This window comes from Solanum lycopersicum, chromosome 4, assembly GCF_036512215.1.
Source record: "Solanum lycopersicum chromosome 4, SLM_r2.1".
NCBI classification, from domain to species: Eukaryota; Viridiplantae; Streptophyta; class Magnoliopsida; order Solanales; family Solanaceae; genus Solanum; species Solanum lycopersicum.
Window position 1 is genome coordinate 30,050,743 of NC_090803.1, and position 72,089 is coordinate 30,122,831.

General features: G+C 35.6%; 1 protein-coding gene across 1 annotated transcript; it reads left to right on the forward strand.

Moving 5' to 3' along the window:
- The first annotated feature begins 31,623 nt into the window (after positions 1-31,623).
- On the forward strand, positions 31,624-51,339 carry LOC138348056 (uncharacterized). Its single transcript, XM_069296663.1, has 3 exons — positions 31,624-32,004; positions 50,972-51,094; positions 51,202-51,339. The coding sequence occupies exons 1-3, from the start codon at positions 31,624-31,626 to the stop codon at positions 51,337-51,339; spliced, it is 642 nt and encodes a 213-aa protein (XP_069152764.1).
- The last annotated feature ends 20,750 nt before the right edge of the window (positions 51,340-72,089 follow it).

Consider the following 72,089-nt stretch of genomic DNA (forward strand, 5'->3'; position numbering starts at 1 on the left):
CAACCTTTCTTGAATCACTTTCACCTTCTTCATAGATTGGTGTACTAAGTATAGTCCTATCAATCATGCTTGCCAACTTTGAACAACCCAATAAGATATTTGCATCTTCTATCATAAAGATCTTCATATGGGGCCATTTGAATGCTTGAATGATAACTATTATTGTAAGAGAACTCACTGAGAGGTAGGTGATTATCCAAATTTCCCTTGAAGTCGATCACACAAGCTCTCAAAATATATTCTAAGGTCTGGATAATACGCTGAGCTTGTCCATCTGTCTGAGAATGAAAAGCAGTGCTTAAATTCACCTTGGAACCCAAACCTTTCTGGAAAGATTTCCAGAATTGTGCACCTCTATTTGAATTAATGAAGATCAGAACCCATGATGTATTACCACTTCTTGAAGGTACAACTTAGCATAATCCTGTGTCGAATAAGTGGTCTTGACCGACAAGAAATGGGATGATTTTGTCATTCTTTTGGCAATCACCCAAATGGAATTATGTTGCCTTCGCGATCTTGTCAAGCCTTTGATGAAGTCCATATTAATCATCTGCAACTTACACTTAGGAAGATCTATATTCTAAGTTGAACCTGTAGGACTTTGGTGTTCCACTTTCACTTACTAACCATTTAAAAACTTAACAACAAACTAAACAATATCTTTCTTCATGCCTTCCCAACAATATCTTTTTCTCAATTCACGGTACATTTTTGTGGCACCTGGATGAATGGAAATATAGAGATATGAGACTCCTCCAACATTATTTCTTGTAGTCCATCTATCTTAGGTACACATAGTCTGCCTTGGTATTTCAGCACACCATCTCCCCCTTGTTTGAAGGCCAAAACTCTTTGGTTATGGACACTTGCCTTCAAATCAAGCCAAATAAGGTCTTGGTCTTGCTTCTCTTTCACCCGTGACACTAATGATGATTCAAATCCATTTGTCACCACTATGACTCCTTCTTAGAATCCATAAGACTGAATCCCAAACGTGCAAGTCTGTGCACATCTTTTGCTAACTCCTACTTTTCTTCTTTGACATATGAAGTACTTCCCATGGACAACCTGCTCAATGCATCAACAACCACGTTAGCCTTACTAGGGTTGTAAAGAATACTCATGTCATAATCCATAAGTAATTCCAACCACCTTCTCTGTCTGAGGTTGAGCTCTTTCCGAGTGAACACATATTGGAGGATCTTGTGACCAGTGAATATATCCACATGAACACCATATAAAAAATGACACCATATCTTTAATACGAACACTACTGCATCCAATTCTAAGTCACGAGTTTGATAAATCTTCTCATGAACTTTCAACTGCTTGAAAGCATAAGTTATATCCTTGCCATTCTACAATATTACACATCCCAAGACAGCTCTTTATGCATATTAATACACCACAAATCCTTGAGTACCTTGTGGTCATATAAAAATCGGTGCAGTAGTCAATGTCCTTTTCAACTAATGAAAGCTTTTCTCACAAGCTTTAGACTATTGAAACTTGGCTGTCATCAGAGTTAACTTGGTCAAAGAATAGGAGATAAATGAAAATCCTTCAACAAATCTCCTATACCAAACCCAAGAAACTCCTTATATCTGTTAGAGATGTGGAACTGCCTCAATCTTTTGATTGTCAACTCTAATACCTTCACCAAAAACAATGTGGCCTACGAATGCCATTGACTAATGCCAAAACTGACATTTGAAGAACTTGACATACAATTCTTTGTCTCTCAATTTGAAGAGCAATCCTAGGTGGATATCATGATCTTCTTCATTCCTTGAATAAATCAATATATCATCAATGAAGACGATGACAAATAGATATAAATAAGGTTTGAAGACTCTGTGCGTAAGATCCATGAACGCTGCAGGTGCATTGGTAAAACGAAAGGACATAACCAAAAATTCATAATGCCTATACCTTGTTCTAAAAGTTGTCTTGGGAAAATCACATTCCCTTAGTCTAAACTTTTGATATCTTGATCTGAGGTCAATCTTGGAAAAGCAAGAAGCACTCAGAAGTTGATCAAAAAGGGCATCTATCCTTGGAAAAGGATATTTATTATTGATGGTCACCTTATTCAGATGAAGTTAATCTATACACATCCTAAGGGACTCATCCTTTTTTTTAACAAACAAGATCGGAGTGCCCCAAGGCGAGACACTTAGTCGAATAAACCCTTTATCTAACAGATCTTTCAATTGCTCTTTTAGCTCTTTTAACTCTGTTGGTACCATTATGTATGGTAGAATAGACATAGGAAGAGATTCTAGGACGACATCTATGCCGAAGTCTATTTCTCTTTCAGGAGGGACTCTGGGTAGATCATTGAGAAAGACTTCTGGAAAGTCACTAATTATAGGGACTGACTTTAGGGAAGGTACCTCAATACTTGAGTCATAAATCTTGCAAAGTGACAGATACACCCCTTAGAAACTAACTTCCTCACTTTAATGCAGGAAATGATGCGACCCTTAAGCACTGCTCAACTACTAGCCCACTCTATGACTGGCTCATTAGGAATCTGAAACTTGAAAACTCGAGTTCTGCAATCTATTGATGCATAAAAGTTATGGACCCAGTCCATACCTAGAATGATATCTGAATATACCATGTCTAACTCTATTAAATCAACCATGGTACTCTTGTGACTGACGAAAATTGGACAATCACAATAGACTCTTTCTGCTAGAATGGATTCACCAACACTTGTGGATATACTGAATGTTTCACTAAGTTTCTTAGGATAAATTTCAAACTTCATAGCAGCATAGTGACATACAAAAGATAAACTAGCTCCTGGGTCTAGTAATTGATACGCTCAAACTTAATTCTCAAATAAGAAGTAAAACGGTCGTATCAAGTAAAGAACTCAACTAATCAGGTTGGGATCGTTCCCACGAGGAAAATAGTTCATACTTAAATTTAGTCTATTATTACTATTATTTTTTCAATTATTTCCATTGAAAACAAAAGGCAATAAAAGGTTTTTTTATTTCTAAATTAATGGAAATAACTAACTAAATTAAAGTAAACAACTAACAGATTCAAATCTTGGAGTATAATCAATTAATAAAAGTAACTAGGGTTTAAGTGTCCCCAACAGGTTCCTAGCTTGATAATTCCAACTATAACAATTCATTCCTAGTATCTTGCATGCAAAGTAATAAGTTATATATTTCTAAATCCTTGGTTCGGCATATAGAAAATTTCACTCTGCACCTTGGTCCAGCTACACATGTTGGTATACTAACCCTTACCTTTGCCTCATATTAAGCATTGTATTCGATATTTGACTAAGTTATTACCTCGTACCGATAGACACTAGCCTATTCGATAGTATACACTAGATCTATGTTGACAATTCTTTTAATATTATCTACTTCTTTGGTCCGACAAGTAGCATTAAGGCGATTTCTAACGTTGGCCATCCGTTAAAGGACATCTAAACAAAGGAATTATCAATACATGAAAGACACTATTCTGGATTGTTATTTTAGTTAGATTTTACCTCATTATTCATCTATGGTTCCCACAACCCTAGTTATGGAGTTTAGTTACCTATAGTGATAATCACAATATTCATATATTTAATATAAGAATTCGTGCACTTACTTTAATGAGAAATAATAAAATCCAGAAATTCACTTGATTAATCAACAAAATCACCAACAATCACTTCCAGAAAAGGTGTAACAATTGCTGAAATTAATCCTTCTATACTTACAAGAGAACTAAAGATTCTCCGAAAGTCTAACAATCAAAAAGTCTAATATCAAAGAGTCTACTAACAAAGAGTCTAACCCCAAAATAAGGTTTTTCAAACTATTTAAAAAAAACAAAAACCTAATAAAAGAAGGACTCTAATTACTGAAAATCTTTCAAAACGCGTCCGAGTTGACGGACCTCGTGATGGACTGTCGTGGTCACGATGGGCCGTCATGGTCACGATGGGCCGTCGGGCCTTCGTCGTCCCATACTTCACAAATCCTATTGTTGCTGTCTTCATTACCCTCGACGAACATGTATGATGGACCGTTCCAACCACGACGGTCCGTCGAGGGTCTCCGTTCCATAATACTTCAACTTCTTGGAATTTGGGTACTGGGACTACTCTCTATGACGGTCCGTTATGAACTCTTGTAATCCCACAGTTGGTCAGACTTACCCATATTCCTTCAGCAGCTTCACTACGTTGTGACCTACAGACCGTTACAAGCTCGATAGACCATCATATGTTCTGTAGGTGGTAACTTTTCTGCATTTCTTGCTCAAAAACTTCCGCTTTTATCTTTGGATAGATTTCCTGCAAATAAGGAGAAACTTACATAAAAATCAATACAAAAAGTCTATTGGACTTACACTAAACTAAAGGAAAAATCATTAAAAATGCTGTAAAACCACGGTATGTCAACACCCTCAAGTTAAATATGTTGTTTGTCCTCAAGCGACGCACTATGAGTCACTAAAAAATCTTTGTTCAATAGTATCCATATTTTAGCTTTTGCAATCATTTGTCTATCAATCCTGATCACTCTCATCATATTTATGCATGTTATCACTATTAGGCTTGAATTAAGTGGAATCAAACCATGACAATGACTCACCACGCACTGACACCTTTCTTCTACAATTTCTCACCGAGATGCTAATATTTTTGATATTATAACTAGTGTCCTCACTTCAAAACAACATTCTCATTTTTCACACAATGATTTCAGTTTGACTATAAGGATTACTTTTCAACACTCACTCTCATAATAAATTCACAAGTTATTCATACATATTGCCATAAGCTTGCCCTTATTTTCACTGCTTTAAGTTCACCATACAACTCATAGGATCACGATAGGACTTTCTTAGCTTGTAACATAGGCTCAGAGTCAGGTAGGGTGTATTTAGATATACTTTAGTGACTTTTTGCCCTCCTTGACATATCCACCAATCATACCACTTTTTATCATTTTATTTCTCCCAATTTCTCATATTGTTTCACCTTGCTATTTTCCCCTCTTTCTTCATTTGTGTAAGTGACTCTTTTTCTTTTCTTCCTTGTATTTATTATATATTTTTTCACTTTTCTTTCAATTGGTTCTTGAGTCACTTTACTTTTTTTCTTTCTCTATCTTTGTTCTTTCAACCCCACTTTCCAGAGCATTCCTCATAATAGCCACCCTCAACTCATGGCTTTGCCATGAGTCTAAGTACACAATGCCTAAAGTTGGGTCAAGGCCATGAAAAGGTTGTTTACTGCATTAGCCATCCTCAACTTATGCTTTTCTCATATGCTTAGGTGCACATGTCTTAGGAGAGACCAGCGCCAACACAGTAATCCCAAAAAAGATCAGTTGGGGTGAAAAGAAAGGTCTATTTTAAGCTCAAATCATTTGGATAAAAAAAGGATTAATTTCAATCAATTTTTAGGCTAAAAATTTGCTATATTGAATAAGGACATATGATCCTTTCCTAATTGTCTATTAAAACTTACTTTTAGCAAGATTAACCAGGTAAGCTCTAGCTAAGTACAAATAGTGGACTATTCAAATTTTCCTCACACTCACTTGACATTTTATTACTCTACCAGAATATCAGACACCTAGTTCGAGTCTTAGACATAGGGTCATGCAGTGGTGTATATATATGTCATTCTTAGAGCCACACATTTATCAATTACTATGCCTAGCCATGCATCATTTTCATTACATCAGGATATCATTTTTATTTTAGACATCATGCTTCAGAGTTATACTATGTACATAAGATATAGACATGCCGGTACAACAATAAAAATAATCAATCTCTTGGGGAAAAAGAACACAGGCTAGAAAACCCCAAAAGAGGATTGTGAATTGGGCTAGTCAGACTTCACCCTAGCATTCACTTTCCATTTAACCCACCCTCAACTAAAAGATATGAAATTGTTCCCAATGCATTAAAAAATTGAAATACGAGAGTGGTAGGTGAAGCAAACCTAGGGTGCCAAGCACCGGCGATCAGCAAGCTGGTTGGTGAGGATCCCTGGAACTCACCACCTATGTAGTATGGACACCCTCAGTAGTGTCCTCATAAGCAACAACACTATCACTAGTGTCTCCCACTGTATCCACATCTCTTGAGCTAGATACCGCAGCAGCTGACTCTACAGTCCTTATCTGACGCGCCTCCTCATTAGCAAGCGAGGCTCTCCTCGTAGCCTCCATCAAACGATGCTCCTTCTTCTGTGCTCTAGCCTCATCGTCCTCTCGACCCTTGCGCCTCTTGGCATGATCTCGAAAAGGAGGTGGTGGAATCTCGAAAGTGGCGAATAAGGCAACCATCACTGTGTCCTCAGCAGGCTCTGCAGAAGGGACCTCAAACTCAGGCACCCTAGCCTCTAGGATCATATCAATATCCGCTCGCAGACTGTCAACCGCAGCCTAAAGGGTCAACATGTCCACCTGAGGGGTTGGCCGAGCTAGCACCCGTAACTAAAAAGCGTCCAAGCGCTGATGAACCTCAGCGATCTTCCGAACTGTGTGCTGGATCATTTTACGCTCTAAGCGCTCCTCTGCCTTAGCAATAAACCTCTGTATCAAAGGCTAGATGTGATGCAGAAGTGTGGCCATCTAAGCCTCTAGTTTTTGGACCCTAGCAAGCGGGACAAGAGCGGGGAAATAGGCTGAGCGAGAGGAGTTAGGGGCAGTGCTACTACCCGATATAGACTCGACCAGGGTAGTGTCAGTTGTTTCGGAAGCAGCCTGCATAGCTGTTCCAACATGTGCTATCGTATAGGCCATATTTTCACCAAGTGGAGCCAACTCTGGACGGGGACCTCTGCGTGGATCCAACTCATTAACCTCATCCGTAATGAAGCCGATATAAACAGTGCCTAGTGGAGTCTTGAGCTGATCAATGTGCCAAATGGCACACCTGCGGACATGCATAAGGAAAATATCATGCACGGAAAAGGGTAAGTAGTTGTGGCCTTGAAAGCCCTCTCGTGAATAACCGCCTATATAATCCAAGAGAAGTCCACCTCAAACCTGGATATCATCGCCGCCATCAGAACTACGTGATCCCATTTGACTATAATATCAGCAACCGTGGAGGAAAGGTAGTGACGGATAATCAACCATAAGAACCTAGTCCTGTAGGTCAAGTTAGCCTTCTTGATGTCTCCCTTCGGCTCTGTTGCCCAGTCGGCACCCTCTCCATCAATAGACAAGTGTAGGGCCATCCAACTCTTGGTGGTCTCTCTCAGTGATGGCTCACGCTAGAATTGGTCATCTTTTACAATCTGCCACTGGCAGTCAAACTCGATGGTTAGGGGGTCCTGTTGGCATCAACATCCTTGCCATATAGATGCCGGCGAATGGTGGGCAGGGAGATGTCGACCTTTATGCCGCATACTCGGATGTTCTCAAGTGGGTCTAGTTTGGCGGGGGTAGCCCACCTATCTATCTGGTATCGGAGCGTAGCCACATAAGAGGCGTAAAACTCTCGGACCAACTGCTCACTTTAGAGGCCTGAAGAACGAGCTGTCCACTCTAGCCTGTCTCTGGTGAAAAGATTATGGATCTCTGGCATGGCGGGAAGACTTCTCATAAGGACCCGCCTCTCCATTGTAAGGGTCTGTGTCATGACACCTTTATCATTCAGAAAATTGGCTTCTGAATAACTTGGTATTACCCTTCGACACAACACCGGTTGGGCTGGTCGGCAACCAGGGTGAGAGCACCAGTCGGTGAGCCTGGAGTGGAATCAGGACTACCAGCCTCATCAAATGAGATAGACTATGGAGTTGTGGCGGGTGTAGGGACTTCTTTGGACCCGGAGGCTTCCTCTGACAACAAAACTCCTAAGGAACTAGATGCTCCTTATTAATGTGTAGCTGGCCCAGAAGGTGTGCAGGTCAGTGTGCGCTTCTCATCAGACTGGGAGGCAGTGACTACGCCTGATGCCACCTTTTTTGGCGTATCTCTTGTTGCATGTGCAGCTCATGATGGAGTAGTAGTTTCTAGGGGCACGTACTCGTGGTCATGCTCATAATCAGAGCCTATAACTAGTCGGGCAGACGAGGTGACAGACTTTGAACGCCCACGTGCGTAAACTTGATCTTTTTTTTTGTCATTAGAGATAGTACTTGTAAAGAATCAATAGTAGTACTAGAACGAGCAAACAAGACATGAAAATGACACAAAATAAATATAAGAGCAAAGTTGTAATGACATCTCTGTAGTAACAGTGAAACACGATGGACCATGTGACGGCTAGTCATGAGTACGATGGACCGTCATTGGGTCCGTCATGTCTTACTTCAACTATATTTATGTGGTGACCCCTGAAGAAAAGTATTTGACAGTTACGACGGATCTGCAGGATGGACCATTGTGATTATGACGGTCTTTCGTCAATGTCCATTGTGGGGAACTTATAAAAAGTATGGTGACCCTTAAGAGAGGGGTCTCTGACCGTCATGACGGTTGTGCTGGACGTACCATCATGGGTGTGATTGTCCATCATAGATGTACGTCAAAGGACACTTGGAAAAAAATGGAGACCCTTAGGACAAGGGTCTCTAACAGCCATGACTGTCGTGCAGGACGGACCGTCTTAGATGTCTATCTTTGATGTCCGTCAGAGAACACTTAGAAAAAGTTGGAGACCCTTAGGAATAGGGTCTCTTACAACCCGAACGATTGTCCAGGACGGACTGTTGAAGGTATGACGGTCCGTCGTAGATGTCCGTCAGAGGACACTTGGAAAAAAATGGAGACTCTTAGGACAAGGGTCTCTGACAAACATGATGATTGTGCAGGACGAACCGTCATTTTAATGACGGTCCGTCTTATATGTCTGTTAGAAGACACTTAGGAAAAGTTGGAGGCCCTTAAGAATTAGGTCTCTAACAACCAGAACGGTTGTGCAGGATGGACCGTCGTCAAAATAACGGTCCGTCGCATGTGTCCGTTAGTGGACACTTAGAGAAGACGAACATTGGGGTGTTGGAACAGACCCTATGACGGTCCGTCTTGGGTACGAAAGTCCATCATCAGGGTCACGTTCTGTCATTCAATGAGAGAACTTGGATGCCACAAGCATACCCTGTGACTCAAATGGAATACTTAGTGTTAACCTACATGTTTCTAACCAAAATACCTAGAAAACTAGCAATGCTAAAGCACCTATTTCTTGAGTTTTAACAAGGAAATTCAAGGATTATCAACCTAGGTCAGACAAAATTGGATCAAAGAATGAAGACCCACCAAAAAGAAATAGGATAATACTAATTAAAAAACAAAAATGCAATGTAAATTGGTAGAGATCAGAGACACATACTGGAGAAGAGGAGAAAAACAAGCAAATTAGGCACTTGGTTATCAAGAGCAGAACCACAACAGCAGACTCTGACCAGTAGAAAGTAGATTTCCGGAATTCGAGGATTTGGGGAAGTGATCAGTTGATAGAGAAGAGAGGTAGGAAGTTTGAAGTTTGAAAGGAAGGGAAATTGGAGTATAAGGGAAGGAAATGGGTGAAATGAAGGGGTGGGTTTTTTTAAATGTTGACTAAAAATTAAAATTTCCCAGTCAGATCGGGTCGGGTTGCGGGTTAATGACACAATAGGTCCCCGACGACGGTACGTCACATATGCGGAAAATGGGTCAAGGATGTAGTGTGGCAAATGTCGCATATGAGTCCCCAATCTGAAGGTAGTGTGGCACAAGGAGGAAAATGGGCTCCTACATGTGCTAAGTGTGGCAGAAACCACCCTGGTATATATCATGATGGACATACATGTTTCTTCAAGTGTGGTCAAGAGGGTCACTTCATGAGAGATTTCCCTAAGAATAATCAAGGTGGTGGAAATCTGAGCAATAGGGCTCAATCTTAATCGGTTGCTCCACCAGAAAGGGCTGCACCTAGAGGAGCCACTTCTGAAACTGGCAGATGGGCAAACCATCTCTATGCAATCACTAGCCACCTAGAGTAAGAGAACTCTCCAGATATTGTCACGGGTATAATCAAAATCTTTACTTTTGATGTTTTTGCTTTGTTAGACCTAGGAGCAAGTTAATCTTTTGTAACTCTTTATTTTGAAAATCAATATGAGATTCTTCTTGAAAGACTTTTTCAACCTTTTTGTGTTTCTACACCTGTTGGGGAGTCTATTCTAGCAAAAAGATTCTATAGTGATTGCCCTATATCCATCAATCTCAAGAACACAATGTGACTGATCTAGTAGAGTTAGACTTGGTAGATTTTGATGTGATTCTAGGTATGGATCGACTTCATGCCTGTTATGTGTCAATAGATTGTAGAACTTGAGTTGTCATGTTCAAGATTCCTATAGGCAGTCATAGACTGGAGTAGTAGTTCAGCAGTGCCTAAGGGTTGTTTCATTTCGTACCTTAAGGCGAGGAAGTTAATTAAAAAGGGGCTTATCTGTCACTTAGTTCGAGTAAATGACTCTAGTGGTGAGGTACCTTCCTTGCCTTCAGTTTCTGTAGTGAAGGAGTTTACAAAAGTCTTTCCTGACGCTCTACCCAGAGTTCCTCGTGAAAGAGAGATAGACTTCGGCATAGACATCGTCCCAGATACTCTTCTTATCGCTATTCCTCCATATATAATGGCACCAACAGAGTTAAAAGGAAAAAAAGAACAATTGAAAGATTTGTTAGACAAATGCTTCATTCATTCAAGTGTCTTACCTCGAGGCTCTCCGGTCTTGTTTGTAAGGAAGAAGGATGGTTCCCTTAGGATGTGTATAGACTACCTCCAATTTAATTAGGTGACCATCCAAAATAAACATCCTCTCCTATGATAGATGATCTTTTGGACCAACTTCAGGGTGCTTCCTGTTTCTCGAAAATTGATCTCAAATCAAGCTACCATCAGTTGAAAGTTAGGGAAAGTGATATTCCAAAGACAAATTTTAGAACAAGATATGGGAATTATGAATTTTTGGTTATGTCAATTTCACAATACAAAAGAATAATAGAAATGGTACTACTAAAGAAAATATTATTCTCCATTAAATAAGAAAATAGAACAAATATTCAAGAAGAATAAGTCCACTATTCAATTAAAAGAAGGAACTAGAATTATTTTCCAGATCAACTACTTAAAAAATAGCAAAAGAAGAACTTAAAGTAGTATATGGATTGTTTTGTTTTTTTCCCTCTCTCTTCTCTGCTCTGTAAACTCATTTCTTGTTAAATTTATAACATTTCTCTGAAGAAGAAAATCACCATTCTCTCAATTTTTTCCATTTTGTAGTTGATAATTTTGAAAAAATCAAAACGGTAGGTCAAATGTATACCAACATTTGAGAAAGTTTTTTTATTTAACTTGTCTTATGCTTGTTTTCCATTTTAGTGGCTATCATGCTACTATACTTTCCATTTTTGCTCAACTTCTGTTCATGTCTTTCATAATTCTTTAATATCTCCATTTGTGATGGAAAATTTACTTGTAAATCAACAGTTGTATTTATTTTGCCACATATAGACTTGGTTGATATATTCATATTAGATTGCAACATTCATGGATCTTATGAACAGAGTCTTCAAACCTTATGTAGATTTGTTTTTCATTGTCTTCATTGATGACATATTGATTATTCAAGGAATGAAGAAGATCATGCTAGTGACCACATGATAGTTCTTTAAACTTTGAGAGACAAGGAGTTATATACCAAGTTCTTAAAGTGTGAGTTTTGGCTTAAGTCTGTCTCATTCTTGGGCCATATAGTTTTCGGTGATGGTATTAGAGTTGACACCCTAAAGAAATAAGCAGTTCAGATTTGGCCTAGACCCACGTCTCCAAGAGATATAAGGAGTTTCTTGGGTTTTACTGGTTATTATAGGATATTTATTGAAGGGTTTTCATCTATCTCGTGTCATTTGACCAAGTTAACTTATAATACAGTCAAGTTTCAATGGTCTGAAGATTGTGAAAAATGCTTTAGGAGTTGAAGATATTTACTACCGCTCTGGTTTTGACCTTACTGTAATAAGGGTTTTGTGGTGTACTGTGATGTATTGAGAGTTGGTTTGGGTTGTTCGCTAATGCATAATGATAAATTTATAGCTTATGCCTCCAGATAGTTGAAGGTTCATGAGAAGAATTATCAAACTCATGACTTAGAATTCGCTGCAACATTTCTTGCTTTGAAGATATGGTGTCACTATTGGTATGGTGTTCATATTGACATATTCACTGATCACAAGAGCCCCTAATATGTGTTCATTCAAAAGGAGATAAATCTCAGAAAGAGGAGGTGGTTAGAATTACTCAAAGATTATGACATGAGTATTCTTAACCACCCAAGTAAGGCTAACATAGTTGTTGAGGCGTTAAGCAGGTTATCCATGGGAGTACTGCCCATGTTGAAAAAGAAAAGAGGGAGTTTGCTAAAGATTTGCAGAGACTTGCACGACTGGGAGTAAGACTCATTGATTCAACAGAAAGAGGGATAGTGACGACTAATGTGGCTGAGTCATAAATAGTGTTTGATATTAAAGAAAAGCAAGACCAAGACCCCATATTGCTTTACTTGAAGGCAAATATTCGTAAGCAAAGAATATTGGCTTCTGAACAAGGGGGAGATGGTGTGCTAAGGTATCAAGATAGGGTGTATGTACCTAGGCTGGATGAAATCCAAGAGAGGATCATGGAGGAAGCTCAAAGCCCCAAATATTCCATTCATTTGGGTTCCACGAAGAAGTACCATAATTTAAGAGAGGTATATTGGTGATAAGGCATGAAGAGAGACATTGATGTGTTTGTTGCCAAATGCCCGAATCGCTAGCAAGTAAAAGTAGAACACTAGAGGCTGTGAGGTTTGGCTCAGACTATAGAATTTCAAGAATGGAAGTGGGAGATGATTAATATGGACTTTATTAAAAGATTTCCAAGATCTTATGGACAACATGAATCTATTTGGGTGATTGTCGATGGAATGACAAAGTCAGCCCATTTCTTGCCAGTAAACACTAACCTATTCAGCTGAGGATTATGCTAAGTTGTACCTTCAAGAGGTAGTGAGACTTCATGGAGTTCTAGTCGCCATTATTTCAGATAGAGGTTCACAATTTACTGTACGGATCTGGAAATCTTTCGAGAAAGGTTTGGGTTCAATGGTGAACTTAAACACTGCTTTCATCCTTAGAAAGATGGTCAATCAAAGCGTACTATCCAGGACTCAAAATATATGTTGAGATCTTGTATGATCTATTTCAAAGGGAATTGGGATGATCACATACATCTCATTGAGTTCGCTTACAACAATAATTACCATTCAAGCATCCAAATGAATCCGTATAAATCCCTTTATGGGATAATATATAGAACTCGTATAAGGTGGTTTGAGGTTGGTGAAGCAGGGTTGATAGGACCAGATCTAGTTCACAAAGCCATGTAGAAGGTGAAGGTGATTCAAGAAAGATTGAAAATGACATAGAGTCACAAAAAGTCCTATGTAGATGTTAGGAGAAGGTCATTAGAGTTTGAGGTGAACGACTAGGTGTATCTAAAGGTTTCACCCATGAAGGGTTTTATGAGGTTTTGAAAGAAGGGGAAACTTAGTCCCCGATATATTGGTCCTTACAAAATCTCCAAGAGAGTGGAAAATGTAGCTTATGAGTTGGAGCTACCCCAAGAGTTAACGACGGTTCATCTGATATTCAATATTTCTATGTTAAAGAAGTGCTTGGGTTATCCTTCATTGTTTGTACCAACTAAGGATGTTGGGATTAATGATAACTAATCCTATTAAGAGAACCCAATTAAAATTTTAGATCGTCAAGTTCGAAAGTTATGAACTAAAGAAGTTGCATCAGTCAAGGTTCTTTAGAGAGACCAATTTGTTGAAGAAGGGACTTGGGAAGCTGATGAGAATATGAAAATGAGATATCCACATCTCTTTGAATCCGTAGATAACGCATATCAAGGTACTAAATATCTTCTTAGCTCTTTCTCAAACTATGTGTAAGCATATTATTACTTGATTTTGCCTGTTAAAGTTGTGAAATAATGTTACTACCCTTAGCTTAGTAAAAGAGTTCATAGTTCACATTCGAGGATGAATGTCACAAGGGTGAGATATTGTAACATCTCATAATTCGAAATAGTTGGGAATAGGCCAAGACACTAAAAATAATCACTTTTGGAAATAAAGGGAAAAATCTAGAAATCTCCTACGTTTAATTTTTGGTCATTTTCAAATGGGCATAACTTCTAGCTCAGGGTACTATATGCATTGAAATCCCTTGTGAATATTTTTCCAACGGCTCCGAGTTTGTTCAGTTTTATGTTGTATGAGGGAGATATTCCTTTCGAAAGTTGGAATGTTGGACTGAGAAGAGTCCAATTCGGATTTTAGTAAGGGTAAATTAGTCTTTTCACCCTAATATTTCCTAATTTGTTTTAATGGTTTATTAGGGGTAAAAGTAAGCCTTAAGTCAGTTTTTAGAAGATTGAATATGCTTAGGGCTTAGGATAAAAGAGGAGAAAAGAAGGAGAAAGGAAAAAAAACCCAATAACTCTTTAAGAATACCATGATCGTTGAGTGGAATTCATTGGGGGTGATCCCTGTAAGGTATGTGATCTTTTTGTGTTGAATTCGTTCACCTATACACCAACATGTATAATTCAGCGAGTTTTGAATCGATTGAATGATGGATATTAATGTTTTTGATGAACAATTGTGAGATTCTTGTTTGTTGAGATGTAGCATGCATTTAGTTATTTTGTTTCGTGTTTTCGAGCTGTTTTATGAGTCTAAACTATTGGGTAGTGAGAACTTTAGTGATTCTAAGTGTTTGGTGAAATATCCATGGAAGTTAAGAAGGTTTAGAGTTGAAAATCGGAGAAGGAAAGTCAGAAATCACATCTAAAAAAACTGGGGCGCCGCGCTTGCAAAAGCCCCTTAGGGCAGGCTCTGTCTGACTGACCCTGGCACATTGTGCCAGCCAGAGCACCTTAGACATGATTCTTTTCGTAAGTGTCTGGCGCTCAGCACTTCTCAGAGCGCCAAGGTCACCCCAAGGTCCAATTCTTTCCCTATATTTTCGTACTAGTTCCTAAGTAATGTACCCACATTTTCCAGTTGATTCCAATACTCTAAGGTACGTATAAATGTCATGAAATCATCCATAAACATGAATTATGAACCTTAAATCCATAATTCAATTTAAGGAAAGTTAGGATCAAAGTCAAGGAAGGTAAGGAGTTAAAGTATAAAGCTATGTGGTAAGTTAAAATAATGTTTCTTAAAGCTTCCAAGGGTGTTATATAAACTTTTGAACTTCGTTTTTAAGGCTCAAGTTTCAATTTAGATAAAGAGTAAAATTTGAGTTCATTTCTCAAAAGATATAAGGGAACTAAGTAATCCCTATAAAGTTTATAATACTTTTCACATTTATGTTAAGATGAAACTAAAATTTTCCAAAAGGGTTTTGAATAAGAAAAGGGAACATTGATTTCAAAATGTTTTTTTAAAGCTAAAAAGTGTTGATCAAATTATCTTAAGCCAGAGAAAAGAGGTCATTTTAAAATAATGAGCTAAAGTGTATTTTTGGAGTAGTATTTATCCCCTATGTGGGGATGAGACTTCATATTAACACGAGTCTTCATGTAAATCATGTAGCCATCACGGGTATTAACGGGTCATACTTTTTAGATGATCACGTAAATTTAGCCATTGGATCCACTAGGTTGAGGATGTTCTATGCGACATCAAAGTATAGGACAGTCCAAGAATCATGGGTGTGATCCTATATCACCACTTAGTCTTATATTGGTGGTTGTCGGTTACAGAAACTCTCACAGAATTATATTGCTTTCATATATAAGTAAGGTTGAGTTGCTATTTCATTATCTTTGATGAACCATGTTTTTTTGCTGTTTTACAAGAGTTTATATATATATATATATATATATATATATATTCATACATTGAGTCAAGTATTTCTTGAGTGGAGTAGAGACAAGATAAATTCATCTAATTCTCATCAAGCTTAAGTTGTTAACATTTAAACTTGCATACTCATACATCCAATTTAATGATGTTAGTTGGCCTGCATTGTCTTATGATAAAGACGAAGTTAACCAGGATCAACATCCATCATCTCATTGATCCAGTTGACCATTCAAAGTCAGTTGTGAGCGTCCTTCTATTCTTGAGGAAATATTTATTTTTTTCTAGTATTTCATTTATAGTTTTGTTGTGGGGTCTGTCCCAACATCCATCTAGTATAGTATTGGCTTTATAGATAGTCAAATAATTCAGTTTTGGGTCTCTCTCTATTAAGTGTTGTTTTAATTAGAGACTTAAGTGACGTTTTAGCAGTCTAATATAATCAAGTATTTCTCTTGAGAATGTTTCTTATTTATTGTATAGTTAAGCTAAGTTTTCCACTCGGTTAAGTAAGTCAGGACAAGAGTTCCTTAAAGGCCAGCCATGGTGATTGGGTGTCATCCATGTCCAGGGTGTAGGCTTCGGGCGTGATAGTAATCATCCAACCTTTTAAATGAAATTACACTTATAGCACTCTACGGGGCTTTCCAATACAGAAATCACTCATCACATCCCTTTTAAGGAACTGGAATCCTAGAGGCAACACTAATATCCTTATTACCTTTTGTTTGGTTTTATAAGGTTTGAATAGAAAATGAAGAGTTGCGACTTTTATAAAGAGTTGCTCCTTTTATGAAAGGTTGCGACTTTTATGAAAAGTTGCGAATTTTATGAAAAGTTATGACTTTCATGAAGAGTTGCACTTTTATGAAAATTTGTGACTTTTATGAAAGGTAATGACCTTTCCGAAAGATTATGACTTTTAAAAAGGTTTGTGACCTTTCCGGTAAGGCACAATAAGAACCTTTTAGCACTAACCTTTGTTTTCTATAAATTTAGGGATTTTCTCTCATTGTTAAAAATATAAATTATGGAAATCTTCTTATACTACTAAATCTAGTATTCTGGTGTACTTTACTGTCGTTGAGTGACTCTCTGATACCAGCGTTTTGGGTATCAATACATTAGTGGTTGAGATCATTTTATCATAGGAGGACATATTCCAAATCAAACCTTCGATACTAGAGGGAAATAATATCTTTAAGGGTACACTGTGCATTTAGCAAAAGAAAGCAATTTTGTTTGTATAGAACACAATCTATTCCATACGAGACACAGAAAGGAAGAAAATCTAACTTTGAAATATTTTGAAGTGTGGTGGTGTCTAGCAAAAGTCCAAGTTCCTCTTTTTAAAAGGAATAAAAAAGCACTTAAGACTATGGTCTGTGAAATTAAACTAGAATAGTCTAGTGAAAGGTGTTAACGACCTTGGAAAGAACAAAAAGGGAATGTACCTAATAAAGAGATTCAGAGGCGTACTAAATGTCAAAGGACATATACGTCCTTCAAATATGATTTTGTAACATTTATTATGTCTCATGTACACTCATCCTTTTGCACAGATGGTGTCAATAATGAGATTGGTTCAATTTGAGCAATCTTATTTGAAGTTGGTTGATCTTTATCCAGGAAATAAACCTTTGGGTTCAAAGTGAATTCTCTAAAGGAAAATAAAAATGAAACTTTTTACAAATAAAAATCAAGACTATTTGTCAAAGGTTTTAGACAAAATAAGGTCTTGATCTTTTCGACACATACTTGCCAGTAACTAGAATTACATTCATGTGAATTTTAATTGTGTTAGTTGTGGTATATGATCTCCAAATTTATCAAATGGATGTAAAAATAACTCTCTGAAACGAAGAATTGGAGGAAGAAATTTACTTGGAACAACTGGAGGATTTTATGATTCTAGAAATAAAAGAAAGTGTGCGAACTTGTTAAGTCCCATTATGAACAAAAACAAGCACCTAAATAATGACATAAGAAATTTGACCAAACCATGGTGGCAAATAGATTTAAGAAGGATGGAAGTGGTAAATATTTTCATATTAAAATTACAAGGTCATTGTTTGTTTGTACATTGCTGATATGTTGATCATCAATAGAGATACATGTCATAAATACTACTTCACGTATGCTAGAAATAAAGTGTGGAATGAAATATCTTGGAGTTGATGATGTGATTTTAGATGTAAGAACCATTAGAACTCCATAATGTTTAGTATTTTCACGGTCTCATTGCATTGAAAAGGTATTTGACTAGTTGAAATATTTGGATTTCAATATTGTCAAGTCTTGAATAAATGTAATCTTTGAATTCCAAAATTTTCAAAGTAAAAAAGACGCACAATTGAATTGTGGTAGAGTATTGGAAAGTTTGATGTATACCATCACGCTATCAGATATAACATTTGTTATTAATGAACTGAGCCGGTTCACATGTGATCCAAATAGAACCAAATAGATGACACTAAAAAGTGTTTTGGAGTATTTGAGAAATGCTTAAAAGTATGTCTTGCATTATAACAATATTTAACAGTATTGGAAGGATATAGTGATGCAAATTGGATCACCAGACAAATGAAATAAAATCCACGAGTGAATATGTATTTACTCTTGTTAGAGGAGCAGTCTCTTGGAAAATTTCGAAAGATAGATGTATCGCTAGATCTACAATGATGTCTGAGCTAGGTGCTCTAGATAAGGTTGGTGAATAAGTTTAAAAACTCCGAAATTTCTTTATAGATATTCTTTTTTGTCCCAAACCATTGACATTAGTATGAATACATTTTGATAGTCACGATGCAATAGGTAGGGCATGGAGCATAATGTATAACGGAAAGTATCATCATATATAACATACATAATACCGTTAGAAAACTAATCTCTAGTGGAATAATCAGAATTGACTATGCAAAGTCAAAGGATAATGTGTCAGATCCACTTACAAAAAGTTCTTACTAGAGAGAAAGTTGAATTATCATCTAAAGGAATGAATTTACGGCTTAGGACAAGTCATCCTGGCGGTAACTGTATCTACCAGATTGGAGATCCAAAGAGATAGATTCAAAGAGAAAAACAAAGTTGTGAATGATGGTTCCACATTGTCTACCAACTCAATCCACTCTCATGATGAAGACAATGCTAAAGGACAAGGATACAACATTAAGTCTTCTTAATGAGTTAATAAAGCTTAATGGTTTTAGTGAGTTGCTAAGTTTGGCAGAGTTGACCAAATAGTGTATCTATGAGATAACACGGTTAGGAATCACCTATGTGAGTGTGAAGCCGCTTCAATGAAGATGATTGTCAAAAGCCCATATCTCTTTACACTCATGAAACTAGAAGGTATTCATGGTTGAAGCGAACACAACCGTTAGAACCATAAATGGTAGAGGTTTAACTGTGTGACATACGGTTGTCTAGGTATACACCAAAGCTACACAGCTTGAAGATATCACATCTACTAATTTACCAAGTATATGCGACATATGTTCACTACGGAAAGTCCAAGGGAAAACCTACTTATCCCGATGCAATTAATTCTTGCTCGCAAAGTTTACATACTTGTCCGATTTTTTATCTTGGAGTGATTCCCCATTCATGCAGGGGATTGTTGGATTTTAAAAGGTGTGAATGGAAAATGGACTTTTATGAATAGTTATGACTTTTATGAAACGTTGCTACTTTTATAAAAAGTTATGATTTTTATAAAAAGTTGAGACTTTTATAAAAAGTTGTGACTTTTATGAAAAGTTGCATCTTTTATGTGACTATTATGAAAGGTGACGACCTTACCGAAAGATTATGACTTTTTCAAAAGTTTGTGACCTTTCAAGTAAGGCACAATAAGAACCATTTCGCACTACCCTTTGTTTTCAATAAACGGAAAAGGGTCAAATATACCCATAAAATATCTGATATAGCTCATATGTACCCTTACACTATATTTTGGCTCAAAACTACCCTTCCCATCAAACAATTGGGTCAAAAGTGCCCTTCTAATTAATGAAAATTGTTAAATGCCATGTGTATGCCACATAAATGCCACATGGAATCCAATAGATTTCCACTCCCACATACACTAAAAGGAAAAGGATCAAAAATACTCTTAAACTGTCCGAATAGCTCATATATACTATTTAACTATATTTTGACTCAAAACTACCCTTTTCCGTCAAACTATTGGGTAAAAAATGACATTCTTATTAGCGGAAGATGTTAAGTTCCACATATGCCACATTCACTAAATCCCTAATCTTAATTACTCATTTTCCCCTCAGTTTATTATTTTCCGAAAACTATTTCAGCCGTTTTCCCTCATTTCACAACTAAGGTTTCACATTTTTTTTCGATGGGTTTCAAAGTGGATATTCGTGGTTATAGGTTGCTAAACTTTTTTCTTATTTTATTGTGTTTACAACCACGAAAATCCACTTTGATATTGAACTTTGAAGAAAATTATGTAACCTTGGCAGCGAAATGACAGGTAAGTTGTGAAATTCACACTATCATACTTTGAATTCGTAAACGTAAAAAAATAAAATAAAATTACTAACCTAAAAACATGAACATGCATTATAAAACTCAGTCCCCAAGAAAGCTACGAAGCCTTAGATGCTATATTAGGTGAAAGTTGTGAAATTCTAACTATCATGCTTTGAAATCATAAACATAATAAAATAAGAAAAAAAATTTACTAACCTACAAGCATGAATATCCACTTTGAAATCCATCCACGAAGAAATGTATGAAAAACTGGGTGAATATATCATATTTGAAATAATGAAATGAGAAGAGAGTTGGTTCGGATTTAGGGATTTAGTTTATGTGGCAGTGGAGCCTTATTGGCATGCAATGTGGCATCCACATGGAATTTAACAACTCCTATTTATAAGAAGCACACTTTTGATCTAATAGTTTGATGGAAAGGGTAGCTTTGTGTCGAAATATGGTTTGAGGGTAAATATGAGCTATTTTGAATAGTTTAAGGGTATTTTTGACCCTTTCGATTTAGTCTATGTGGCAGTGGAATCCTATAGGCATGCAACGTGACATCTATATAGTATCCACATGGAATTTAACAACTCCGTTAATAATAAGGATACTTTTGACCCAATAGTATTGCAGAAAGGGTAGTTTTGAGCCGAAATAAAGTTTAAGGGTATATATCAGTTATTTCGAATAGTTTAAGGGTATTTTGATCCTTTTCCTTTCTATAAACCATAGCATTTACTCTCATCTTTTAAGTATATTTTATGGACTTCTTCTTCTACCAGAAAATCTAATATTCTAAGTGTACTTTAGTACCGTTGAGTGGCTCGCTGGACAATAGCGTTTTGGGTACCAATACACTGGTGATTGAGATCATTTTATCCTAGGAGAACATATTTCAAATCATACCACGGATACTAAAGGGGAATAATTTCCGTAAGGGGACACGGTGCATTCAGTGGACTTGATCTTTTTCCTATTTTTCAAGATTCTGGTACATGTTACGTATTTTAGATTTGGAAATTAATTTTTGTTCTTCTATTGTTTGTTCTCCACTGGTTCGTTGAACTTTGGTAACTTCGTGGCTCTGCGAAGTTTATTGGAGTCAGTAACATTCTTTAACACAGATTAACAAAAATTCTTCTTTAAGAAAATATTTCGTATATTTTTTTCAATCTGTTTCTGATTCTAGGTTTGCTACTAGTTTTAATTTTCTACTTGTGAAAATGTTCTTAAACTTTGTTGTCCTACAAAGTTGTTCAAAGTTTTGTTCTAAGTATGTTAGGAATACAAGATGAACAATCCTTTTCACATTGTTGATTGTGTTGCCTATAAATTGATTGTATTTTTTCCCTTTGTATAGTTTTCCACCATCAAAATGACGTTTCCAATTCCATTTCCTAGATGTACCATCTCTGCTATCTTCTCCAGTATTAGATGATTTTCGCACAAAAAAAGGATAATCACTTGTACATCCACTTGCAAAATATTCCCTTACACGAGACAAAAAATAATTATTTTGAAGAAGGAGACTATTTCTATCACTATTTCATGCATTTACGTCATTAGGTTCACTGCTAGCATGAGACAAAACATTATTTTGAGAAGAATTAAAGAAACGACTTGTTTCACTTGTCATATTTTCACTGCGTAAAGATTGATGCACACAGTTTTGTTCAATACTCAAGGAGGTTTCCCTACTCATCTCTACATCAGTTAGAGAATCAAAATCAATAAGCAACTCAGGAAACTTACTCTAGAAAGACTATAAATATAATGCAAAATTTTGTCATGGAAAAGAAATTATTAAGGCTATTTGAGTTTCACTGAATATACTTTTGTGGAATATAAAGGCAAAAATACATCATGGTAATTGAAAAAGGGTTTCTACTTAAATTATAAACGAATAATCCTAGCTTGGAATATTTCACCCGATCTCTATTGATGAAGAAGACAATGTGAAATAATAAACACAAATTACTAAATACAAAAGTTGAAGTTATCTTGTTTAATAATTGAACCAATTTATTTTAGCACTCTAGTTTAAATTTATAATTATTTTTTCTTTATAAAGTGGTGCACGTTTGAGAAATTGTAGTTTTGCCTTTAATAAGATAACCTTTACAAGTCAAGGAGGAGACAAAGTTTATCCTTATGAATAATTTGTGTGCAGAACGAAATACGGTTACAACAACCGACTCTCAATTAAATGTATTAAACTTGAACCATAACAATTTCTCAACATAAAAAACATTAATCTTAAACCAAAATGTAGAGGAAAAAAGAACATATCAAAGGACATATCAGAGATTGAAAAAAAAGTAGAACACGAATAAAATTAAAGCATACTGTAGAGATTAAAAAAAAGAACATAACTCAAAGCAAGAAAGTTTATTGTCAATTTTACCATAGCCTTACAATATTTTAAAGAAATTCTAGTGAAACAAAATAAATGTTGAAACAATTAAAATTGAAAAAATTACCATTTTCAAGTATTTCAAATGCAGTGCTCCAACTTTGAATAACAAGTATCAAACATTATGAATGCTAAGATCTATCACTTCAAAAATAAAAGAAAAAAATAAAATAATTAGAACATATTATAGGAACATGAGAAATAATAATGTAAAAAAAAAGAGAATCTCACTCTCAACCTGAAAACTCAATTATCGAAAATACCGCCAAAACATATTACCAAAAACAATGAAGAATAAAAAGAAATAAATAAATGATTCTCACAAGTAGATATGCTACATTCATAATTATCATTAAAATCATTTGTTTAAAATAAGTAAATAACCAAAAAAAATTTCCTTTTTTTTAAATATCTTAAAACTTTTAAACGAGAAAATTCATATGATATATTTGTTAGGTAGAAAAGACCTAAAAAGAAAGAAAGAAGAGATTATCTCTGGTGAATTTTATTTGATATATTCCAGCATAATTAATAAATAAAGCAGAATGAAGGAGTTTTTGGCAGAGTCATTCACCTCAAACGTATCTTACCAATGAATTCTCTGGAGTAAGTTTCTGCCAAATCAATTAGAGAGAAACCGTGTTTTGACAAGTGCGAGGAAGAGACAACTGAAGAGTTTATATATAAGTGTGATGAGTGATGCTAAACAACAAGGGTTTACGAAAATAATTTATGTTATATCTAGCTGAATTATTGAATGCTAAATATTTCGTATATTTTCTCTGTTTCTGATTCTAGGTTTGCTACTAGTTTTAATTTTCTACTTGTAAAAATGTACTTAAACTTTGTTGTCCGACAAAGTTGTTCAAAGTTTTGTTCTAAGTATGTTAGGAATACATGATGAACAATACTTTTCACATTGTTGATTGTGTTGACAATAGAATTGATTGTATTTTTTCCCTTTGCATAGTTTTCCACCATGGAAATGACGTTTCCAATTCCATTTCCTAGATGTACCATCTCTGCTATCTTCTCCAGTATTAGAAGATTTTCGTACAAGAAAAGGATAATCACTTGTACATCCACTTGCAAAATATTCCCTTACACGAGACAAAATATGATTATTTTGAAAAAGGAGACTATTTCTATTACTATTTCCTGCAATTAGGTCATTAGGTTCATTTGTATCATGAGACAAAACATTATGTTGAGAAGAATTAAAGAAACGACTTGTTTCACTTGTCATATTTTCACTGCCAAAAGATTGATGCACACAGTTTTGTTCGATACTCAAGGAGGTTTCCCAACTCATCTCTCCATCAGTTAGAGAATCAAAATCATTAAGAAACTCAGGAAACTTACTCTAGAAAGACTAGAAATATAATGCAAAATTTTGTCATGGAAAAGATAATATTAAGGCTATTTGAGTTTCACTTAATATACTTTTGTAGAATATAAAGGCAAAAATACTTCATGGTACATTGAAAAAGGTTTTCTACTTAAATTATAAACGAATAACCCTAGCTTGGAATATTTGACCCGATCTCTACTGATGAAGAAGACAATGTCAAATCAATAAACACAAATTACTAAATACAAAAGTTGAAGTTATCTTGTTTAATAATTGAACCAATTCATTTTAGCACTCCAGTTTAAATTTATAATTGTGTTTTCTTTATAAATAGGTGCACGTTCGAGAAATTATAGTTTTGCCTTTAATAAGATAACCTTTACAAGTCAAGGAGGAGACAAAGTTTATCCTTATGAATAATCTGTGTGCAGAACGAAATACCGGTACAACAACCGACTCTCAATTAAATGTATTAAACTTGAACCATAGTAATTTCTCAACATAAAAAACATTAATCTTAAACCAAAATGTAGAGGAAAAAAGAACAGATCAAAGGACATATCAGAGATTGAAAAATAGAACACGAATCAAATTAAAGCATAATGTAGAGATTTAAAAAAAAGAATATAACTCAAAGTAATAAAGTTTATTGTCAATTTTACCATAGCCTTGCAATATTTTAAAGAAATTCTAGTGAAACAAAATAAATGTTGAAACAATTAAAATTGAAAAAATTACCATTTTCAAGTATTTCAAATGCAGTGCTCCAACTTTGAACAACAAGTGTCAAACATTATGAATGCTAAGATCTATCACTTCAAAAATAAAAGAAAAAAATGAAATAATTAGATCATATTATAGGAACATGAGAAATAATAATGTAGAAAAAAGAGAATCTCACTCTCAACCTGAAAACTCATTTATCGAAAATACCGCCAAAACATATCACCAAAAACATTGAAGAATAAAAATAAATAAATAAATGATTCTCACAAGTAGATATGCTAAATTCATAATTATCACTAAAATTATTTGTCTAAATTAAGTAAATAACCAAAAAAAACTTCCTTTTTTTAAAATATTTTAAAACTTTTAAGCGAGAAAGCTCATATGATATATTTGTTAGGTAGAAGAGACCTAAAAAGAAAGAAAGAAGAGATTAGCTCTGGTGTATTCTATGTGATATATTCAAGCATAATTAATAAATAAAGCAGAGTGAAGGAGTTTTTGGCAGAGTCATTCACCTCTAACGTATCTTACCAATGAATTTCTGGAGTAAGTTTCTGTCAAATCAATTAGAAAGAAACGTGTTTTGACAAGTGCGAGGAAGAGACAACTCAAGAGTTTATATATAAGTGTGATGAGTGATGCTAAACAACAAGGATTTACGAAAATAATTTATGTTATATCTAGCTGAATTATTGAATGTGTTATGCCACGAGAGTCTTGTTAAGGAATCTTAAATGGTATGTCATAATTAGAAGTTGTTTATTGGATCTACTAGAATAGCTTACACGATAAAAAATATTGATTAACTAAATTTCTGGTCGAAGTGTTACGACTCTTTTGGTTGTTTTGAGAAGTAGAGATTTTTATTGAATAAAATACTTTCTGATAGACTTTAAATGAGTATTTTGGACTATTTCTAACTACCTCTATGGATTTAGTGGGGTAGTTTAATAAATAATTTAGTTGGTAGTTAAAGAAGATAACATTCAAATTAATAGTGGATATGTTTTAGCATTTTTATAATTGCTTTTGTAAGGAAATTATGTTAACAATTTATTTGGAGAAAAGAAGAAAATTTAGAAGAGAGGCGCATGATGTAGAGGAAAATCAAATTGAGAAGAGCAGCTAGAGCCACTGAAAGTGTCTTTGAATTGGTACAATACTTCTTTGTTCACTAATGATGCTTTAATGCTGAAAGAATTTTCTAATTTCATAATAGGATATGAAGAGTAGTTATAGTTTTATATTTTCTATGAGACCAGTCAATGGCAACAATGTTCTACATTTGTAATGGGTTAATTGGAAGAATTTTGAGTGAAAATCATAGCGTAATTTGACTTGTATTAGGGTGTTGTTTGGTTTAATGTATATTAATATAGTATGGGTAGTTTCTCTGATATACATGGTAGATTGGAAAGTTGTAGTTTGTTATTAAGAATCACAATTGTTATAATAAAAATAGGTAGATGCATTATAATATATTTATATGATATTGAGGTGCAGAATAAAGAAGAAACTTGGTTGTTAAAGTATTTTTCAGTTTGTTATCTACAATTGATTATATTTGGTTGATGTTCATTGGTTTGAAGAATTAACATTGAGTGGTGATTAGAAAATTGAAACAATCATCAATGCGCAGCAACTAGAATTGTTTGCAATTTGCATGTCAAATTTATTCGGGTTCATGATTTTGCTAGCCTGGCACAGGTTTCGTAACCACTGTCCTAATTTTTAATATTGTAATTTTGTTATGACATAATAAATTAATTTTGTTATATTGACGTAAGTTACTAAATATTAGGTATATTATACGATATGATTACTAATAAAATTGTGCTAATTGGAGGAATGAAGACTTATCCTTAAGTTTGAACTTTAGGAATTGACGATAGAATTAGGGAGTTGTTGGGTCTTGGGTAGACATAGAATAATATAAATGGTTATAGGCTTGTTAACTTATAAATCATGCACATATATTTGATAGATTGGAGAGATGAGGAAGCATTGAGGAAAGGAAATACATTGGAGAAGTAGTTTTTTTTACTTCTGTTCTTCGGTGGAGGTAGGTTATGATTTTATTTCTATTTGATAGATAAGCTCGCAACAACGATTGGTATATATTGAGTGATATTGTGAAGTTTCCTATGTACTTGATTGTGTGGTTGTATAGCTTGGTTTTGTGGTTTGTGGTTGGCCTAAAATTCTTAGACCGTTGAATTTATAATCTTGAATACACTCTATCAAAATGACTCCTTGAATAAAGAAGACTTGATGAAATGAATTAATGAGATAATAGTATAGGAGTGTCATGTTCCAAAACGGTATTATAGGATCTGAGTATAACGTTTCGACACTGTACATGGGATCTGAGTGTCACATTCCAACATGATAACATTAAAGGAAAGGAATCTTGAATTAACTTAATATACTCAATCTCAAATAACACATTTTCTAAATGAGTATGGTGTTGAGGCATGATTCCTCATAGGTGTGCTTGATTTTGTGATTGATTGTGTACCTACTATGATGTTGTTGTTACTGGTTCATGTTGTTTGTTGTTTGCCACCTATAAAGTATTGTAGTTGATTTCATATTATATTAAATATATATGAGATTCTATTTGGGTTGGCAGATGATACTTACTCAGTGTGTGTTCCTTGTACTGACCCCTACTTGTATTTTCTTCGTTGTTCTTTCATGAAGTGCAACAAGTGTACTATTGACTTTGACTCGCCCTCAGCGCTATCCAGTCTTCAGCACATCAGAATTCAGGGCTAGCTATTATTTCCAGCTCATGCTGGATTCTCTCATTCATGTTATGATGTCCTTAAATATCGGATATGGACCATTTTATTTTCTTATTCGGTATTTTCAAGACATTTAGACTTTGTAATTGAGAACAAATGTCCTTGATATGATGACTTTTTTTTATTTTGGGGATCATAAGTGTTAGGACTTATATGTTTATTGGATCAGTCACTTTAATAAGTCTTGAGATTATGTATTTTATTGGTACTCGTAGTTAAAGTATTGATCTGTGTTGGTGCTTAGATTCCTTGGTTCGCCTACTTGTGAGTTTAAGTGTGGGTGTAACTCATGACTTATTTGGGCCGTGAAAAACTTGATATCAGAGTCTTAGGTGTTTATGTCATCACAAGGAGAGGTGTAGTAGAGTCTTCCAAAACGATACGAGGATGTCTTTACTTTTCTTTGAGAGGCTATATGATTCAAGAAAACTCATGTTTTTCTTTATTTTGTGCTATTAATTGGATACAATTTGTATCTAGGTTATACGAATTAGTATTTGACCATCTTCACTATTTTGGAGATGGCCAGAACTAGTGCAACAACTGTGCCAAAATCAACCCGACAAGACATGGTGCTCCTGAGCCAACCATTGGGGCTGAAAATCGATAGAGCAGTGAAGAGAGGTCGTGGTAGAGTTCGCCGGAGAAGGACCACTAGAGGTAGAGGACAAGCACCTGGTCCAATTATGGATAGAGCGATACTCCTCCATCGTTTGAAGAGGTAGTGAGGGTGATGAAGGGGAAAATGAGTAGATTTAGGAGAAGGAAGTACCACCCCATCCTACTCCAAATTTGATTAATAAGGTTCTCACTTATATTTGCGAGTTATCTAATCAAGGTCAGACGTCCCCAATTGTTTCTGCACCAGCACCACAGGCTCATAGAGTACAACATGCAGCTGTTGTGGCTCCCGCATTAATGCATCTTTGGAAATAGGCATGTTTCTTCGGTTGACTACAGGGCCTATAATGATCAGTATTCAGTCGGACCTTTCTATTAAATTATTAAAGTTGAAACCTCCAATCTGCAAAGGTACTGAATCTGAAGATGATATGATTTCCTAGTTGATTGTCATGAGTTGTTACATAAGATGGACATAGTGGAGATATTTGATGTTGAGTTTGTGACTTACAAGTTTCAAGGGGATGCCAAAATATGGTGGAGGTCTCATGTTGAGTGTCGACCAGCGAAGGCACCACCTATAAGTTGGGCAACATTTTCTAGATTCTTCATGGAGAAGTATATACCCGGACATTGAGGGATAGGAGGAAAGATGATTTCCTGAACCTAGAGCAGGGAAGGAGGTTTGTTGCAACTCATGAGGCCAAATTTTGTGCATTGTCCAGGTATGCAACTCAGCTTTCCTTCAGTCAGCAAGAGTAGATTTGCCGCTTTGAAGGGTTTGAGGTCACACTTGCAGATTCCAGCCTTATGTATATCTGTTGCAGCAAAATCCTTCAAGGAAGTGGTTGATTTTGTGATAGAGGTATGCGGTGAAGATGGACGAGTTCACCAAGACATCGACATTCAAGAAGTTCCATAAGGTAGGTGAGTTTAGTGGTTCATATTCTAGAGGGCAGAGTTCAGGGTGTTATCCCGTCCGTCCTATTCAGTTACCAATCAACATTTTCCCTACTTTGGAGGGTATTTCAAGACTTTTTCCTCTTCAGAGATACCTACACTTGACTCCAAGACATGTTTTGGATGTGCAGAGGCTGGATATATTAGGAAATATTGTTTAAAGCATAGTTATAGATCCCGAATACTTAGAGGTAAAGGTGGTCATGGTAGAGGATGTCATTCCGGAGGATGTGGTGGCCAAGGAAATAGTGGTCACAAGTTTTGTTGGGTAGATTGCAGTTTGGTACTACTGTAGCATAGCCCGGTAGGGGCAATAGACTGACAGGTGATAGGGCCCATTATAATGATTTTTCCGAGAGGTTAGAGGCTAACACATCTTATTTTGTTTCAGAGGTACTCTTCTGATCTGTGATTTCATGGCTTCTGTATTGTTTTATCATGAATCAATATTTTCTTATGTATCTTCTCGTTTGCTACTAGTCTTGATTTGCATTGTGATTTTCATGACATGCCCATTTGTGTCTCTACTCTTGTTGGTGAATCTGTGATAGTTGAGAAGGTGTATATGTATTGCCTTGTGACTTTTGTGGGGAGCAACACCTATGTAGATTTGATTAATTTATATATGGTTGATTTTTATGTAATTCTTGGTATGACTTGTCTTTCTCCAAATTTTGTTATCTTAGATTGTAATGCTAAGACTCTGGCCTTGACCAAGCCTAGGGCAGATCCACTTGTGTGGAAGGGTGACTACATTTTCACCACACTTCGTATTATCTCTTTTCTTCGTGCTAAGAGGTTGGTGAGTAAGGGTGTTTAGTTTTCTTGGCACACCTCTGGGATGATACTTCCAAACTGCATTCAATCAAGTCTGTTTCGATAGTCCATGAGCTTGTGGACGTTTTTCTGGCAAACCTACCTAGTATGCCACCAGATAGGGATATTGATTTTCGTATTGACATAGATTAGGGGACTCTCCCTATTCCTATTCAACCTTATAGAATGACCTCAATTGAGTTACTGGAGTTAAAGGCCCAATAATAGGAATTTTTAGGTAGATGTTTTATTAGACCGAGTGCATCTCCTTTGGGTGCTCCTTTTTTATTTGTGAAAAATAAAGATGGTAGTATTCAGATGTGCATAGACTACAGGATGCTGAACAATGTAATTATTAAGAACAAGTACCCCACTACTCGCATTGATGATTTGTTCAATAAATTAGTGGGTGCTTCCGTGTTCATTAAAATCGATTTGAGATCCAATTATCATTAATTCAAAATACGTGCAACAGATGTGCCAAAGGCTTCCTTCCGAACCAGGTATGTGCATTATGAATTCTTAGTAATGTCTTTTGGGCTTAAGAATGCCCCTACTGCTTTCATGAGCCTGATGAACGGGATTTATAAGCCACATTGTTATTGTATTTATTGATGATATACTGATATACTCAAAGAGTAGGAAAGAAATGAGGAGCATATAAGAATCGTATTGGAGTTGTTAAGGGAGTGTCAAATTGATTAAGTGTGAGTTTTGGATCGATTCACTGCCCTTCATGGGTAACATTGTTTCTAAGGATTGATTGATGGTGGATCCCTCTATGATTGAAGCAGTAAAAAGTTGGGTAACGCCTACTAACGTTTCAAATGTAAGGAGCTTTGGTTGTTTAGCTAGCTACCACCGCCGATTCAACAAAGGATTCTCTTCTATATCTTCCCATCTAACCATTTTGACTAAGAAGAATGTTCCATTTGTATGGTCGGATGAATGTGAAGAGAGATTCATGAAACTCAAGACCTTGTTGATGACTTCATCGATTCTTGCCTTGCGAGTGGAAGGTAAGAGTTTTACTTTTTCTTGTGATGCATCTTATTCAGAATTGGGTGCAGTGCTAATGCGGGAGAGGAATGTAATTGTCTATGCATCAAGGCAATTGAAGCAGTGGAGCATTATCTATATGGGGTCATGTGTGAAGTGTATACATATTATCGCAGTTTACAATATGTATTTACTCAGAAAGATTTGACTTGGGGTAGAGGAGGTGCATGGATTTATTGAAAGACTATGATATTACTATTTTATATCACCCAGGAAAAGCTAATGTTGTGGCAGATGCCTAATTACAAAAGTATGGAGCATTGATAGTTTAGCCCACTTACAAGTTTCTAGACGTCTATTGCCTAGAGAGGTTCAGACTCTAGCTAATGACTTTATGACGCTGTAATTACTTGAGAACGAAGGACTTTGGCTTGTGTTGAGACAAGATCTTTTTTTTCTTGACAAGATTGAAGGAATGCAGTTTGCTGATGAAAAGATGAGCCAAATTTGATGTATGGTATTGCGAGGAGAGGCTAAAGAGGTTGTGATTGATGAAGAAGGCGTCTTTGGAATTAAGGTAAAGGTAAATGTGCCCCTTGTTGATGATTTTTCTCACACTATTCTTGAAGAGGCTAATAGTTTGAGGTATTCTATACATCCTGGTGCAACCAACATGTACCGTGACCTGACACAATATTATTTGTGGAGTAGAATGAAGCGTGACATTGTAGATTTTGTTGCCCAATGTCAGAATTTTGAGATGGTAAAGTATGAACACCTGAGGCCTGGAGGGAGACATCAGAGAATTCCCATTCTTGAATGCAAGTGGGAAAGAATTGCAATGTATTTCATGGTTACTCTTCCAAAGACATTGGGTAAGTTTGATACTATTTGGGTAATATTTTAGAGGTTAACTAAGTTTTCTCACTTCATTTCGGTCAAGATGACTTACAATGTGGAGAAGTTAGCCAAACTCTATATCTATAAGATTGTTCGATTATATAGAGTTCCACTTTCCATCATATCATATATAGGTACACAATTTACTTCAATTTTTTGGAGGACCTTACATGCTTTATTAGGTAATATATTGGATCTTAGTGCTACATTTAATTCTAAGACTGATGGGAAGATTGAGTAAAAGATCAAGTGCTGGAGGATATGCTTTGTGCGCGCATGATAGATTTTAGTGGTCATTGGGATCAATTTTTACCTTAAGCAGAGCTTTCGTATAATAATAACTATTAATCAAGTATTGATATGTACCCATTTCATACATTGTATGGGAGGATATGTATGTCTCCCATTGGTTTGTTTGATGCATTTGAGATGAGACCTTGGGGTACCAAACTTTTGAGGAATCGTTAGAAAAAGTGAAACTCAATTATGAAAAGCTTTTAGCAGCTCAAACATGGCACAACTAATATGCAGCTCGAAACGTTAGGGACTTGGAGTTTATGGAGGGTGAGCAAGTCTTGTTGAGGGTTTCACCCATGAAAGGTGTGATGTGATATGGTAAGTGAGGTAAGCTTAGTCTAAGGTATATTTGACCATTTGAAGTTCTTAAGCGCGTGAGAAGGGTGGCCTATGAATTTTCCTTGCCTCTAGGGTTTTTATTAGTGCACTAGGTATTTCATGTGTCTATGCTAAAAAAATATCATGGTGATGGAAACTACATTATTCATTGGGATTCTATTTTGCTTGATGAGAATCTTTGTTATGAGGACGAGTCTGCAACCATTTAGATAGGGTGGTCCGCAAGTAGAGGTCAAATGAGATTGTATCTATCAATCTTCAGTGGAAGAATCGTCCGGTTTAAGATTCCACTAGGGAGAGTGAGGCTGATATGGAAGAAAGATATCCACATCTCTTTGTCGATTCATGTACTCTTTCTTGCCCTTGCCTTCCTTTGAACGTTAGAGGATTAACAATGGGTAAATTAGTATCTATTGTCATGACACTTTTGGTTGATTTGAGAACTAAATTTTTTTATTTCATAAAATACTTTCACGTAGACTTTAAATCGGTATTTTGGACAATTTGTAACAACCTTCATGAATTTAGTGTGGTAGTTTCATAATTAATTAGTTGGTGGTCAAAGAAGATAACACAAAAATTAATAGTGGATCAGTTTTACAATTTTTATAATTGGTTTTGTAAGGAAATTAGGTTAATAATTTATTTGGACAAAAGAAAAAAATTTAGAAGAGAGGAGTACGGTGTAGAAGAAAATCAAATTTAGAAGACCAACTATCAGAAAGAGCTGCTGAAAGTGTCTTTTAATTGGTACAATACTTGTTTGTTAATTAATGATGCTTTAATGTTGAATGAATTTTCTGCTTTCATAATAGCATATGAAGAGTAGTGATAGTTGTATATTTTCTAGTAGACTGTTCAATGACAACTATTTTCTACATTTATAATGGGTTAATTGGACAAATTTTGAGTGAAAATCATAGGGTAATGATAACTTTTAATTGGGTGTTGTTTGATTTAATGTATATTAATATAGTATGGTAGTTTCTCATAGTATACATGTTAGATTGAAAAGTTGTAGTTTGTTGTTGAGAATCACTATTATTATCATAAAAATAGGTAGGATAGATGATTATATATATGATATTGAGGTGCAGAAGAAAGAAGAGAATTGGCTGTTGAAGTAATTTTTAGTTTGTACATACAATTAATTAGAGTTGGTGTTAGGCAGATGCTGATTGGCTTGGAGAATTAGAATAGAATGGTGATCGGAAAGTTCAAACAATAATCAATGCACAGAAACTTGAGTGTTTTTTGGAATAGTTAATTATTTTGCACGTTCAAACTATGACCGACACTGGTTTCATAACAAATGGCCTTAATCTTGTAATTTTGTTATGATAAAATAAATGAAAGTTGATATATTGATATAGATAATTTAATATTAGGTGTATTATACGATATGGTTACTAATAAAATTTGGCTAATTCGGGGAATGGAGACTTACCCTTAGGTTTGAACTTTAGGAAATTGATGATAGAATTAGGTAGTTGTTAGGTCTAGTCTAGACATAGAATTATATGAATGGTTATAGGCTTGTTAACTTACAACTGAATATATGTTTGATAGATTGGAAAGGTTCCGACGCATTGAGAAAAGGAAAAGCATTAGCTTTGGAAAAGTAATTTTTTTTACTTTGATTATTCGATGGAATTAGGTTATGGTTTACTTCTATTTGATAGATAAACTCTCAATAGAGATTGATCTGTATTGAGTGATATTGTGAAGTTTTCTATGTACTTGATCATGTGGTTGTATTGCTTGGTTGTGTGGTTTGTGGTTGACCTAAAATTTTGAGATCCTTGAATTTTTAATCTTGAATCCTCTCTATAAAAATGACGTCTTGAATAAAGAAGGCTTGATGAAATAAATTAATGAGATAATTGAATTGGAGTGTCAAATTCCGAAAAGTATTATGGGATCGGAGTGTCACGTTCTGACACAGTATATGGGATCGGAGTATCACGTTCTGACATGATAACATTAAAGGAAAGAAATCTTTGATTAATTCAATATACTCCATCTCAAATAAACCATTTTCCAAATGAGTATGGTGCGGAGGCATGAGTCCTCCCAAGTGTGTTTAATAATGTGATTGATTGTATACCTACTATGCTGTTGTTGTCACTGGTTCATGTTGTTTGTTTCTTGCCACCTGCCAAGTATTGTAGTTGATTTGATATTATTAATATATATATTGATTTCTATTTTTGGTTGGCCGATGATACCTACTCATTACGTGTTCCTTGTACTTACATCTACTTGTATTTTCTTCATTGTTCTTTTGTGGAGTGCAGTAGCTGCACCATCGACTTCGACTCGCCCACGACACTAGCCAGTCTCCAGCACATCAGAGTTCATGTTGAGCTATTATTTTCTAACTCGTTCTTGATTCTCTCATTGAAGTCATCATGTCCTTAAATTTTAGATATGGACCATCTTATTTTCTTATTCGGCATTTATAATACTTATAGACTTGGTTATGAGAACAGATCTCCTTAATGTGATGACTTTTCAGATTTTGGGGATCATAAGTGTTAGACTTTAGATGTTTATTTGATTAGTTACTTTAATAAGTTTTGAGCTTTCGTATTTTATTGATATTCGTAGTTAAAATATTGATCTTTGTTGGAGTATACATTCCTATGTTCGCCCACTTAGGAGGTCAAGTGAGGATGTCACTCATGACTCATTTGGATCGTGAAAAAAAGGTTAGTAAATAGAATACTATTCATATATATACTTTCTTTGTTCTAAGTTACTTTATTACATTTATTTATCTATAGTGTGAAAAGTATTTACATTATCAGACATGATTTAAGATTTCAATAATTTACATTATTAATATGGGAAGAAACCTAATATAAACATTCATGAGACCATTAATGGACAACTAATAATAATTAAGGAATCCTAGATGTAAACAAACAAGATTAACATAAAAATGTTAAGGTTCTAATGACACTACAATATTTTTATAAAGATCATGTGTATTTGGTATTTATACTAACTCTAAAAAGCATGAAACATGTCATAACAGAGAGAGAGTGAGTGTTCTTAAGCAAATATTAACAACATTCAACGTAAATTTGATTATTTGTCATTATCGTATAACTCAAATACCTCTAATTAATGAATTGTTCACGAAATAATAAATCATTTGTTATTTAATCAACATTAAAAGGTAAATGAAGAAGAAAATAAGGAAATATATGAAAAGGTAATTCATAATAAAAGGAAACATTTAAGTTGCATAGATTATACAATTGTGATATATGTTGTAGGGGAAAATTCAAAAATTTGTCAACATATTCAAAAAAGAAATTAAGCTTGAACATGAAAGCAATTATAATTTTTTAGCTTGCATAAGTAATTTCTTCAATTGATAACTGAGAAATTTCATATCCATGTAAAAATAGATAATATTAAATCTTATATATAGTACTTTTAAGTTATAGAATTTAATATAGAATGCCAAAATATGAATTCCAAGACTGAAGTACAAAAATTATTTTCTGCACAATCAATATACGTACTATCTGTACATATATTCAATATAACCAAAGACAATAACTTCGTACAAATATAAAAAATTTAGTTTAAAACATGTAATGAAAAACAACAATTATTAGCAGAAGCATAATTAATGAGTGTAAAAAACACACCAGCATATGTAAAAATAGAATGAAATAGATAGGAAAAAATTGAGTCCACTAAATGCAAAGTGTCCCCTTAAGAAAACTATTCCCCCCAACACCAGAGGTTTAAAGAATTACATCCTTTCAGGATGGAATGATTTTATTCATCAACTTATTGATACAAAAATTGTGGTGTCACTAAATCACTCAAAAAAAGCGAAGTACTGCGAAGTTTACTCAAACCTTCTCTATAAGAAAAAATCGAGTCCACTAAAAGATATTTGTTATAAGATATTTTATCTTTTATGTGATTGATTGTTATTCACGTATGATGATATTTTATATAAATCTTATTTTCACTCCTCCAATTGAGGTAAATATGCTCCACAAAAAGGGTAAATAGACAAGTATCCCCTCAACCTATGCCCGAAATCTTAGAGACACACTAACACTATACTAAGGTCCTATTACTCCTCTGAACTTATTTTAAAAGTAATTTTCTACCCTTTTTTGGCCTACGTGGCACTAACTTGAAAAAAATCAACCGGCGTTGGACCCATATGATAGTGACACGTAGGCCAAAAAGGGGTACAAATTTAATGATAAAATAAGTTCAAGGGGGTAATATAATCTTCGTATAGTATAAGTGTGTTTCTTAGATTTTTGGCATAGATTTAGGGTGTACTTGTGCATTATCCCCCACAAAAACATGTTTTCTTTTGTAAGGTCTCCTAATTTGTGCATTGGCATGAAAGGACGGAGTTTGAAACACTCACTAAGCAGAGACATGATAGTTACTTAGATGTGCATTTTTCTGCTAACAAGTAAAATGATGAAATTAATGAACGAAAAATCCAATTTCTAAAGTAAAATAGGTTAAAAGCCGCTCAAATCTGAAAATACAAAAAATGGAAGATGCATCACTTAGAAGTACAAACATTTAGTTAAGAAAATAATATACAAATCCATGATTCCACAACTATAAACATCATTACTAATGGACACTATTCCCTTCTAGCAATATTCTTAGAAAAGTATTTTTGAATAGTTAGTCAATTGAAAAACAACATTAATTCTGCATAATTAAACTTGTTTATTGTATTTATCAAAGAAAATGAATGATAATAACCTCAACTTTGTAAGTGTCATTTTATTCACGATCAATTTATTTCATGTTTGTTAGGTCATTTATTCAATTGAATTTTTCAACTCTTAGTTTTTAGGAAGTAGACGTCTTATCAATTTATAGAGCAGAATTTGTTAGGAGTCCTAGCAGTTTTATTGTGGGTTTAGTGCTTAGCAAGAAAATCTCTGTAAAAGCCTATATAATAGACTTATCTTTTTGCTTTTGAAATAAGAGAGATACACTGTTTGTTATTTTGTTTAATTGACTTTTCCTGCTTTATTCATTCTTTTGATTGGCATTTCAAGTTACCAGTATCAGAGGAAAGTTAGATAAGGAAAAAAACAAAAAAGCCACACATGTGATGTAGAGCTTACGCAGAATTTTTTTTCTTTTATATTGCTTCACACATAAACTATGTGCAAGAATCCATTCCCCATTTTAATGGTCATTATGACTATTGGTGTATGCTTATGAAAAAATTTTTAAGGTCAAAGGAGTATTTCCCAATTGTGGATGATGGCATTGGTGTTTTAGTGGAAGGCGATTTTTTGACAAATGCTCAAAATGCGGAGTTTGAAGAAAGAAAACTAAAAGATTTGGAAGAAAAAAATCATCGCATTCAGTCTACTGAACGTCCTTTCTTGAAAAGGATTATTTGCAAAAAAAACTTCCAAAGATATATGGAACTGAATGAAAAATAAGTATCAAGGAACTACAAGAGCGAAGCGAGCAAAACATCAAGCCTTGAGAAGGGACTTCAAAACTTTGCATATGAAGGAAGGTGAATATATCACTAGCTATAGTGCTAGAATCATGGAGATAAGCATAATGATGCGATTTCATGGCCAGAAGATGATGTCACAACCTTTGAAAATACAATGTGTTCTTTGACACCGAAATATCTTTACGTTGTTTTCTCTTTAGAGGAGTCAAAAGACATAGATTCTTTGTGTCTTGATGAATTAGAAAGTTCTTTGTTGGTGCATGAGCAGAAAATGACCCACAACTCAACTTTTGAGGAGCAGGATCTAAAGGATTGTACTTTTATTTCTTCCAATTCAGAGGAAGGGCAGTAGGTAGAGGGATAGTAAGAGGTATACAAGACCGAGGAAACTAAAATGCTAGCAGGGAGTTTAGAGCCAATGATGACTACAACAAACACAAATGAAGAGATTTTAACAAATCTAAGGTAGAATGTTATCATTGTAATAAATTTAGTCATTATCAATTTGAATGTTATATTAGGTTATCTAATGAGAAAGAAGTTAAATCAAATTTTTGGTGAGAACAAGAAAGGAGAAATCTTGTTAATGTCAGTTCATGTGGATAACGAGACTGAGGAGCAAGTTATTTGGTATGTGGATACCGATTGCTGTAACCACCTAAGTGGTAGTAAGTCTTATTCCACTGATTTAAATTAAAAACTTTGAGTTGATACTTAGTTTTGGTGATCTCTCAACATTGAATATGATGGAAAAGAGAACTATCAATTTTAAAACAAAAAATGGGTGTGTTGAAACCATATCTAATGTGTTTTATAAGTTCCTGCTTTTATGTACAATTTATTGAGTGTTGGTAAACTCATAGAAAAAAGATATGTCATCACCTTAAAAAATGATGGATGTGAAATTTATTATCCTTCCAAAGGATTTATTGATATTATTAATATGAGTCGAAACATGATGTTTCCTCTGAAGATTGAGAATGTTCAATCATCCTCTATGGTAGAAGTGAAAAATTCTTCATGATATGGTTACTTGAACTTTGGTAATTTGAAGATCGTTCAAAGGAAGAGAATGGTGATATGGCTTCCTTAAATTGTCGTCCCTTCCCAAGTTTGTGAAGAATGTGTATTGACAAGTGACATCAATCTCAGTTTGCGAAAGAAAAATCATGGAGAACAACTTAAGTGTTGAAGTTGGTTCACTTAGACATTTGTGGGACAACAAACCCAGTTTATAATAGAGGATAAAGGTATTTTATTACCTTTATTGATGATTAAACCCAAAATACATGGGTATATTTTTGCAGGAAAAATCAGAGGCTTTTGATATATTTCAAATTTTAAAGCTCCCGTGAAGAATGAGAGGGGAAAGACAATTATGAGCCTCCGGAAAGATCGTGGAGGTGAATATTTCTCTAAGTTATTAGAAAATATTTGTGAGTCTCGTGGCATTCAGAAACAACTCATAACAACCATATGCCCTTCAACAAACTGAGATTGATGTCGAAAGCTTATGGTTCAAAGTTTTCTTAATCGAAAAAGTGTTCCAAAGACATTTTTGATGGATGCAGTAAATTTGATCGCCTACATCTTGAAAATAAATCGTACTTTTTCTCTTTGAGATGTGACATTGTAGTAGGTTTGGAGTGGAAGGAGACCACCTGTACCTCACCTTAGATTTTTTGGATGCATTTCCTATGTACATGTCCCAGATGTAAAAAGAAAGAAGCTTGATGATAAAGGCGTTAACTGTGTCATTCATGGTGTTAGCAAGGCGTTGAGAGTGTACAACTTGTTTAATACTTTTACATAAAGGGTAGTGACTAGTAGAGGTGTTATTATCAATGAAGACTATACGTGGAATCGGGATGAAAATTAACCTAAGCAATTTCTATGCGATAATGAATCTGAACAATTAGCTCAGGTTCTAAAATCCCAGGAAATGTTTCTCCAGCTGCTGAAGATTTCCTACCTGCAGGAGCACCTAATAAAACAGATCAAGTTGTACCATGAGTCAAAACAAAAACCCGTGTGGATGCAAGGTTATCAGGTAACATATATTAATATCAATGATTAGATAATTGCTCATTTTGCATTGTTTGAAGAATGTGATCACATATGTTTTGAAGGTGCTTCCCAAGAAAAAAATGGAAGGAGGCAATGGATGCTGAATTTCAGTAATTGATGAAAAAAACTCTTGGGAGCTTACAGATCTACTAAAAGGGAAAAGTATCATTCCAGTTAAATGGGTTTACAAAACAAAACTCAATGAGAATGGTGAAGTTGATATATTCAAGGTACGCTTCGTTGCCAACGGATATAAGCAAGATTATGGTGTTGATTAGATAGAGGTCTTTGCTCTGGTAGTCAGACTTGATACTATTAGGTCGGTGTTACCATTGCCAATTGTTACGACTCGCAATTACACCCTAGAAGATTGGAGTGCTTTTTAATCAGAACAAGGCGTGCTCGACTTTTCGAAGCTCTTGCAAAATACTTTTATCTATCATTCATTACATAAGACATGAAAAGTAGTGCAAAGATTTAAACTTTTCATGATATATAATAATAAGAAACTTCTTCTATAAAATATTAGGAGTAAGTCTCGTCGTCACAAGTCAATCTTAAATACGCATCTAAAATATCTAAAGGACACGACCCTTTACATTGAAAGAAATACATAATAAGTCTTTACAAGTCTTAAAAGAAGAAACAAAATTAACAATGACTACGCCCTAGAATATATGAGGACATACTTAGTCTTGAGAGAGTCAACTTCCCAAGATTGCCTTTGAATCTTCAACCCGCTTCAAACCTATAATTATAGAGTAAAGAAAAGTTTGGGGTTAGTACAAACATTGTACTAAGTATGACATATGCAAAAACATGCAAAAAGGGACAATTTAGTTGAAACATACAAGTTATGTTATATTGATAAAATCTTTCATGAATTAAGTCATAAGACATCATTTAAAGCCATCATTAACACATAAAGTACAAATACCATTTTTCCCAACATAAAAGCATTCTTGCAGTGAACCCACTTAACAACTAATTCTTCCTATCCAATATTATCCTAAGACTCGCTTAAGTAAGACATGAAGAAATTGTCCATTCAATCTCTTCACTACACATCCAAGTGATACTTACGACTACCAAGGACAAGCATAGTTCATTTAATTTAACAAGTCAATATTCAATACTAAAGACTCTAGAGGAACATACTTGCATTTAAGAACTTCACATAAGTACCCCTCTCAAGTGGACATACAAGTCACACAAAGTGCAATGTAATAGTAGCATCCCATACTACTACACCCACTATGTGCTCCTTGAGGATTCCATGAGATTGGATACACTAAATTCATCATTCATAAGTTCAATCATACGAGACATAATTTTAACATGCTCTCTTCACATTAGACATAAAGTCACATTATTTTCTTTTACATCATACCATGACCCATTTAGACATTTCACATAAGGTCTCACCAAGAATCCCTCCAAATGTCTTCTTGTGCAGTGTATAAGTAGCGTCCCATTCCACTACCTACATTACGTAGTACACCCTTAAGAAGAATTAGTTCTTTACATTTTTTAAAGGATAGATTTAACCAACATTGAACGTGAGAGCTTGACATGGAATCTCGGTACTACACTCACCGGATGATGGATACCTACTTTCTTAAGGTAGGTAATATTATTTAACCTTTAAATGGGTTCTCCAATAGCGACACCTACGCGGGCGCATAATTAAGGGATAAGGAAATTACTACTAAGTAACTCACTCTCTGCTAATGAGGATCACCCATGTAAAGAGGTACATGTATACAACATCTATACTCACGAAGTGTACCCACCCCTTCTTCAAATCCTCTTGGTGGTAAGCATAACTCCCCACGGAGTCTTAAGTGTTCATTCACTATAGGTTAGGAGATAACAATTGAACACCCCATCTTAACTCATGAAGGGTATCCAACCTACAACCTATCTTGGAAATCTCATTGGAAATAGTGAGGTTGTCACAAAACACTTCGCCTCTACTCAGGAAGAGTGTTCACCCTAAATTCCCCCTTTTTCATACTTAGGAATACTAGGGATGGTGTAGACACTTCATCTCTACTCACGACGAGTGTCCACCCTACAATCCCCCATTTTCATTCATTTGACTTCATTCATGCATTCAAGTGTGTGTGAGTACACACGAGCACACCTTTCACATAATAACCATTATTCATCACATTTAATTCTAGACATGGTCATACCCACATTTATCACAATTTACACATTATCATAATTTACATAAAAAATACATACTTCATTTAGACATGAACCATTCAAGATACTTATTTTAACCTTCTAACATATACCATACATACACATAATAAAATTATCACTTAACTTCACATAAAATGTATTCAAGGCTACTCTAACAGTACACATAGAATTTCATATATTTCAAGTAAGCACCGCCACAAAAGGTTGACCGACCATACCACTTAAGAGTTACTTCAACATAACTTAACCAAGTTAGAACAACTTACCCCTCATTCAAGCCTTTACCACCTAATCCCAATTTATCCAATAATCCATCATAAAATATCCCTTATGGAAGTAGCGAAAACTTAATAAACCACCAAGAAACAAGAACTTTAATATTATTTACTTATGCTCATAAAACTTATTTCATAAGTCAAAAGTTGAAAAAAAGAATAGACATGATTATTTTGGGGCTTTAAAATTAAAATCATCATTTAAATCTATAACAACTCATTTTAGTCAATATACCATTTTAATGCAAAGACTAATACTTAGGGTTAAGGAATAAAGAAGTTTGAAGTTTGAAATCCTTTTTTTTTTGGAAATTTCTTTGAAAGGGCTCATTTAATTAAAGAAGATTCAATGATTACTACCATACATTCATATGAAGAGACTCATGAAATTTGGTGAATAAAACGTCCACAACCTTCAACCCTAGCTCTACCTTGAGTTCTAGCTCCAATGGAGTTTTGGAGAGCTTTTCGGAGAGAAAAACATTTGGGGGGTTTGGGAAATTTTGATTTCTAATTTAGGGGATGGGGTTTAGGATGGGGGAATTAGTGTATAATGACCTAAAAGAAGTATATAACACCCCCCCCCCCCAAAAAAAATAAAAAAAGCCAAAAACACCTCCACACCAATTGGACCCTATCCCAAAGTCTAATTTTACTTAAAAACGTCGCAGCCAAATCTAGGACATGGCTTCGTATCGCAAGGAAAGTTGCCTCTCAAAAATTCTGAGGCAGTAGACTTTGTGTCAAGGGAACGTCTAAAGGTGGGCTTCAGAACTTGCCCCTGCAAGCTGCCTTGGGCAGCTTCTCATCCAATGTTTGGCTCCTCCTCGGGGACCCTTAGAGAGGTCCCCGGGTCTTTGTTCTCGGATGTTTCAACCCTTTATGTGTATAGACCCTTAGAGAGGTCCCCGGGTCTTCGTTCTCGAATGTTTCAACCCTTTCTGTTTCACTATACACATAGGAACCTTTGAAAATAAATTTCACTCTCAAACCATCCCCCAAAAATTCACTACAAAACACTATGACACACTAGTTCAACTTGGGCGTTTGACTTTTCAATGCTCCCAAACTTTAGGAACTAATTTATAATTCTAAAATACAGTATTTTAATATATTATTAACTCATGAAACACATCTGAAATTTTAGTTTGACCTATTTCTTTTTAGGGCATAACAGTACTCCCCCACTCAGGAACATTCATCCTCGAATGACACTTAAATACAATAAAAGGCACCAAGGACTCACTAGCATCATATAACACATCATATAATTTCTAAGACATTCATACTCAATGCACAAACTCACAAGGATACAAACTTCATATCATAAAGCACTTTAAGTAACAAAAGAAAATTGGAACAATTTCCATAATTCAAAGATCACTCTTGCTTCATCACTTTCATTTCATTTGAGGAGGAACTACCTTCTCTAACTTTAGACATGCTCATCACATCATTTCAAATCTCTACATGAAGTTACTTTAAGATCACACATTGGAACATGACATAACAACTTTTAAGAAATTAAGCAAATATCTTTTGCTACAACTTAGCATGAGAAATATAGGCTGAATACCAATTCTCCTAATTTAATCATGATATCATCAAGAAAATTCAAAAACATATACCACAAAAGGCACTCATAACATAAAGAGAAATGCAACTCATACTAATATGCAAGACTTTTAACCATTATCAAACTACCAAGGATTTTGGTCTCAAGCTTGAAAAAGGATAGAAGAAGTGATAAAGATATCAACTACCTCTCCACTCAACACATTCTTCCCCACTTAGGCAAAAGCCATCTGCAAGGCCTCATACTTCAAAGTCGCACTATGCTTCTCACAAAGTAGGATCTCATACTACTCTTAACACATGATCATCAAGACTAAACATAAACTCTACTAGTCAAGCATAACACCCTTCTCTTAGGATTCAAGCTTACACAAATTCTCTTAAATATCACCTCATTAAACTCTTAGGAAACACTTAGCTCAATCTTTTGGAATATAATTCCCTCTTTCCCTTTCTACTGGTTAAGGTAGGTTCATTTGGAAACCAACAATCTTACCATATAAATTCCACCATTTTGCTAGCATAACTCCATAACTCCCTTACTAGGTAAACATATCACAATTCCTCCTAATAGTAAACCTACAAAAGAACTTCAACCCAATCACAAGAACAACTATGAGACATTAACTACAAAAGATAGTTGAAGGCTACAAAATCTTCATATTCTCTCACATTCCTCTAATTTAAACCTTAAAGTTGTCTATATCATTGAACACAATCACTAGGTAACTTATTTTCCACAAAAGGGACTTTATTCAACAATTCTAACTATTACCATGCTTAGAACTACACCATGATAATACTTCCAACTAATAAGTCAAACATAGCTATAAATGGCATCACATTACAATCCTAAAAACTAACCTTCACATTCACTCTTTTAGCCACAAAACCATCATATGCATCAAGACTCACCTTTCTCTCCCTCAAACATAGAAAAATATCTCTTTACAAGAAATCACATCTACAAAGTCACCGGACAAAGGAGAAAAAGAGAGAGAGATCTTATGGAGTTAAGTTATACAACACCATATAGGAGTAATGAATAAAGTGAAAATCTATTGTCCTATATCCTCTCATGAATGGATGTGCCGCGGCTCACACCAATGGACAAGACTCTACTAGACGTGGCTTTTCAGAGTTTTAGACCCTCAACTATTTCCCATAACCTTATGCTATGATACCAACTTTGTTACAACATAAAGGTACACCCTAGAAGAAGGGAGTGCTCTTGAGTCGGAACAAGGCGTGCTCGACTTTTTGAAGGTCTTGCACATGCCTCTTAGCTATCATTAATTCTATATGACATGAAAATTAGTGTGGAAATTTAAACTTTTAACGATATATAATAATAAGAAACTTCTTTTATAAAATACTAAGGAGTACGTCTCATCGTCACAAGCCAATCTTATGGACACATCTAAAATATCTTAGGGAAACGACCTTTTACATTGAAAGAAATACATAATAAGTTTTTAGAAGTCCTAAAAGAAGAAACTAAATAAACAAAGACTACGCCCTTGAATATATGAGGATATACTTAGTCTTGACGGAGTAAACTTCCCAAGCTTGCCTTCTAACCTTCAACTCGCTTCTAACCTATACTTATAGAGTATAGAAAAGTATTGGGTTAGTACATATATTATACTAAGTATGGTATATGAAAAAACATGCAAAAAGGGACAATTTAGTTGAAACATACAATTCATGCTATTGTGATAAAATCTTTCATGAATTAATTCACAAGACATCATCTAAAACCATCATTAGCACATAAAGCAAACAACCATTTCTCCTAACATAAAATTATAATTATAGTGAACCCACATATCACCTAATTCTTCCTATCCAAAGTTATCCTAAGAATCGCTTAGGTAAGACATGAAAAGGTCGCTCATACAATCTCTTCATTACACACCCAAGTGATCCTTTAGACTACCAAGTACAAGCATACTTCATTTCATTAAACAAGTCAACATTGAATACTAAAGACTCTAGAGAAACATACTTGCATTTAAGAACATTATATAAGTACCCCTCTAAAGTGGAGTTACAAGTCACACAAAGTGCAATGTCAGAGTAGCATCCCATACTACTACACCTTATATGTGCTCCTTGAGGATTCCACGAGATTAGATACACTACATCCATAATTCATATGTTCGATCATACAACACATAACTTTAACATGCTTTCTTAAAATTAGACATAAAGTCCAATTACTTTCTTTTACATCATATCATGACCCATTCATACATATCACATAAGGACACACCAAGACTCACTCCAAATGTCCACTTGTGCAATGGATAAGTAGCGTCCCATTCCACCACCTACCCTAAGTAGTACACCCTTAAGAAGACTTAGTTCTTTACATTCTTTTGTGGGGGTTAACTTTCACTAACATAGACCATAAGTGCTTGACATGCAATCCTGGTACTACCCTTACCAGATGAGGGCTACCTACTTGTCTAAGGTAGGGTCATATTATTTAGACTTTAAGGGATAATGAGTGTGACAACCCTAAAAATGGATATTCCATGTAATGCTTAATTTGTCTAGAATGTCTACAATTAGACAGGGTTCACACAGATTGATGCGCATAGAACAAGACCTCTGAACCCTTGGAAGATCAAAGCCAACTAACTTGGGGAGTTATTTGATCTAGGAAAGGTTGGGTTCTTCTATGTAGTGTACCCAAATACTAGGATTCACCCGTATGAGTCTTAACCAAACAAAGAGGGTTAGTCCTAGGTTTTATGGGTTCTAGGGGTATAAAGGTAATTTTGGGGCTAGGGGTAGTATAGTAATTAACCTAGGGATATATTTTATTTATTAAATAAAATTATTAATAAGTCAAAATAATTTAAATCTCGGTGGTCAAACCCGAGATTGACCTTACCTACTCGGGTTCGAGCCGAATTGGAGGCATAATGAGACAAAAATTAATAGATCAAAATTAATTAAAATAAGGAATAATAACTTAATATATATTTTACAACCTGATTTTACCATTTTAATTGTGTTGAATAAGTCAGCAACAATTCCCACAAAAGGGGCGCATGACTCCCACTAGGAGTGTGCTTCATGCCCACTCTTATTCTTTATATTAGTCCTAAAACCTTTTTAAGCTTTAGGTTACCAGTCAACAACAGAAAAATAAAATAATCCTACTGTTCTAAACGTGTTCTTGGCTGCCTCCATCAAAAAATGGAAAAGGAAAAATTCGTACGCCTAAGAATTACTGTAAAGAACTTCACTTGTGAACAAGAATCAAGGTTCGGAAGAGAGGTTTGGGCATGGATAAGGACGTGTGATAGTGGATGGTTGTCAAGGCTTAAAAGCTATGGGTTTTCTTACACTTGGTACCTTTCCCAAGAGTCCCTTAGGATTCAGATCAATCTATTTTGGAAACTAGCGTTGTTCCCTGTTGCATGTCCCTGTCACTAGCTCCCATTGATTCCTAGGTTGGATATGTTTGCTCGTAGAAATTAGGTATATAATGTGTTTTCGTGATGATCATGTTCATGTATGTGTGTTTGGATTTATGTGATTATTAAAGTATGTGTTTCCAAGACTATGTGATAAGTGTGTGCGTAGAGTGTGTGTTGTCGTGGCTCTTGGACATGGATTGGAGCATGGAAAGACATGTTTTGTATTTTTATTTCACGTGCACAAATTGTATAAATTGTGATGTTCATACGAAGTATAATGTGGTTGATTTGAGTGAAAACTATAATTAAATGATTCACGAAATTCCCAAAGAATTAACTCAAAATGTTGATGAAAAGAAGCTAAAAAAAATAGCTCAAATTTCCAGCACCTTGTTTGTTTATTTCAGTAAAGTAATGTTTTTTAATAAGCTATGTAAAATGAAGAAAAATAAGTGAGGTCATTGAGGATAGAACTTGTGATCTCACCATGTTAAAAATCATTGAAATAATGTGAGTTAAAAAGTGTGTGGCATGTGGAATTCGAACCCATGTAACTGGACTGAAAATGAAAAGAAAAAAAAATAGGAATGAGGTGTGTGGGGTTCGAACCCACATCCTCTCTATCAAACATTAGTAAGAATTAAAAGAACAATATAAATTGAGGCATGTGGGAATCGAACGCACAACCACACAGCAGAATAAAGGAAATCAAGGAAAAAAGTAAATAAGGCTGTGGGGGTTGGATCCCACACCCTCTTGGTCAAAACAAGAATTTGTTTAAGCAAAAAGTAAAATAAAAGATAATGATGTTGTGGGGTTTCGATCTCACATCCTCTCAGTCCCAAATGAACGAAAACTAAAGAAACAAATTAAGAGAAAATGAAAAGGAGGCGTTGGGGCTCGAACTTGGGTCCCCAAGCCATGTGGATAAAACTAAAATAAATAAAAATGTAAGTGTTGTCCAAGGGGTTCGAAATCGTAATCCCTTGCCAAAATTCCGTATTGATACATAAGTTATACATGAATAAATGTCAAAATTAACATTGCCATTATAGATCGAAATCGAGATCTTGGCATACTTACAAAATGCATAAGTATTGTACCACATAATCTTAGGAATATACGAATCACTTAAACGAACTATGATTGAAGCCTCATGATTTGTATGTATAGACTCATAAGTCTAGAATAAGTGCAAAATAAGTGAACCTAAGATGTATGCAACGAAATGATGATACCCTAGAAGGGTCAACTAAGAGTGTGAAACACAATAAATTGCCAAGTGCATTGGCATATGATGAAATGAAAATTCACGTAAAAAGTGGTGAGTAACTATGAAGAGAAAATATGCTTAAGATAATTAATGTGATGACAACATGATAAGAGGGTAATGTGAAAGATGAGAGCAATCTCAAATGAGCCTAAGTAAATGTTACCAAAATGTATTCACCTATTGACTGTAAAGCTAATGAAGAGACCAGTCTCTATGAACACTCTAATGAAAGTATTGAGATTAATGTATACTCAATAGTTAATTATGATATGAGAAATCATCTATTGATCTATGATGTCCTCATACTAAAAGCCAGCTTCCATGACATATGAGTTTAATGTAATGGAACTTTATACTGCCCATTGATAGGCTAGCTAGCGAGTTTCAACCCCCTATGTACGCTAGCATGTTTTAGGTCAATTTGGCTGGTGATTCCTCCTCTTTTTGGTGTAAGGAATACACTGAATTTCATGATGCTCACATGATCTTCGTCGATTAAAGTTATAGTTTTCAATTGAATGAATGAGTCCAGCCTCATAGGATGCACATAATGATATAAATGATACTAAAGGTATTAGGATAGAATAATAAAGAAGTGAGCTAGACTCATGTAATGACACTAGGTTACTTATTATCATCGCACAGCAAACCCAATGATAGTCTCAAACTACATCCTAGGTATGACTAGTGTTTAAACTAGTATATGAATGAATAAAATAAGTTACGTATGAATGAATAAAGCAGACTTCGTATTTGCTAAAGAATGCTCCCTAGTTGAGGTCCCATATGTTAACCCCTGATTTTGGAAAGTCTTAATGTCAAGTCCATGATTCGAAGGTCTCATGGCATATGAACGAATGATATGAAATATGTTATGTGCTACATGCAATATATTATGTGCTAAGTGTAAGATGTAATGTGTTGTGTACAATATCAAACATATGATGATGCATGTTACTCTCATGACATGACTTTTCTAAACCAAAATTACCAAGTCTCCTGAATTTCCTAATTAAAATTTGGAAAGTCCCCTGACTTTCATAATTCAAATTGGGTAAGTCCTATGACTTTTCTAATCCGAATTTGGCAAGTCCAGTGACTTTCCTAATCCTAATTTAGAAAGTCCACTGACTTGACTTTCCATAAATCATGTTGTATATCAACTATTCTTACTCATGCATGTCCTTGGTGTATGCTTGCATATACAAATACTTAGTACAAGTGAGTACTAATTTCTTACAAATCTACATTTTTAGGTGCAGGCATAGGTGGATGTTAGAGCTTACAGATCGACGCTGAAGCTATCTAAACATCGAGCATTCATCCAGACTTGGAAGGACCTCATGCATTATAGGACTCTTACCAATTATATTCTAGCTTGGTTATAGGATTGAGCTAGTGGAGTATGTTCCACTAGTGTTTCTTCCTTGTTTTATTTCAGATATTCTATTGGTGCCATTTTTGCAAGTATACACTTAATGCAGTACTGAACTATTTATTTAGTTTGATGTTCTTAATGAGAGATGGTTGATGGTGAAGATATGTTAATTTATGTAGAAAGACAAACATGCATGTTACGAATCAAAAGTTCAAATTTTTCTCTAAAATAAACCTAGATGAAGTAAGGATGATGTATGTAGGCTTGTCTGCGACCTCTGAGAGGTCAACAAATTCGGTCTCTTCTGTAGTTTAGATTCTGATAGTTAAAAAGTTGGTATCAAAGCCAGTTTAAACTCTGAGGATAATAAGTTCACATAAACAACATCGAGTGGTTTCTAAGTCATGGTAGTGAAGTACACTACTATCCTGAATTAGAGACTACATGATGCATAGGACAATTTCCTTCTTCTAATCCTATCGTGCCTTTTATTAATGTCTGATTTCTTGATATTATGAGCATGTCTAACATAAATCCTTCTTGTTTGAAGACAATGAATACTAGGATAAACAGAGGTCAGAGGAGAGGAGGAGAGACTACTGGGGGAAATCATGTTCTACCCTAGGCTCCAGCTGAAGGAATAGCTATTCCGGTTAAACCAGCTGGGTCTATTGATGTGGCAGTGTGGGCATCTATGGCCCAGATGGCACTAAACATCACTATGCAGGACCAGGCCATGACTGCCGAGGTAAGCCAATAGAATGTTGATAAGGAAAACCCACGTAGCATGGCTGACAGGCTATGAAACTTCACGAGGATCAACCCTCCTATATTCACTGGGTCAAGACATCATAGTATCTTGAGGAGTTCGTGGATGAGATAAACAAGATTTTGGTGGCCATGGGGGCCACAATTTCTGAGAAGGCTGAGCTAGCTTCCTATAAGCTCAAGGATGTTGCAAAGACTTGGTGCACGATGTGGAAGGATATCTAAGCTTTGGGCGGATTTCTGGTCACTTGAAAGGTTTTTAAGACAACCTTCTTTTTGAGAGTCTTCCCTAGGGAGATGAGGGAGGCCAAGATTGAAGAGTTTATCAAACTTAACCAGGGATCAATGACAGTCAGAGGGTATTCCCTGAATTCTGTTAAACTATCCAGCTATGTTATTTCCCTTGTATCTAACTGTAAGGATGAGATGCGTAGGTTCCTCCCAGGAATCACCGCAGATTTAGAGGAGGAGTGTCGGGCCATGATGCTCCACGATAACATGGACCACTCCAGGTTGATGGTGCCTATCCAGAAGGTACATGACAGCCATAAAAAGAGAGGCATTATTTATTCTAGGAGGCCTAAGCCTCAATATCAGCCATGTCCCAGCCATGAAGGCCACAGAAACAATTATGACGTCCGTGAGCAACCCCGATTCAAGAAGGGACAACAGAGTTCTGGGAATTCTAATTCTAAGAGGATTACAACACCTAGAGGAGGTAGATCTGAGCCCAAGAAGGGCAATGTAGTTGAGACTCAGCATCCCAATAAGAATTGGGCTAAATATGGTCGTTTTCACAATGGAGAGTGTAGAGAGGTACTAATGCCTTCTTCGGTTGCGGTAAGAGCGGGAACATGGTTATGGATTGCCCAAAGAACAATTGTCAAGCTGGAGGTAATGCTCATCCAAGTTCTAATCAAGAGGGTGCAACAACAGTCGAGCCTCCTGAAGAGGAATAGGCTCTGCGCCCTGAAGCGTAGGGATAAGAAGGAGACATGTGCTGATGTGGTCACATCTATGCTGCAAGTATTCTCATCATGTTTTTATGCTTTACTTGATCCAGGGTCTACGCTTCCTTTTGTCACACCTTTACTTGCTCTCACTTTTGAGATATTGCCTGAAGTTCTGCATGATCCTATAGTGGTTAGTACTCCTTTAGGAGAAAATGTAAGAACTGATAGAGTATAAAAGGACTGCCCAATAGTTGTCTGTGGTAAGCCTATGTGTGCGGACTTGGTAGAGTTACCAATGCATGATTTTGATGTTATTGTTGGCATGGACTCGCTTCATAGTTGTTATGTTTGTATGCATTGTAGTAGTAGGGTTGTGAGATTTCGTTTCCCTAATAAAGAAGAATTAATCTGCGAGGGGTACAACTCGAGTAATCCTAATCCCTTTATTTTGAATCTTAAAACCAATAAAATGATGCCGAAGGGGTTATTGTGTCATGTTGTGAGTGTTAACAATTTAGATCATGACATTCCTTCCATAAACTTAGTGTCTGTATTGAATGAGTTCCACGATGTATTTCTTGATGATTTTCCTAGAGTTCCTCCGTCATGAGAGATCGACTTTGATATCAACTTCGAACCCGATACTAAACCAATTTCAATTCCTCCTTATATAATTACTCCAGCTGAAATCGAAGAGTTTAATCTGCAGTAAAATAATCTCACTGATAAGGGTTTCATTCAGTCGAGCATATCCCCTTGGGGCGCTTCAGTGTTTTTTGTGAAAACTAAAGATGGAACCCTTAGAATGTGTATCGATTATCGGCAGGTCAACAAAGTCACTATCAAGAATAAGTATCGACTTTCCAGAATAGATGACTTGTTTGACCAACTCCAAGGGTTTAGTTTCTTCTCAAAGATTGATCTTAATTCAGGGTACCATAAGCTCATTGTTAGGGATAGAGATATCCCAAAGACAGCCTTTCAAACTCGTTAAGGTCAGTATGAGTTCATATTTATGCCCTTTGGTCTCATGAATGCACCTGCTGCATTAAAGGATCTCACAAATAGGGTTTTCAATAAATACCTTGACTTGTTCGTTATAGTATTCATTGATTACATTCTCCTCTACTCTAACACCAAGGAAGAGCATGAACAACATTTGAGACTAACCTTGTAGGTACTTAGACAACATCTGTTGTAAGTCAAATTTAGCAAGTGGAAATTCTAACTTAGATTAGTGACCTTCCTGGGTCATGTTCTGTTCGACAAAGGTGTGGAGGTAGATCCCAGGAAGACTGAGGCTATTATGAACTACCCAAAACCTCTTCATCCCATATATATTCGTAGCTTCTTGGGATTGGCTTCTTATTATCGTAGTTTCATGGAGGGTTTTTCTTACTTTGCTACCTCCTTGACAACTTTGAGTTAGAAGAAGGCCGAGTTTGAATGGACGGAGACTTTTGAAAAGAGTTTCAAGGAACTCAAAGACATACTCACTTCAGCCCTGGTGCTTAGTTTGCCTAAGTGTTGTGAGAATTACACTATTTATTATGATTTATCTAGGATTGGTTTGGGTTGTGTTCTTATGCAGGATGGTAAGGTTATAGCTTACCTGTCCAGAAAACTCAAGGTTCACGAAAAGAATTATCCCACTCATGACCTAGAGTTGGCAGCTGCTATGTTTGCACTAAAATGGTTGAGGCACTAGTTGTATGGAGTGCATGTGGATGTGTTCACACACCACAAAAGTCTCCAATACATTTTCACACAGAGGGAGTTGAATCTACATCATCAGAGGTGGTTGGAGCTGTTCAAGAACTATGACATGAATGTCCACTACCATCCAGGTAAAACTAATATCGTTGTTGATGCTTTGAGTAGGATGAGCATTGAAAGTACAGCCCACATTAAGCTTGAGATGAATGTGTTGGTGAAAGATATACATAGACTGGCCAGACTGGGTGTGCGGTTAGTTGACTTTACTATAGGGGTGCTTCAATTGATCTTTGTTCTGTATCATCCTTAGTAGTGTCAGTCAAGGAGGTTTAGCATCTTGATCATGTGTTGATGGAGTTGAAGTACTCAGTGTTGCTTAAGATGAATGAGCCTTTTGCTTTAGGAGTTGACGACATACTTAGGAACCAGGACAGGCTGTGTCAACCATATGTAGATTATTTGCGGACCAGGATCATTGCAGATGCCCATTGTTCCTGATATTCCATACATCTAGGTTTCACTTAGATGCATCATATGATATTAAGAAGATCTATTGGTGGGATTTCATGAAGAAGGACATTGCATAATATATTGCCAAGTGTCCTAATTGTATAAAGTTTATGGCAGAACATCTTAAGCCTCGAGGTCTTACTCAGATTATTGAGGTTCCAACTAGGAAATGGACGCCATTAATATGGTCTTCGTGGTTGTTCTTCCGAAGAATAGGAGACAACATGACTCCATATGGGTTATTGTGGACATGATGACTAAGTTTTCCCACTTTATCCCTGTGAAGTCTACTTACAAAGCCGAGGATTATGTGAGACTCTACATTGATGAAATTGTGGGATGGAATGGGATCCTTTGTCTATCATTTCAGATAAAGGATATCAGTTCACTTCACATTTATGGAGATCCTTCTTGAAGAACTTAGGCATACAGGTAAAGCTTTGTACTGCTTTTCATCCTCAGATTGATGGGCAGACAGAGCGCACCATTCAAACATCGGAGGACATTTTGAGAGCGTGTGTAATTGACTTCAGAGGTAGTTGGGACGACCATATGCCTTTGATAGGGTTTGCATATAATAACAGTTATCACTCTAGCATAAGGATGAAGCTGTTTGAGGCATTGTATGGTAGAAGGTGTAGGTCTCCAGTTCGGTGGTTCGAGGCTGGATAGTCATCCATTTTGGGTCAAGAGATCATTCATGAGGTTTTAATAAAGGTTAGAGGGATCAGGGACAGGTTTGCTACTTCTTATAGTCGGTAGAAGTCTTATGCAGACAACAGAAAATTACCCTTAGAGTTTGATGATTGCGACCAGGTCTACTTGAAAATATCACCTATAAAGGGGGTGATGAGGATTGGTAGGAAAAGGAAGTTGGGTCCGAGGTATGTTGGGCCATATGAGATCTAAAACATGTGGGTGAGGTTGTCTATGAGTTGTCATTGCCTGCTGAACTAGCTTCTATTCAAGTCTTTCATGTCAGTATGTGAAAGAAGTACCTAGATGATCCAACATCGATTCTACCTTTTGAAGCTTTGAGGGTTGAGGAAGACATGTCCTATGAGGAAGTATCTGTTGATATTATTGATAGACAGATCAAGCGTCTAAGGAACAAGGAGGTTTCCATAGTAGAGGGTATTGTGGAGGAATCATTTTGTTGAGGGGTCTACGTGGGAGGCCAAGGCTGATATGAGATCCCGCTACCCTCATCTTTTCATCCCTTGAGGTTAGATTCCCTACTGTTAAGTCAAAGTTTCCTTATCTCTCTATTACTTATTACTAGTACTTGACTGATTATAATGATTATGTTATATTATGACTTGCATTGTGCTAGGTAGTTAGTAGTATCATTTGGGGATGGATGTTCCTAAGGGGGATAATGTAACAACCCTAAAAATGGATATGCTTAGTAAATGATTAATGTTTCTAGAATGCCTATGATAAGACTGGGTTCACACGAATTGATGTACGTAGAACCAGATCTATAACCCTTTAAACATCCAAGCCAACTAACTTGGGCAGTTTATTAATCTAGGAAAGGTTGGGTCCTGCCGTGTAGTCTACCGGAATTCTAGTATTCACCCGAATGAGTCTTAATCGGTCTTAGAGGGTTAGTCTTAGGTTTTAAGGGTTCTAGGGGAATAAAGTTAATTTTAGGGTTAGGGGTAGTATTGTAATTCTAAACTTGTGTTTATGCTTAACTTGATCCAGGGTCTACACTTTCCTATGTAACACCTTTACTTGCTATCACTTTTGATATATTACCTAAAGTTCTACATCATCCTATAGTTGTTAGTACACTTTTAGGAGACAATTTAAGAACCGATAGACAATACAAGGATTGCCCAATAGTTATATGTGGTAAGCTTATGTGTGCGTACTTGATTAAGTTACCAATGCATGATTTTGATGTTATTGTTGGCATGGACTGAAATCATAGTTGTTACAATTGTATGGATTGTTGTTGTAGGTTTGTGAGATTTTGTTTCCCTAATGAAGAAGAACTTGTGTGGGTGGGGTACAATTCGGGTCGTCCTGATCCCTTGATTTTGAACCTTAAGGCCAATAAAATTATCTCCAAGGGGTTATTGTGTCATCTTGTGAGTGTTAATGATTTAGATGATGATATTCCTTCTATAGTCGCAATGCTTGTATTGAATGAGTTCCAAGATGTATTTCGTGATAATTTATCTGGAGTTCCTCCCCCTCGAGTGATTGACTTTTGTATCAACTTAGAACTCGATACATAACCAATTTTAATTCCTTCTTACATAATGACTCCAGCTGAACTCAAAGTGCTGAAGCTACAGTTAAAAGATCCCACTAATAAGGGTTTTATTCAACCGAGCATATTCCCTTGGGCGTTACGATGTTGTTTGTGAAAAACAAAGATGGAACCCTTAGAATATGTATCGATTATTGGCAGCGCAACAAAGTTACTATCAACAATAAGTATCCACTTCCCAGAATATATGACTTGTTCGACCAACTTTAAGGGTCTAGTTTGTTCTCGTAGATTGATCTTCGTTAAGTGTACCATCAGCTCAAGGTTAGGGATGGAGATATCCCAAAGACATCCTTTTGTACCTGCTAAGGTCACAATTAGTTCCTAGTTGTGTCCTTTGGTCTCACGAATGCAGCTTCTGCATTTATGGATATCACGAACAGGTTCTTCCATAAATACATTAACTTGTTCGTCATAGTATTCATTGATGACATTCTCATCTACTCTAACACCAAGGAAGAGCATGAACAACATTAGAAACTAACCTTGCAGGTACTTAGACAACATTAGTTTTATGCCAATTCAGCAAGTGTGAATTCTTGCTAAGATCAGTGACCTTCCTGGGTCATGTTATGTCTGACAAAGGTGTGGAGGAATATCACAGGAAGACTGAAGCTGTTAAGAACTAGCCAAAACCTCTTACTCCAATAGATATTTATAGCTTCTTGGGATTGGCTGGTTATTATCGCAGGTTTGTGGAGGGGTGTAGTTCCATCGCTGCCTCGCTGACAGTGTTTACTAAGAAGAAGCACAAGTTTGAATGGACAGAGACTTGTGAAAAGAGTTTCAAGGAGCTCTAGGACAGACTCACTACAGCCCGGGTGCTTACTTTGCCTAAATGTGGTGAGAATTACAGTATTTATTGTGATGCATCTAGGTTTAGTTTGGGTTGTGTTGTTATGCATGGTGGTAAGGTAATAACTTATCCGTCAAGACAACTGAAGGTTCATGAAAATTATCCACTCATGACCTGGAGTTGGAAGTTGTGGTGTTTGCACTAAAATTATAGAGGAACTACTTGTATGGAGTGCATGTGGATGTCTTTACAGACCACAAAAGTCTCCCGTACGTGTTCACACTGGGGAGTTAAATCTACGTCAGCGGAGGTGGTTGGATCTATTGAAGGACTATGACATGAATGTCCAATACCATCCAGGTAAGGCTAATGTTGTAGCTGATGCTTTAAGTAGGATGAGCATGGGAAGTACATCCACGTTGAGTATGATAATAAGGTGCTGGTGAAAGATACACACAGACTGGGTGTGCGGTTAGTTCACTTTAGTGGGGGGTGTTTCAATTCATTGTAGTTCTAAATCATGCTTAGTGGTTGAAGTTAAGCATGGTTAGCATCTTGATCCTATGTTGATGGAGCTGAAGGACTTAGTGTTGGTTAAGATGAATGACTCTTTTGCTTTTAGAGATGACGACATATCTAGGTACAAGGACAGGCTGTGTCCACCATATGTGAATGATTTGCGAACCAAGATCAATGTAGAGGAACTTGGTTCCATATATTCCATACATCCTGGTTCCACCAAGATGTATAATGATTTTAAGCAGATCCATTGATGGGATGTCATGTAGAAGGACATTGCAGAATATGTGGCAAACTGTCCTAATTGTCAACAGACTAAGGAAGAACATCTTAATCCTAGCGGTCTTACTCATATTATTGAGGTTCCGACTTAGAAATCGGATGCTATTAATATGGACTTCGTGGTTGGTCTTCCAAAGACTAGGAGACAACATGACTCCATATGGGTTATGGTTGACAGGATGACTAAGTCTGCCTACTTTATTCTTGTGAACTCTACTTAAAAAGTCAAGGATTACGTGAGACTCTACATTGATGAGATTTTGAGAGAACATGGGATTCCTTTGTCTATCATTTTAGATATAGGAGCTCAGTTCACTTCACATTTCTGGAGATCCTTTCAGAAGAACTTAGGCACGCTACCAAAGCTTAGTACTGCCTTTAATCCTCAGACTGATGGCAAGTAGAGCGCACCATTCAGATATTGGAAGACATCATGAGAGCTTGTGTGATTGACTTAAGAGGTAGTTGGGATGACCATCTGCCTTTGATAGAGTTCTTATATAATAACAGTTTTCACTCAAGCATTAGGATAGAGCCGTTTGAGGGACTGTGTGGTATAAGATGTAGGTCTCTTGTTGGGTGGTTCGAGGTTAGAGAGTCATCCATTTTTGGTCAAGAGATCATTCATGGGGCTTTAGAGAAGGTCAGAGTTATTAGGGACAGGTTGACTACTGCTTACAGTCGGCAGAAATCATATGCAAACAACATAAAACGACCCTTAGAGTTTTATAATGGTGACCACGTCTATTTGAAAATATAAACTATGAAGGGGGTGATGAGGTTTGGCAGGAATGGAAAGTTGGCTCAGAGGTATGTTGGGCCATATGAGATCCTAAAGCGTGTGGGTGAGGTGGCCTATGAGTTGGCATTGCCAGCAGAGCTAGCTTCTATTAATCAAGTCTTTCATGCTCAATGTTAAAGAAGTTCCCAGGTGATCCAGCATCGATTCTACCTATTGAAGGTTTAGGGGTTGAGGAAGACTTGTCCTATGAGGAAGTACCTGTTGAGATTTTAGATTGACAGATCAATCGGCAAAAGAACAAGGAGGTTGCAACAGTAACGGTATTGTGTGGGAATCATCTTATTGAGGGTTCTACGTGGAAGGCCGAGGCTGATATGAGATCCCTCTACCCTCATCTTTTAACCCTTGAGGTTAGGTTCCCTACTCTTAAGTCGAAGTTTCCTTATCTCTCTGTTCCTTGTTTCTATTGCTTGAATGAATATAATGATTATCTTATGTTATGACTGGCATAGATAGTTTGTAGTTTCATTCGTGGTCGAATGTTCTTAAGGGGGGAATAATGTAACAATCCTAAAAATGGATATGCTAACTAGTGCTTAATTTGTCTAGAATGCCTACGATTAGGCCGGATTGATGCGCGTAGAACCAAACCTATGAACCCTTGCGACATCCAATAAAACTACTTTGAAAAGATAGTTGATCTATAAAAGATTGGTGCTGCCATGTACTCTACCCGATTACTAGGATTCACCCGGATGAGTCTTAACCGGGATTACAGGGTTAGTCGTAGGTTTTAATGGTTCTCGGGTATAAAGGTAATTTTGGGTGTAGGGTTAGTATAGTAATTACCCTAGCCTGATATTTAATTAATTGAATAAAGTTATGAATTAGTCAAAATAAGTTATGCCTTGGTGGTCAAACCCGAGATTGACATTACCTCCATACTCGGGTTCGAGCCGAGTAGGAGGCATAATGAGGAACAAATTAATTAAAATTAATAAAAATAAGTAGGGACCTTATAATAAGTTAATATACATTTTATAATCTGATTTTACGATTTTAATTGTGTTTAATAAATCAACAACAATTCCCACAAACGTGACACCAACTAGGAGTGTGCTTCATTCCCACTCTTAATTCTTTATGTTACTCCTAAAACCTTTTATGATTTATTTTACCATTAAAAAATAGGAAAATAAAATAATCCTACTGTTCTAAACGTGTTCTTGTCTTCCTCCATCAAAAAAGAAAAAAGAAAAAATTTGTACGCCTAGGCATGACACGTAAAGAACTTCACTTGTGAACAAGAATCAAGGCTTTGAACAGAGGTTTGGGTGTGGGATCGGATATGTGATTGTGGCTGGTTGTCAAAGCTGAAAAGGTATGGGGTTTTTTACTTTTGGTACCTTTCCTAAGGGACCCTTAGGACTCAGATGAATCTATTCCAAAAACTAGGGTTATTCCCTGTTACATGTCCCTTTTACTAGCTCCCATTGGTTTGTAGGTTTGATATCTTTGCTGGGAGAAAATAGATATGTAATGTGTTTTTGTGATGATCATGTTCATGTATGTGTGTTTGGATTGAAGTGATTATTAAAGTATGTTTTTCCAAGACTATGTGATAAGTATGTGTCCAAACTGTGTGTTGTCGTGGCTTTTGGACACGAATTAGAGAATGGAATGACATGTTTTATGGTTGTTTTCATGTGCACAAACTTTTATAAATCGTGATGTTCATATGAAGTATAATGTTGCTGATTTGAGTAAAAATCTATTAGATAAATGATTTACGAAATGCCCTAAGAATTAACTCAAAATGTTGACGAAAAGAAGTTGAAAAATGTCACTCAAATTTCCAGCACCTTGTTGGTTAATTTCAGCCAGGAAAAGTTGTTTAATAAGCTATGTAAACTGAAGAAAAAAAAAAGTGAGGTCACTGAAGATCGAACCCGTGACTTCACCATGTTAAAAATCATTGAAATAATGTCAATTAAAAAGAATGTGGTATGTGGGATTCAAATTATTGTGACTTGACCGAAAATGAAAAGAAAAATCAAAAAATAAGAATGAGGTGAGTGGGGTTCGAACCCACAACCTCTCTGTTGAATATTATAGAGAATTAAAAGAAAAATATAAATTGAGGCATGTGGGGATCGAACCCACAACCACACGGCAAAATAAAGGAAATTAAGGAGAGAAGAAAATGAGGCTGTGGGGGTAGGATCCCACAACCTCATGGTCTAAACAAAAAAGAATTTTAAGGAAAAAGGAAAATAAAAGATAATGAGGTTGTGGCGGTTCGATCCCACATCCTATCAGTCCCAAATAAATGAAAACTAAAGAAAGAAATTAAGGAAAAATTAAAAAAAGGCGTTGGGGATCGATCTTAGCTCCCCAAGCCATGTGGATCAAACTAAAATAAATAAATATGTAACTATTGTCTAAGGAATTCGAAATCGGGTTCCCTTGACCAAATTTCATATTGATACATAAGCCATATGTGAATTAATGTTCAAAAACAATGTTGTCTACATAAATCAAAATCGAGATCTTGGCATACTTACACGATGCATAAGTCTTGTACCACATAATCTTAGGAAGTTATGAATCACTTAAATGAACTATGATTGAAGCCTTAGGTCTTGTACGTATAGACCCATAAGTCTAACATACGTGTAAAGGAAGTGAACTTAATATGTATGCAACGAAATGATAAAACCCTCGTAGAGTCAACCAAGAGTGTGAAACACACTAAATGGCCAAGTGCATTGGCATATGATGAAATAAACATTCAAGTAAAAAGGGGCGAGTAATTACGAAGATTAAACATGCTAAAGATAATGAATGTGGAGACAACATGATAAGAGGCTAATGTGAAAGATGAGAGCAATCTCAAATGCGCCTAAGTAAATGTTACCAAAACATACTCACCTATGAGAGTGTAAAGCTAAAGAAGAGACCAGTCTCTATGATCACTTTAACGAAAGTATTGAGATTAATGTATACTTAATTCTAATGATAAGATGGGAAATCATCTACTAAGTTGTGATATCCTCATACTAGAAGCCAACTTACATGACGTATGAGTTGAATATAATGGAACTTTATACTGAGCACTGATAAGCTAGATATGAGCGGTGATTCCTTACAGAAGGGAGGAGGTTCACGTAACTCTCATGAGATGAGACTGTTCGGCATACCGGGTATGGGTATTCTTATATATCCTAGTCTTTAAACCTATACTACCAATATAGGGATGTACCAGGGTTTAATTCCCTATGTACGCTAGCATGTTTCGAATCACTTTGGCCGGTGATTATACCTCTTTTTGGTGTGGGGAAGACACTTGATTTCATGATGCTCACATGATCCATGTCAGTTAAAGTTAATGTTCCCAAATGAATGAACGAGCACAACCTCAAATGATGTACATAATGAGATGAAGGATACTAAAGGTGTCAGCACAGAATAATCAAGAGGTGAGATAGACTCAAGTAATGACACTAGGTTATTCTTTATAAACGCACACAATCCTCGATGAACGTCTTAAACTACATCCTAGGTATGGCTATTGCTTACACTAGCTTATGAATGAATGAAATGGAGTACGTATGAATGAATGAAGTAGCCTTTGTGTTTGGTAAAGACGGCTACCTAGTTGAGGTCACATATGTTGAGCCCTCATTTTGGGAAAAATTAATGTCAAGTCCATTATTCCAAAGTCTCATGGCATATGAACGAATGATATGAAATATGTTAGGCGCTATATGCAATATATTATGTGTTATGTGTAAGATGTTATGTGTTGTGTACAATATGATGCATATGATGATGCATGTTACTCTCATGGAATGACTTTCCTAAACAAAATTTCGCAAGTCCTTTGACTTTCCTAATTTAACTTTGGCAAGTCCCCTGACTTTTCTAATTCATATTTGGCAAAAAACCCTGACTTTACTAATCCCAATTTAGAAAGTCCACAGACTTGACTTTCCATAAATCATGTTGTATATAAAGAGCTATTCTTACTCATGCATGTCCTTGGTGTGTACTTGCATATATAAATACTTAGTACAAGTAAGTACTAATCCCATACAACTGTACTTTTTTAGGTGCAGGCACATGTGGACATTAGAGCTTACAGATCGACGATGAAGCTATTTGGACATGGTGCATTCATCCGAACTTGATAGTCCCTCATACATTCGAGGACGCTTTCCCATTATATTCTAGCTTTTTTACAGGATTTATCTAGTGAATTATGTTCAACTAGCGTTTCTTCCCCGTTTTATTTCAGACATTGTATTGGTGCCATTTTGGCAAGTATACATTTAATGCAGTATTGAACGATTTCTTTCATTTGATGTTCTTAATGTTAGATGTCTAATGGTTAACCTATACGAAATTAAGTAGAATGAGTAACATGTATGTTATGAATCAAAAAGTTCACATTTTCTGCTAAAATTAACTTAGATGAAGTAAGGATGACATATGTAGGCTTGTCTGTGACCTTTGAGAGGTCAATGACGCCGGTCTTGTCTGGGGTCTAGATTCTGGTCGTTACAAGGAGATTTCTACCAAGTAACTCACTCTGTACTAACGATGATCATCCATCTCAAGATGTACATTGGATACAACATCTATGCTCACGAAGTGTACCCACAACTTCTTCAAATACTCTCGGTGCTAAGCATAACTCCCCCACAGAGTCTTAAACATTCATTCACTATAGGTTAGTAGAAAACTATTGAACACCCAATCTCAACTCACGAACTCTATATAACATCTAACCTATCTTGGAAAGATCATTTTGAATAGTGATGTTTATACTAAACAATTCATCTCTACTCACGAAGAGTGTTCACCCTAAAATCATCCCTTTTCATACTTAGGAATAGTAGGGATGGTCTAGACACTTCATCTCCTCTCACGAAGAGTGTCCACCCTACGATCCCCCATTTTCATTTATTTGACTTCATTCATGCATTCAAGCGTGTGTGTGAGTACACGTGAGCACAACTTTCACATAATAACCATTATTCATAACATTGAATTCTAGACATGCTCATACCCACATTTTCACAATTTACAGGTTATCATACTTCACATAAAAATACATATTTCATTTAGAAATAAACCCTTCAAGATACTCATTCAACCTTTTAACACATATCATACATACACATATAAAAATTATCACTTCACTTCACATATAATGTCTTAAAGGCCATTCTCACAATACACATATAACTTCATATATGTAAAGTAAACAGTGACACAAAAGGTGGACTAACCACACCAATTAGGAGTTACTTCAACATAACATAACCAAGATAGAACAACTTACCCTTCATCCAAGCCTTTACCACCCAATAACAAGTTATCCAATAATCCATCATAAAATAGCACTTAGGGAAATAGCTAAAATTCAATAAACAACCAACAAACAATAACTTTAACATTATCTAGTCATACTTATAGAATCCATTTTATAAGCTAAAAGTTAGTAAAAAGAATAGACATGATTCAAGTGGGTTTTTGACATTAAAATCATCATTTAAAGCTAATAACAACTCATTTTAATCAATATAACATTTTCAAGCAAAGACCCATACTTAGATTCATGGAATAAAGAAGTTTGAAGTTTGATATTCTTTTTTTTTTTGAAATTTCTTTGAAAGGACTCCTTGAATGAAAGAAGGTTCAAGGATAACTACCATACCTTAATATGAATAAACACATGAAATTTGGTGAAGAAAACGACCACAACCTTCAACCCTAGCTCTACCTTGAGTTCTATCTCCAATGGAGTTTGGTAGAGCTTTTGGGAGAGAAGAACTTTTAGGGGTTTGGGAAATTTTGATTTCTAATTGACCTGTTGGGGTTTAGGGTGGGGGAATGCGTGTATAATGACCTAAAAGAAGCATATAACACACCCCCAAAATTCCCAAAGTGCCCCTACACCAATTTGAATCTTTTCCAAAATCTAATTTTACTTTAAAATGTGTGGCCAAATCTAGGACTTGGTTGTGCATTGCTAGGAAAGCTCCAGATTCTCGCCTATCCAAATATTAGAGGCAGTGGACTTCATTTCGAGGGTGCATCTCGAGGTGGTACTTCAGATCCTGCCCCTGTACACTGCCTTGGGCAGCTTCTTCTCCAATTTTTGGTTTCTCCTAGGGGGACCCTTAGGGTGCTCCCTGGGGCTTCTTTCTCGGGAATTTCAACCCTTTGTATGTCACCCTACACATAGGAATAATTTATACTCAAATTAATCTCAAACCATCCTCCAAAACTTCACTACAAAACAGTACGACAAACTAGTTCAACTTCGACTAGTTGTTGGACAGCTTCGGCGTTTGACTTTCTAACGTTCCCAAACTTTAGGAACTGACTTCTAATGCTAAAATACAATCATTTAATATATTATTAAATCATGAAACACATGTGTAGCTCTATTTTGACCTATTTCATTTTAAGGGCATAATAGTACTCCCCTACTTGGGAACATTCATCCTTGAATGACACTTAAATACTTTTAAAGGCACAAAGGACTCACTAGCAGCATATAACACATCACATAATTTGAAGACATTCATACTCAATTCACAAAATCACAAGGATTCCAACTTCATATCGTTAAGCACTTTAAGAAACATAATAAAATTGGAACGATTTCCACAATTCAAAACTCACCAATGCTTCATCACTTTCATTTAATTTAAGGAGGAACTACCTTTTCCAACTTTAGACATGCTTATCACATCATTGTAAAGATCAACATGTAATAACTTTCAAATCACATTTGCACAGGAAATAACAACTTTTAAGCAATAAATCAAATATCTTTAGCTACAACTTAGCATGAGACGTATAGGTTGACTACCAGTTCTGCTAACATAAGCATGATATCATCAAGAAAATACAAAACCTTATACCATCAAAGACACTCATAACATAAAGAAAAATTCAACTCATACTAATATGCAAGACTTTTAACCATTACCAAACTACCGATGATTTTGGTCTGAAGCTTGAAAAAGGATATAAAAAGTGATAAGGATATCAACTACTTCTCCACTAAACTCATTCTCCCCCACATAGGGTAAAGCCATATTCAAGGCATCATACATCAAAGTCGCTCAACGATTCTCACAAAGTTGGAACTCATACTGCTCGTAACACATGATCATCAAGAGTAAACATCAACTCTACTAGTCAAACATAACACCCTTCTCTTAGGATTAAAGCTTAGACAAACTCTCTTAAACATCATCTCATTAAACTCGTAGTAACCACTTAGCTCAATCTCATGGAATATAACTCCCTCTTTCCCTTTGCACTACTTAATGTAGGTTCATTTGGAAACCAACAATCTTACCATATAAATTCCACCATTTTGCTAGCACAACTCCACAACTCCTTTCCCTAGGTAATCATCTCACAATTCATCCGTAGAGTAAACCTATAAAATAACTTCAACCCAATCACAAGAAAAACTATGAGATATTAACTACACAAGATAGTTTCCCTCAACTCCAACAAAATCTTTACATTCTCTCGCAATCCTGAAATTTTCGCCTTAAGGTTTTCTACCATCATTGAACATAATCACAAGGTAACTCATTTTCCTTCGAAGGTACTTTATTCAACCATTCTAACTCATACCATGCTTAGAAATACACCATGATAGTAATTCAAAATCATAAGTGACGCATCGCGATAAATGGCATCACAATACAATCCTCAAAACTAACCTTCACATTCACTCTTCTAGCCACAAAACTATCATAAACGTCAAAATTCACCTTTCTCTCCATAAAATATAGAAACATATCCCTTTCCAAGAACTCACATCTACAAAGTCACCAGACAAAGGAGAAGAAGAGAGAAATCTTATGGAGTTAGGTTCTATAAGATGATACAGGAGTAATGAAAAAAGTAAAACTCTAGACTTTACCAGATGTGGATTGTGAGGCTTTTAGACCCTAAATTATTTCCCATAAACTTATGCTCTCCTACCTTGTTTGTTACAACCCGCAAGTACACCCTACAAGAAGGGAGTGCTCTTGAGTCGGAACAAGGCATTCTCGACCTTTTGAAGATCATGCACAAGCCTATTATCTATCATTAATTACATAACATATGAAAAGTAAAAAGGAAATTTAAACTTTTCACAGTAGATAATAATAAGAAACTTCTTTATAAAATACTAAGGAGTATGTCTTGTTGTCACGAGCCAATCTTAACAACCCATCTAAAATATCTTAGAGACACGTCCCTTTACAATGAAAGAAATGCATAATAAGTCTTTACAAGTCATAAAATAAGAAACTAAAGAAACAAAGTCTATGCCCTCGAATATATGAGGACATACTTAGTCTTTAGAGAGTCAACTTCCCAAGCTTGCCTTCTAACCTTCAACTCGCTTCCAACATATACTTATAGAGTATAGAAAAGTGTGGAGTTAATACAAACATTGTGTTAAGTATGGCATATGCAAAATGATGCCAAAGGGGACAATTTAGTTGAAACATATAGTTTATGCTATTTTGATTAAAAAAATCATGAAATAAGTCACAACAAATCATCTAAAACCATCATTAGCACATAAAGTAAAACAACCATTTTTCCAAATGTAAAAGCATACTTATAGTGAACCCACTTAACACCTAATTCATCCTATCCCAAGTTATCCTAAGACTCGCTTAGCTAAGACATTGAGAAATTGCCCATAAGATCTCTTCACTACACACTCAAGTGATCCTTATGACTTTCAAGGACAAGCATAATTCATTTAATTTAACAAGTCAACATTCAATACTAAGGACTCTTGAGGAACATACTTGCATTTAAGAACATCATATAAGTACCCCTATCAACTGGACTTACAAGTCAAACAAAGTGCAATGTGAGAGAAGTATCCCATACTACTACACTATGTGCTCCTTGAGAATTAAAAGAGCTTAGACACACTAAATTCATCATTCATAAGTTCCATCATACAAGACATAAATTAACATGATTTTATAAAATTAGACAGAAAGTAATATTACTTTATTTTATATCACATGATGACCCATGCATATATTTTAAATAAGGACGCACCAACGCTCCCTCCAAATATCTACTTGTAAAATGGATAAGTAGTGTTCCACTTCACCACCTACACTAAGTAGTACACCCATAAGAAGGCTTAGTTCTTTACATTCTTTTGTGGGGTATAGATTTAACCGACATAGACCATGAGATCTTGACATGGAATCCCGATACTACCTTTTCCAGATGAGGGATCCCTACTTGATAAAGGTAGGGTCATATTCTTTAGCCTTAACATGAGTTCTCCAATAGCTACACTTACGCGGGCGCATAGTTAAGGGATAAGGATAATTCTACAAAGTAACTCACTCTCTACTAACGAGGAGCACCCATCTCAAGGGGTACATTGGATACAACATCTATACTTACGAAGTGTACCCACCCGTTCTTCAAATCCTCTTTGTGCAAAGCATAGCTCTTCCACGGAGTCTTAAACATTCATTGATTATATGTTAGGAGATAGCTATTGAACACCCCATCTCAACTCACGAAGGCTATCCAACCTCCAACCTATATTGGAAAGCTCATTCAGAATAGTAAGGTTGCTACTAAACACTTCATCTCTACCCACGAAGAGTGTTCACCCTAAATTCCCTTTTTTTATACTTAGGAATAGTAGGTATGGAATGGACACATCATCTCAACTCACGAAGAGTATCAACCCTACAATAGCCATTTTCATTCATTAGACTTCATTCATGCATTCAAGTGTGTGTGTGAGTACAGGTGAGCATGCCTTTCACATAATAGCCATTATTCATAATTTTCACTACTAAAGATGGTCATACCAAGATTTATTACAACTTACATGTTATCATACTTAACATAACAAGTACATACTTCATTTAGACATACACCCTTCAAGATACTCATTTCAACATTCTAACACACACCATACATACACATATAAAAATTATCATTTCACTTAACATATCTGTCTTTAAGGACATTCTCACAATAAAGATATAACTTCATATATTTCAAGTAAACACCTCAATCAAAGGTGGACCATACCACTCACGAGTTACTTCAACATAACTTAACCAATATAGAACAACTTACCTTTCATCCAAGACATTACCACCTAATAACAATTTATCCAATAATCCATCATAAAATAGATCTTAGGGCAGTATCTAAAACTCAATAAATCACCAAGAAACAATAACTTTAACATTATCTAGTAATGCTCATACAACCCACTTCATAAGCCAAAAGTTGATAAAAAGAATATACATGATTTTATTGGAATTTGACATTAATATCATCATTAAAAGCTAAGAAAAACTCATTTTAATCAATAAATTTTTTTATGCAAAGACCCATACTTAGAGTAAAGGAGTGAAGAATTTTTAAGTTTGAAATCCTTTTTATAAAATTTCTTTGAAAGGGTTCGTTGAATGAAATAAGGTTAAAGGATGAATACCATACCTTAATATGAAGAAACCCTAAAAAAATTGGTGAATAAAACGTCCACAAACTTCAACCCCAGCTCTACCTTGTGTTTAGCTCCAATAGAGTTTGGGAGAGCTGTTGGTATACAAGAACTTTTGGGGGTTTGGGAAATTTTGATTTCTAATTGAGGGGTAGGAGTTTAGGATGGGGGAATGAGTGTATAATGACCTAAAATCACTATATATTACATCCCCAAAATTACCAAACCACCCCTACACCAATTGGACCCTTTTCAAAAGTCTAATTTAACTTAAAAACGTCACGGCCTGATCTGGGACTTGGTTGAGCGTCGTGAGGAAAGATCAAAAATTTTGCCTCTCAAAAATTCTGAGGCAGTAGAATTTGTGTCAAGGGCGCATCGCGAGGTGGGGCTTCAGATCCTGGCCCTGCACGCTTCCTTAGACAGCTTCTTGTCCAATGTTTGGGTCCTCCTTGGGGACCCTTAGGGTGGTTCCCAGGGCGTTGTTCTCGAAAGTTTCGACCCTTATTTATCATTCTACGTATAGGAACCCTTGACACTCAATTTCAGTCTCAAACTATCCCCCAAAAATTCACTGCAAAACACTAGGACACACCAATTCAACTTCAACTAGTTTTTGGACGACGTGGGTGTTTGCTTCCAAACGCTCCCAAACTTTATGAAATGACTTCTAATGATAAAATGCACTATTTTAATGCATTCATAACTTATGAAACACATGTGGGTATCTTCTTTGACCTATTTCATTTTTAGGGTGTAACAGCAGCCCAAAACAAATGGCCCATTTTCCATTTGGATGTGAAATCGTCCTTTTTCATGGAGAATTGCAAGGTCAAGTAAATGTAGATAAAACCCCTTGTTACATCAATTATGGTAGAAAAAATAATGTTTGAAAATTGAAAAAAGTATTATAGGTGCTGAAACAAGATCCGCAAACTTTGTCTAGTCGCATTTTTGCTTTTTCCAATAAGGAAAATGTTAGAAAATGTCCTTATCAGCATACACTTTATGCTAAAGTTGAAGATGGAAATATTGTAATTGCATGCTCATATGTATGTGATTTAATTTATATTGAGAATGATGTATTATTTAAAAATTTTAAGTAATTGATGATGATTAAGTTTGAAATGTCGGATGTTGGCTTCATGCATTACTGTCTGGGAATTGAAGTGAAGTAGTATTCTTGTGGAATTTTTATCTCACACAAGATATATGTCCAGAAAAAATTTAAGGAGATTTGGAATGACAAACTGTATCACTGTCACAACCAGAGACAGGGTTGAAGATTGAAAATGATTTTACAGGAAAGAGGATTGACAACACTTTCAGAAGAAGATAGTGGGAAGTTTAATGTATTTAACGATACTAGACCTAATATAATGTACTTTTTAAGTCTTATAATCAGGTATATAAAAATTCCAAGGGAAGCTCACCTACTAGATGCTAAAAGAATTCTCATGTATTTGCAAGGTACTATTGATTTTAGTGTTTTGTACAAGAAAGGAAGTGGACCAGATTTAATCGGCTTCATTAATAGCGACTATGCAGTAGATAAAGATGATAGGAAAAGAACATCTGGTTATGTTCTCATGTTTGGTTCAGGTGTTATTTTATGGTGTTCCAAGAAGCATCCAATTGTTACATTATCAACTAGATAAGCGGATTTTGTGGCAATAACTTTGTGCACGGCTGAAGCTATATGGTTGAAGAAAAATTTGTCTGAACTATGTATTTTTCCACAAAAGCCAACGCTAATTTAATGCGACAGGTGGTTCAAAGATTAAGCTTTCTAAAAATTCAGTGTTACATGGGAGGAGCAAACACACTGATGTGAATTTTCATTTCCTGAGAGATCTCAAAAAGGATAAGATCATTGATGTGGTCTATTGCAAATGTGAAGATCAAGTTGCTAATATTTTAATCAAGCCCCTCAGTTATGCAACAGTTTTTACAATGAGAGAGCTACTGGATTTTAATCGTTGAATGAGGTTGCCGCTTCTGAATGTAATTAAACTGTTGTACGTGACTTATCAGTTTAAGGGATATATTTGTTGGAAGTTTCATTTTATTAAGGAGATATTTAATAACGTTTTCTAGTCTTCTATTTTTTTGAATAGTTCAACTCAAAGTAATTAGGAAGTAGACTTGTTTTTATTATAGAAAGTAGACTCTGTTGGGAGTTTTAGTAGTAGTGGGTTAAGTTCAAGGCAACAAAATTTTTGTAAGTCTATATAAAAGACTTATCCTATTACAATTGAAATAAAAGAGTTACACAGTTTCTTGTTTTCTTCCATTGAGTTCTTCTGCCTGCTTTATTAGTAAGGTCTGCAATACAGACCAAGAAATGAGTTTGTTAGAAAACAATAGTTATGGGGGCGACAAAATAGATTACTACAATAACTTGCTATTTCACAATACAAACAAAAATATATATTAGTGAAATATGTTTTACTCAATACATTAGGACATAACAGAGGCTATTGCACGGAACAATAATACAGGAAAATACACTTGAAAACTGAACTAGAAGTATTATAGGAGACGAGAACATTCAAATTCTTAATTAACTACCTAATCGCTTCGTACCCACGTTCTCACATTTCTATAAGAATTCAATTGCTAACTCTAGCCTTTTGTGT

Excerpts from the sequence above, each read along its gene's own strand:
- LOC138348056 (XM_069296663.1), top strand. The coding sequence starts at position 31,624 with ATGGTATTGCGAGGAGAGGCTAAAGAGGTTGTGATTGATGAAGAAGGC. Across the intron at positions 32,005-50,971 it reads GTAAGTTTGATACTATTTGG|GCTCCAGCTGAAGGAATAGC; the intron begins GTAATATTTTAG and ends GTTCTACCCTAG. Across the intron at positions 51,095-51,201 it reads ACCAGGCCATGACTGCCGAG|TATCTTGAGGAGTTCGTGGA; the intron begins GTAAGCCAATAG and ends AAGACATCATAG.